Source organism: Ailuropoda melanoleuca, chromosome 2 (assembly GCF_002007445.2).
Source record: "Ailuropoda melanoleuca isolate Jingjing chromosome 2, ASM200744v2, whole genome shotgun sequence".
NCBI lineage: Eukaryota > Metazoa > Chordata > Mammalia > Carnivora > Ursidae > Ailuropoda > Ailuropoda melanoleuca.
In genome coordinates, this window is record NC_048219.1 from 3,022,737 (window position 1) to 3,092,070 (window position 69,334).

General features: G+C 53.5%; 3 protein-coding genes across 8 annotated transcripts; all 3 read left to right on the forward strand.

Moving 5' to 3' along the window:
• Positions 1-14,025: 14,025 nt before the first annotated feature.
• Positions 14,026-17,091, forward strand: C1QA (complement C1q A chain). Of its 4 annotated transcripts, XM_034646132.1 has the most exons (4): positions 14,086-14,184; positions 14,906-14,956; positions 15,070-15,239; positions 16,269-17,091. In XM_034646132.1, exons 3-4 carry the CDS (start codon positions 15,077-15,079, stop codon positions 16,841-16,843), a joined length of 738 nt encoding a protein of 245 aa, XP_034502023.1. In that variant the 5' UTR covers positions 14,086-14,184; positions 14,906-14,956; positions 15,070-15,076; the 3' UTR covers positions 16,844-17,091. The 4 variants fall into 4 exon arrangements, with proteins under 4 accessions (XP_002919572.1, XP_011223683.1, XP_019655546.1 ...); XM_002919526.4 differs by lacking the exon at positions 14,906-14,956 and having other exon boundaries at positions 14,026-14,184; XM_011225381.3 differs by lacking the exon at positions 14,906-14,956 and having other exon boundaries at positions 14,060-14,180.
• Positions 17,092-20,381: 3,290 nt separating this feature from the next.
• Positions 20,382-24,506, forward strand: C1QC (complement C1q C chain). 3 transcript variants are annotated; one of them, XM_002919528.4, is made up of 3 exons: positions 20,382-20,539; positions 20,836-21,029; positions 23,668-24,506. In XM_002919528.4, the coding sequence occupies exons 2-3, from the start codon at positions 20,849-20,851 to the stop codon at positions 24,222-24,224; spliced, it is 738 nt and encodes a 245-aa protein (XP_002919574.1). In that variant the 5' UTR covers positions 20,382-20,539; positions 20,836-20,848; the 3' UTR covers positions 24,225-24,506. The 3 variants fall into 3 exon arrangements, with proteins under 3 accessions (XP_002919574.1, XP_034502050.1, XP_019655547.1); XM_034646159.1 differs by having other exon boundaries at positions 20,433-20,562; XM_019799988.2 differs by lacking the exon at positions 20,382-20,539 and adding an exon at positions 20,583-20,743.
• A 4,026-nt stretch (positions 24,507-28,532) lies between these two features.
• On the forward strand, positions 28,533-33,911 carry C1QB (complement C1q B chain). The gene is made up of 3 exons (XM_002919530.4): positions 28,533-28,687; positions 31,828-32,024; positions 33,184-33,911. Exons 2-3 carry the CDS (start codon positions 31,850-31,852, stop codon positions 33,756-33,758), a joined length of 750 nt encoding a protein of 249 aa, XP_002919576.1. The 5' UTR covers positions 28,533-28,687; positions 31,828-31,849; the 3' UTR covers positions 33,759-33,911.
• The last annotated feature ends 35,423 nt before the right edge of the window (positions 33,912-69,334 follow it).

The window sequence follows — 69,334 nt, forward strand, 5'->3', positions numbered from 1 at the left end:
AAATGCTGGCTGTCAGAGAAGGCCCCTGAGCCTGGGGTCTCAGGGGACCCCTTCTCCAGGAGCCGCCTGCTGCCTGAGGGAGAGACAGGAAGCGTGCACAGTGGCTTGCGGTCACATGCACCTGGGGACTCTGGGCTGGGCTGGCCCAGCAGAGCCAGAAGCGTGGGCAGCTGCTGCCCCTGGGCCTTTGATGTGACAGAGATGGAGACACACACACGCCCGACAATTAATTAATTGTGACTTTCACCGTGCAGCGGCCACTTCCTATTGATCTCCACCGGTTTGGAGTGAGAGAGACAATTAGGAGGGAGCACAGTGGCGGCAGCTAATTACCCACAGAATGAAAACCGTGCCTTTCAATTTATTAAACTTTTATCACAAAATAACTGAGCCGCCCCCTCCTGCTGAGAAGCAAAGGGGGGTGCTCTGGAGAGGCACCCCCAGTTAGCCTTTCCCAGATGTTGCAAGTGTTAGGACGTCTGAACTGCCTCCTTGGGGCAGAAGACCTCGCACGCACACACGGGAGCTCTGGGAAACAGCTGGGAGGGGGGTGCCGACATGCCCAAACAAGCCCCGAGGCCTGTGGCCTGGGTTCGAAGCAAAATCAGGCAGAGGCCTTCAAGGAATCTGGAGGCTTCGATGAGGCCTGGGAATGTCCAAGTCAAGCTGCAAAGGCTCCCGGTGCCCACTGGCCGGGAGCCGGAGGCGGCCTGGTGTGCAAGTAGGGCCAAGGGGTCCTGCAGCCCCCGGTTCAAACCTCAACCAGGCCTCGTAGGGTTTTTGCTGCCTGCCACTATTTAGTGTCTGCCCCGGAGAGACTGCTACTCCCATTTCACAGGAGTAGAAACCGAAGCTCTGAGAGGCAAAGTGCTTGCTCGAGGCCACACAGCTGCCCGTGCTAAGGCCCAGGTGGAGCCTCTACTCCCCTAGTCTTTAGCAGGTGGCCTGGGGCAAGTGGCTTCGTCTCCCAGAGCCCCCGCTTCCTTGTCTGTAGACTGGGAATGATTGTATCTACCATGCAGGAAAGTTACGAGCATTTAGATACTAGAAAATGAAGCAAACAGAGGTGCCTGGGTAGCGCAGTCGTTAAGCGTCTGCCTTCAGCTCAGGGCGTGATCCTGGCGTTGCGGGATTGAGTCCCACATCGGGCTCCTCGGCTGGGAGCCTGCTTCTTCCTCTCCCTCTCCCCCTGCTGTGTTCCCTGTCTCGCTGGCTGTCTCTATCTCTGTCAAATAAATAAATAAAATCCTGAAAAAAAAAAGAAAATGAAGCAAACAAAACCTCTGCCTGTCGTGCAGCATGGCTAACTGCCNCTGCTGTGTTCCCTGTCTCGCTGGCTGTCTCTATCTCTGTCAAATAAATAAATAAAATCCTGAAAAAAAAAAGAAAATGAAGCAAACAAAACCTCTGCCTGTCGTGCAGCATGGCTAACTGCCGTTGCCCTCCACAACAGGGAAACTGAGGCCGAGACGGCATCCTGGCTCCAGGCCAGCGTGCAGGCTGCACAGGGGGCAGAGGACTGCCAGCCAGCGCACTTTCTGCTCCAGAGGTGTCTCTAAGTTCAGACCTGGCTCTGCCTCTTGCTGATGTCTGTGGGGGACCCCGAGTGAGTTACCCACTGGCGGGAACCTGATGCCCTTAGATGTGCCCAGCTTTGGGACGCTGATGAGCGTCCTCCCACGGAGCCAGCCCACAGCCCCATGAGGCAGGTGGGACCGCGCCTGCTAGAGATGAAGACGCCGACACTCTGAGGAGGTAGAGAGGAGGCCAAGGCAGCATGAACAGAGCCCGGGGGAGCACCGGCCTCTAGGCTCCCAAGCCAGGGCCCTCTCTCGGCACAGCTGGTGCTCCGGCCTGGCTGGCAGAGCTGCAGACCCCACGGCCCAGGCCGGCCCCAGAGGCCAACCCACAAGCTGTGCTTCCTCTCTGCCCTACCAGGTCAGGCCAGCCTCTGGAAACCCCCCTGCAGCCCCGGTTCCTGTGGGAGCTGGTGGGAACGAAGCCAGGGTGCTTCTCCCGCCAGCCCCTTCCCCAGTGTGTTCCAACCCCCACCAGCATGTCCCAGCAACTGCCTGGAGCCAGGGGGCTGCAGAAATTGAGCAGGGGGCCCCAGAGAGGGCTGCTCAGAAGCCCCTTTTGCAGGGGAGGCTATGGCTGAGCCGGGGGCCGCTTGCCCTGCTTCCCCCCCGCCCATGCTTGCCCCTCAAGCCCCCCGTGATGTCCATGACAGCCTTGCAGTGAGGGCAACAAGAATCATGTTCGTCGTGTTGCGGAGGAGACAGGGAGACTCCCGGGGGCAAAGCAGCTCTCTCAGGGCCACCCAGGCATTTGCTGACTTTGAACACAAGCTCCTTCTGCAGGCTCAGCCTTCCCATTAATTCGGCCACGGTTCCCTGAGCAAGCAGTGTATATTTCTTGAATAAAAAATATCTGGTATTTCCTAAGCACTTGCTAGATGCTTGGCGCTATTCTAAAGCCATTACCATATTGACTTCATTCCTTCTCACTGCAGTCGTGTGAGGTGGCTTCTATTACTACCCCCATTTTGCGGATGGAGTCACTGAGGCACGGAGGAGTGAGGAAGAAAGTAACTTGCCTGGTATCACACAGCTAGGGAGGGGAAGGGGCAGGGGCAGGATGTGAGCCCAGGCATCTAGCCTGCTTCTCTGGCCAGTGAGTAGGGGTGAGGGAAGCGAGCGGGAAGAAAGGGGAGGGGAGGTGCCACATACATGCCACGCACTGTATCAAGCCGGGAGAAGGTGACTCAGACCTGTCCTGCCCCCCAGGATTCACAATCTGCTGGGGTTTGTATGTGGTTCAAGGAATTCAATGTCCATTATGACCCTTCCTGACCTGTCATGGAGTCTAGACACAAGGACCCTCCAACTGAAACATCCTCCGCCCAAAAAAATAAGAGGTCTCTTACCTGGGGATCAGGGGCTATGCCAGAGAAAAAGGGGAGTCTGTATCCCTTGTCCCCCTGCCTCTGCCCTCCCCCATTTCCTCTGGGGAAGACGGAGCTAATGGGAACTTGGTTATGGCTGGGCCCCCTTTTCAATCAGGTGTTCTCACGGACAAGCTCCTGGGGCGGAGCCAGGCCTCAGATCCCCATCAATAAAACGCGATGAGGCCGCTGGGGCTCTTACCCACCGTTTCTCCCTGCCCACCTCCCCTCACTCTGGGGGGTCGGCTCCCAGGGCCCTCCCACCTATACCTCCCCAGGGCTTGCTCAGTTCCAAGGCCCCCTCAGAAGAGGAGTACTTAACTGTTGGCTCTGCTGCCTTTTCTAGCTTGAAAAGACAGAGTGTGGCAAGACCCAGCAAGCCACAGTGCTTCTAATGTATTAAAACCGTAAGATTCATTGGTCACGTAAGCTGGACACATTTTGGAAGGGGACTCTCATTTTTGCTTTTCTTCAAGAGGACATTATCTCCACAATATTTATTTATTTATTTATTTATTAAGATTTTATTTATTTATTTGACAGAGATAGAGACAGCCATCGAGAGAGGGAACACAAGCAGGGGGAGCGGGAGAGGAAGAAGCAGGCTCCCAACGGAGGAGCCTGATGTGGGGCTCGATCCCAGAACGCTGGGATCACGCCCTGAGCCGAAGGCAGACGCTTAATGACTACGCCACCCAGGCACCCCAATCTCCACAATATTTAAAGGAAATTCCTGATTCTGGAAGGGAGGGTGTAGTTGAGACCAAGCATAGATAGCAGTCATCTAAGGTTTAAAGTAATCAGAGACTGGAGCACGGGACGATGGGGGGGTCGGGTGCCATAGGGGTAGGAGAAGGCCACGGAGGGTAGAGAGTGCTTCCTGGAGGGCTGGTTCACTCGAGATGAGCCTTGGGGAATGGGTGGATTTGGACGGGGGAGATGGTATAGAAGGACAGGCCCGGAGAGAGGAACTGACCGCAAGGGCATGGAGCTGACGGGACAGAAAGACGGGCAGTGTGCTGTGGGCTGGGTGGGGGTCCGGCTGCGGGATCATTGGGACCTCTGGGTCCTGGCAAGGCCCTTGGGGTGGCCCCAGAGGCGGTGGCCGCAGCAAGCAGACTCTAGCAGATAAACATACACCCACCTTCGTGGCAGCAGTATTAATAGCCCGAAGGTGCCAGCAACCCAAGCGTCCATCAGTGAATGAACGGATAAATCAAATGTGCAATATATACACAAAGGAATATTATTCGCCTTTAAGAAGGAAGAAAATTCTGACACCTGCTACAACACGGAGGAAACGCGAGGGCTTTATGCTAAGTGAAATAAGCCAGACAAAAAAGGACAAGTAGTGCATGATTCCACGTATCTGAGGTCCCTAGAATAGTCAGATTCACAGAGACAGAAGGTGGACTAGTGGTTGCCAGGGGCTGGGGGAGGGGAGGGATGGACTTAGTGTTTAATGAGGACAGAGTTTCAGTGCGGGAGGATGGTAACCGCCCTGGAGATGGACGGCGGTGGTGAAGACCACACCGCACGGTGACTGTAACTAATGCTAGTACACTGTACCCTGAAAAATGGTTTAAATGGTAAACATTTTTCTGTATATTTTGCCACAATAAGAAGACCGTGGCGTCTCAAAGGTCAGGCATTGAAAGAGTGGGAGATGCGGTCAAGCCAGAGGGAGTAGTGAGGCTCCAGGTCTGAAGATACAAATCCTAACCCCAGACAGGCTCTGGTTAAAGGCAGGCCCAGCATACGTTACACGCTCAGGCACTTGCTAGCTGTGTGCTTTAAGCAAGTCACTGGCCCTCTCTGAGCCTTCTTTGCCTCATCTGTAAAGCAGAGATAATCCTAGTTATTTTGATTCTCTTGCAGGGTTGTTGCAAGGGCCAAATGAGATTGCAATAACAGCTGTTTATTGAGCAATTGCTATATGCCAGGCACTGAGTAAAGCACTCTACCTGTATTACCTTGTTCGAGTCACACAACAACCCTATGAAGATGGACTTTTATGTCCCCATTTTACAGATGAGAAAACCAAGGCTTTAGGAGGGAAAAATGCCTGCTCGGCATTATCCAGTGGGAAGTGGAAGAACTAGGACTCAGACCTGAGTCATGAGGGGAACCTATGAATATCCGGGAGGGAGTCCCTGCTGCCACCTCCTTCCTCCACCCTCTCCCCCTCCTCCAAGGAGTCTTCCAAGATTCCTTCCCTGGGGTGACTCTTGTCTTACCTTTTGGGAGCTCCTACCTCTGGTTTCTAGGTGTCTCTGGCACCCCATGAGCTGCTCACTTTGGGAATTATGCCTGTCTGCCTCCCCCCACAGAACATAAGCTCTCCAAAGGTGGGTCTGGGTATTTTTCACTGTAGAATCCCGGGTGCCCAGCCTGGATGGCATGCAACTGATGAAAGTCTGGGCAGTGGTGGAGGCTCAGGCAGAGGGCAGGACCCGGGACAGCTCAGCGGAGATAAGCCCCCTGAAGCATCCTGCGAGGGCGTTGTCATGACAATGACAGCCCTGGAACCAGAGAGGAGGAGGGCAGTGACTAGACTATGAGGTTGGCAATCATATCAGTGTCGGACCCATCGGTCAGGATAAGTAAGTTATGCGGTAGTAACAGCCCACACCTCAGCGGCTTGACACCACCAGGGTTTACTCATCCCTCCTGCAAAGCCTGTTGTGGCCCAGAAGACCCTCCGCGACAGTTGTCCTCTATGAAGACACTCGGCAAGCCAGGCCGTCGTAGCCTGGGGCTCCGCCATCACAACGTAAGGTCTCTGCAACAACATCAGGGCACGAGCATGTTTGCGGATCCGTACCGGCATCCCTCTGCTCTGCGGTCACTGCATGAACTACCCCAGACCCCACCTAGATGTGAGGATGGGCGGGGGAAGTGCAATTCACCTGTGTCTCCAGGTGTGCAGGAGCTCTTACTATCTCCCCACAAGTGACAAACATTTCACATATCACACTTACGAAGATTCCTGAGCACACACGATCCTGGGACAGTCAGTAGAGAAGAGACCAAGGCCTTGGACCCTGGAGTCAGATCTGGGTTCAAATCCCAGTCCCACGCCAAACAAGTGATATCCTGGCTCCACGGGTGGTGAGCTCCCCATCACAGGAGGTATACAAGCAGAAGCTGGATGACCACTTTGGTCATCATCATCATCGCCATTGTACACTAATGTGTGATATCTCCCAGAAGATACCTACATTTGATTTACTTGTAAATTATGTTTTATTGAGGTCAAATGTATATACAGTGAAATGCATATAACTTAAATGTACCATTTGATGAATTTTGGCAAAGGGATACATCGGTGTAACTGACACTTCAGTTAGGATATAAAATATTTCTGTGACCCAGAACATGTGCTCAGGCCCCCATCCCTGCAGCATTAGAGCGAAGTGCTGGATGCTGAGGGAGGTTGACTCAACAGAAGAGTGCCAGCAGGAGCTGGACAAGGGGAGGGGAGCGAGATGCCTGCCTTGGGCATAGCCGTGTAAGCAGGTGCTCACTCCCGGGGTCGATTCTGCACTCGCACAACCTGAGAGTGAACGCCTCGGAAATTTTGCTCCCAGGGTGCTTCACACTCTTACCCTGGGCCCGGTGCAGAATTTCAGGCAAGACAGGACACTTACGTGCCCGGGAGCAGGAGGGCCATTCCTGAAGCCTTTCAAATCACAAGGCCGGCCGTACCCCTGAAAGGCAGACCAGGTGGTGATGAGCCTCCAAGGGGACCGGGCCTTGACCAGGCAGCACATGGCCACAGGGATGCTATGGGCCTATCCTGATCCTTTCTGCAAAGAGCTCCTACTTACAGAACACCCACTAAGCACCAGACCATGTTAGGCACTTTATGTGTGGTCTAGCTCTCAGTATGAGCCTAAAAAGTATGTATTTGTATCCCCATCTCTCAACGAGGAAACTGAGGCTCAGAAGTGTGCAAGTGACTTGCCCAAGTCACATAGGTGAGGACCAGTGGGGCTCAGACTCAAAGCCAATCCTCTCTGAGCTCTGAGCCTGGCTCCCCCTCAGCCTCCCCACAGTGCTCCAGACACAGGGACTGCAGGTGTGCTGGGGAGCCCAGAAGGTGAACCTCCGCTCCTACTCCCACCCCTCCAGCCCCCCTCAGCCTGAGGGATGAGGTCCCTGGCAGCTGGAACCACTGTTCCTAGAGCCTGTCCCTCCTTGGCAGCCAAGGCTTCAGGCTCAGGCGGCCTTTCCCAGGAGCCCGGAGAGGTTGGTTTGCATACTACGGGCGTCATTTGCATACTACTTAGGAAAAGCCTTCGCTTTTCCCACCTGCAGCAAACTCCAGGCTGATTAGTTCTCCCCACATTGGAGAGTTAATTACTCTCCCGTGTAGACCGGGTGTTTATTTGTAATCAGCAGAGGGCTGGAAGAGGGGGAGGAAACGGGGCAGAAGCAGCTGTCCTTAGCCTCAGTTCTGGAGCTTCTCTGCAGATGGAAGAAAGAGTGTGAGCTGGAGCACCCCAGACCCGCACCCAATCCCGGGCAAGCCCTGGCTCAGGGAGAGGAGGAGGGATGATTGTGGATTGGACTTGAGCTGGGGAGGGGGACGGTCGCCCCCAGGGAGCTGCTGGCGGGACAGACATGGGCCTCAGAATGTCACAATGAAGAAATGCCCAGAACCCAGGAGCCTGGGAAGGGAAGGAACTGGGACAGGACCTTCCAGGACCACTCCAGGGTGGGGCTGCTGGGTGGAGTCCTGGCCCCAGAGACTGGAGAGTGGACCAGCTCTGCTGTGTGACACCAGGAACCCACTGCCCTCTCTGAGTCTTGGTCTTCTCATCAGTGGGGCTAACAACCTGGTGGGGAATCGTGAGCCAGTCAGCGGCTGTGAAAAACATAAATCTCTACTCAAATGTCAGACATATTTCTGGATTCCCAGGTTGGAAATGGTCTCAGCCCCAGGGGAGATTTAGTGACCTTCCCTCGCTCCTCCTCCCACCCAGTGTATCTGGACTCTCCTACTCCATCGAGGCATTTCTAGATCTTTCTGCCCCTGCCTGTACTTGTAAGATGCAGAATGTTCAAAGGTCCAGCGTGGGCACAGCCAATGTGTCAAGGTTGGAAAGAGCCTCGGCTGCTGTCAGAGCTCCAGAACGGTGCTGAGCTGCCTGGATGAGATCACCCAGGGCACCTATGATAAACCCAGGAGCCAGGGGTTCTAAAGCAGGAGGGAGGGGTGTGGCTGGGACAGGAGTGTCCCAGTGACTCTGACCCAAGGGAACCACTGCTCTGGTTCAACTCCTCCCTCTTTTCCACAGATGGAGAGACTGAGGCCCAAGAGGGTGATTTGTCTGACCACACCCACCAGAGCTGGAAATAGAACCCAAGTCCCTTGCCTCCAGCCCCCAGTGGCCTCTTCTGATGAAAGTCTGGGGCACGGAGAGATCCCCCAGAGGACAGCCTGTAATGGCAATGATGTAGGGGTCACGGTGGGGAAACCTGGCTGGGGTCCTTGGCTCAGCCACAAGAGCAGTAACGAGGACCCTAGGTGGGGACAAAGGCCCATATTCACCTGGGAGACAGAGAGGAGCCATCCCTTTAGTCCACCCTTCCTTCCCAAGATGGGCTTCCTAGTGCGTCAGGGACATACAGGACACTAGCCACCAGGCTGTGACCTCTGTAGGTTGCTGGAGAAAATAAAGGACAAATAATTTTTTTAATACAAGTTTATCCCAGGCATACTGTTGTTTATCTGAATTCAAATTTAACTGGACATCCTGTACTTTTATTTGTTAAATCTGGCAACCCTGGACCCATGAGCAAGTCACTTCACCTCTCTGAACCCCAATTTCTTTATGTTTGAAAATGAATCAAAGTGCTACCCTTTGAGGATACTGTGTAAATTAAATAGGATGGTATACGTAAAATGCCCAACCCGGGGGATGTTGCCTTCAGAGTGCCCATAGCCAATACATTCCCCCCCACCGCCACGCTCCTCTCCCTTTCAGAGTCCATGTTTAGACCCCCTCCCAAGTGGAACGTCTTCAAAAAGATAGGAGTACCTCTACCACCGACTGGCTGTGTGACCTTATGAGAATCACTTACCCTCTCTGAGCCCCAGTTGCCTCTTATTAAGCACTGTTAGCAAGCCTAGCAGTTGGGCTTACTAAGGAGTGATGGTTAACATCTTGCAAATGTGCCAGGACACAGCTCCAATTTTAAAACACTACAAGACAGCAATGCTTACCCCTTTGTAAAGAATGGGTAACCATGGAATTTCAGGCCAGGTGAAGGGCAGATCAGGGAGATCATTTCTGCATGGTGGGGGGGGGGGGCTTTCCCTTGCGTCTGTGTGAGCTCCTTGAAGTGGGCATCATTCTGGCCTTCTAGGTGTCACGTTTCCCAGCTGTGGCGTCCCGATAGCCCTCAGAACCCAGGGTCAGGCCACCCCAAGGCAGAGGCAGTCTGTCCTTGCACTCTCCCACTGCCTGCTCAGTTTGTGTCCCTAACTCTCTTCATCCTCTTAATCTTTTTACATCTCACCTACCCGCATGCTTGGTGGCTTCCATTAGCACTTTTTTCACTAGATCTGCCTGTTGGGAACTTTTCCCCAGGGCTCCACCTGGCCCCTGGAAGGAAGGAAGGAAGGAAGGAAAGTGTGGGCTGCTTCCCTCTGGGTGTCTGGGATGCTGGGCTCCGGCTGGTACAGGGCTTTGTTTTCTCCCTATTTTTCTTCACCCTCCCCCAGTGAAATTGATTTTGCCTTGTTTTGTTTTCCTTTTACATTTTCTTTCCCAAACTTCTCAACTGGAACAGTGCCCAGGCCCCCTGACTGGCAGGTAGGGGAAGGAGGAGGAGACAGGATTTTTGCTAAGTGCCTACCCCGCACCAGGGACAAGCCACACTGATCCGAAGCCTTGCCACAGTTGGAGGGGTCCATCGTCACCCCCCAAATACAGAAGTTCTCTCGTGCAAGAGCGCACAGCAAACGGAAGGGAGACGCTGAATTTGAACCCATGCTGCCTCTCATCTCCCCAACAAATTATTTGTTGTTTACAATCCCCTCCGTTTTTCATAAAACAATCCCCCAAAGCGCTTTTATCTGCTGAGAGCGGCAAAGAATAAAGAATGTGTGCTGAAGACCTGTGGCAGGCTCTGACAGCTCCCTCCCCATTCCCAACCCGCTGCCAGCCTTGCCAATGAGAACCCTGATCTTATTGGGTGGTGAGGAAGGAGAATACAAGGAGAGACCCTAAGACCCAGGAGGAGGGGAAGGATTCAGCCCAAAAGAGAAAGACCCATGATTAAGACAATCTCCATAATAAAGAGCAAGGGGGAGGAGACGAGGAGAAAGAGAGGTGCAGGTGGAGGGTCCAGGAGGTTTGTGGGTTTATTTGAGGGAGGGGCTGTTGAAGAGAGAGATGCATGGCTTTGGGTGGGTGTAAGCCCTGTACCTCCTTCATGGCCTGCCCACTGCACAGCAGAGAACGGAGTGCGTGAGGGCTGCCCAGGCAGAGGGGCTTATACGAGAAGGTTCTTAGCAGCTCTATTCATCGTGACCAAAAATACCCACCAATGGGGAAGGGCTTGATACGGTGTGATATCTGCACTTACACTGCTCAGCTGTAAGAAACGGACAGACGCACACACGGAGGGGGGTGAGATCGAGCCCTGCTGGGCGCGGAGGCTGCTTAAGAGTCTCTCTCTCCCTCTCCCTCTGCCCCTCTCTCTCTTTCTCTCTCTCTCTAATAAAAGAAAAAGATTTCTGCATTTTACTGTATGTAAATTATACTTCAATTTTTTTGATTAAAAAAAATACAAGAACTTCAGAGCCACGTTCTGTAATAGCTGACAATCTGCATTTTGTCTAATAAGATTCAGAGAGACAAAGGGTTACAAATACTCATTTCAATAAGGTAGGGAATGCTGCCTGCCATCACTCTAGACCCTCAAGGAGCCTAGTTCTGGAGTGAGCGTGGGCAGGGAGAGCTGAACAGACCTGCCTTCCCCAAGTCTGCCTCCCATCCCATGAGTCCCTCGTGGTCCAAACACCTCAGCACTGCATGGCCCCAGTCTTTAAAGATTCCATTGCTATTTTAGGGGGGAGGGGGATAGCCATTAGCCAACTGCTACCCCACTGAAGAAAGAGAACTCTGTTCTAACGTCAAAGCCAAAACTGACAGCGCAGGACTATAGCGAAGTGATAATACGGTCTCCAGCCTGGCGCTTTCCTAAGATTTTTTTTACCCCCAATGGTAATATTGACCATTTACAGTTTTTGCCTAATATGCTGATTTTTGGAACCCAACCCTTGAGTGAGATGTGACTCCACCATAAAGAATCTGAGTGATTTAAAAATTGTTTTTTTGGTTATTGCTTAGACTCCTAACTACACCTGGGCCTCAGGGATCATTAATGCCTACCGGCATTACAGGGGGTTTCCTCTCATGCCCTCAGCTCCCCCACCCCTCCCACCCTCCACTTCCCCATCTCACCTCTTCCCTCCAGGAGTCTGAGCTCTGGAGAAAAAGGAAGAATACCATCCATGCCTTCTGATTGAAGGCGTCTCTGTTGTGACATTCACAGGGCTATCGCTGACCCATTTACTTTCACACTAATGATATGTTCGTTACTATCGATGGCTTTTTTTTCTTTGGAAACGTTTATACTCTTGCAACAGACTGATAAGTAAATTCATCCAACACTTGGAAATAAGGCAAATAGATAACCGGTGTCCTTTCAAAGTCAAATTAAAACATTGTCTAACAAGCCCTCCTAAGGGTCATCTGACACTCTAGGGGAATGTCACTATGCTTGACTTTTTATTTGCTATTGATCAGGGCCCAGGCTCTGTAAAGATCGCTGTTAGCTGGTAGCAAACTGATAAGTTACAAATTATTTTTGTCTGGTAGAGAAATCATGCAAATGGTTTCTTTCAATAGAGAAGATAACCCCCGACATTATGATTTTATTGCCCTATAAACATTAACCAGTTTTGCATCTAACTTAGCAACCTTATGAATATTCCAGAATTCTAGTTTTTGGGTTATTGTTGTTTTTACTGCATCTCTCTCTTCTCTGTCTCCATATATAGGTACATATAAATGCATTCTTCTCATATCCTTCATTGAACTAGCTTTGTCATCCTGCTGGTTCCTTCATTAATAAGCTACCAAAGAAACCAACCCATTCACACGTGCTCACTATATATTTCTATAAGAATGGTGTATTCGAAATTCTGAAAACTATACTTTGAGAAACCTTTCACAGTATTTGCTTTTTGCTCCTGCCAACTCTGCCACTTTCTTTGTGACCTCGGGCAAGTGTTTCTGTCTCTGGTCTTTGGTTTCTTCATCAGGCTGGCCTTTCTGGCTCCGACATGTGATATTTCTAAGTCCTCTTGCAGGGAAGCAAGACTGACAGGCTGCAGTCAAAGAAGGTGGGTGCTGGGAGGGGTGTTACAGGGTGTAAACTTCCTGCAACCTTCCTGCCTCCTACAACTCCCTCACCTTGAGAGATGCCCAAGGTCACACAGATATTATTCATAATGACGACTTATTTTTATGCAGTGTTTGACAGTATCATCTTCCTCATAGGATCCCTCAGCAGCCCAATGAAGAGGCTGTACTATCCCCATTTTATAGATAAAGAAACTGAGGTCCAGAGATTTGATGTGGCTTGCCCGAGGTTATACAGCGAGTTACATATGGGCTCAGCCCGTGAGATTCCAGCTCCCCAGGAGCAAGAGAGGGGCTGGCAGGAGTTGCTCTGGGCCCCCACTCCTATCCAGAGAACCCCCATTTGTATCTGTTGGATACATATTGGGTGCCACACAAGATTGCAAATGAAAAAGGAGTCCCAGAAGCTTGAAAACCCCGATCCTAGACAGTCTTCATCTGTCCATGTGAATAGCCTTCCATTTTCCCCTCCTCCTCTTCCCTTTGGTGAAATACTCGGAGGAGGGGTGGTGGATAGAAACATGGTCATGGGGAGAAAAAGGAGTCCCAGAAGCTTGAAAACCCCGATCCTAGACAGTCTTCATCTGTCCATGTGAATAGCCTTCCGTTTTCCCCTCCTCTTCCCTTTGGTGAAATACTCGGAGGAGGGGTGGTGGATAGAAACATGGTCATGGGGAGAAGCAGAAAGACCTGGTCAGCCAGGGCCTGAACATATCGGTCTCCAGCCTGGAGAGACAGAGTAGCTCAATCTGCAGTGTGCTCAGGGTGCAAGCTGGTGAAGTGAGGTGGGCCGACAGGTAGTGAGCACCCTGTCTGCAAGTGTAAGTAAGGCTAGATGATCTGGCCAAAAGGTAATTCTCTAGATGGTAGCATTCATGGGCTTTCGTTGCTGTTTTTTAAATTTGATAAAAGCTAATTACAAAGTGTTCATCACATACCAAGTGTTCTGTGCGTATATTATGTCATCGAAACTTTATAATAGATCAGGTGGGATCTGTTCCCGATTTATGAATAAGAAAACCAAGGTCCCAGGAGGTTAAGTAACTTCCCAAGGGCAGCTAGGAAGTGGCAGGTCTAGAAAGCTGATTACTAAGCTTCTCATCACTACCGCACTGTCCTTTGTGTTTTTTCTGTATTTTCCAAGCTTTTTTTTTTTTTAAAGATTTTATTTTTATTTATTTGACAGAGATAGAGACAGCCAGCGAGAGAGGGAACACAAGCAGGGGGTGGGAGAGGAAGAAGCAGGCTCATAGCAGGGGAGCCTGATGTGGGGCTCGATCCCATAATGCTGGGATCACGCCCTGAGCCGAAGGCAGACGCTTAACCACTGTGCCACCCAGGCGCCCCTGTATTTTCCAAGCTTTTGACAATGAATACATGTTGCTTTCATAATCGTGAAAAAGTCGTACAAGTTACTGACTTTAAAAAAAAAACTCCATCTGCCCTGATGTTCTGTGCTTCCCTGGTTCTCACACCCCAACCAGGAACCCCTCCATGAACTCCGGCCTTGCAGACTCCCGCCTTGCTCTCCCTGCCCCCACGCCAGCTTGCATGTGTGGTTGGGGGAGGGGGTATGTCCCGTGTCCCAGTCTTGCTGAGGTCTGCTCAAACGGTCTCTGGGAGGCCTCTGGCCCCTGGGGCAAGGCTGGGGGCAGGCCCAGGGAAGGAGAAGGGGAAGTAAGAAGGGATGTGAAACTTGGCCACAGCCAGGCAGGCACCAACCCTGCTGGGTGTCCCACAGCAGTCCCTGGGCAGAGGACAGGAGCACCCCGTTGAACTGACTGCCAGCTGAGGCAGGTGAGGTCAGGACCCGAGCGGGGGGAGGGGGCTGTAAAGTTCAGGGAGCCAGGGGAGCTGGCCTAGGGGGCTGGACGAGGAAGGCAGGGGAGGGAGAACACTGCCCCTGGTTCTGTGCCAGGACAGAGTGGGGGGTGGCGGGGGGGGGGCGCCTGATCCAGAACCCAGAATAAGTGAGTGGGAGACCTTCTTCATTCCTTGGGTTTGGGAAGTGGTGGGAGGTGGTGATATGGACCCATCTGCTCTAACCAGAGTTCCTGGGTTTCGGCTCCCCCAGGACACAAGAAGCTGGGGAAAGACTGGGAGTGTCAGAGCCAGCACGGGGGTCCTATAGAGGGTCCAGCAGGTGCTGAAATGGGCCGAGTGGGTAGGGGAGTGAGCACACATGTTGTGTAGGGGGCTGTGAATTCCTGTATGGACACACAGCGCTGCCATCTGGGTGAGAGAGTGTTAATTAAATAAGGAGAAGGCACTCAATAAATATTTGTTCAATGCAATTGATCATCTGTAGCAGTGCGTGAACGTGTGTGTCTGGCTGAGCGAGAGGTGGAGTCTCTGGGTGTCAATTTGTGCATCCTGGAGTGTGTAGTGGATTTTGAGTTTGCTCACTGTGTGTGTAGGTGTGGGATCAGAGGCTAGGTTTGTGCGTCTAAGTGTGTAACGCAGTGGGTGTGCTCCGTTGTGTGTGGGTATCTGTGCGAATTTCTGGTTCTTCATACAGGTGTGGGGTCGCAGGAGCTGGGTGGAAGGCAGGCATTGAAGGCCCTTGAGGGTGTGTATCTGCTTCAGCGGTGGGGGTGTGTGTGTCGGTATCACTGTAGGTGTGGGATTCACGTGTACGAGATGGGTGTGTGTGAAATCTAGCCCTGCCCCATGTCTCCACAGTGGCATCATGGAGGCGCCGTGGGGCTGGCTGGCGGTCTGTGTGCTGGCCATATCCCTGGCCTCTACGGTGACCCAGGATGTGTGCCGAGCACCGAACGGGAGGGATGGGGCTGCAGGACCACCCGGCCGAGACGGACGGCCAGGCCTCAAGGGGGAGCAAGGGGAGCCAGGTAAGCCCCTCCCTCTAGACCCCAGCCCCTCATCCCTTGGTAGGGCCTGGCCCCTGCGGTGGAGGCTTGGGGTGGCACCAGGAAGCAGGAATCCACCTGGGCCCCTGCGTGAAGCCCCTACACTCTGCACTTGGTCCCAGGGGCTGAAGGGAACCTAGCCTTCTCCCTCGGCATGTCCCCAGGCTGCCAGGCCTCTCTCTGTATCCCCTTCCCTGCCTGAGTCCTCTATCTCATGGACCACCACAAGCAACGAATGTGAAAGATCTTGGAGCAGCACACAGTCCTGGGTCATTGTTCAGTTACCAGAATGAATAAGGTCTTTAGACTCGGAAGACTCATCTTGCTGTGTGACCTCGAGCAAGTTACTGACCCTCTCTGAGCTTCGGTTCCCTCATCTGTAAAATGAAAAAATAATCCCACCTGGACATGGAGAGGATCAATTCATGGCAACTATCCTTTTTGCTTCCTTCCAGTCCCCACACCCAGCTCTGTCCCTGCTTCCCCATTCCCAGCCCCTTCTGGCTTCAGAAACTCACATTCTAGAAAAAAGGTTGGGGGTGAAGGAAGAAGGAGGAGGACCTGCTCAGAGTGGAAAAGGAAAATCTCAGTCCCCTTGAGCCTCCCAGTCCATAAGCAGACCAGAAAGATCTGCATAGACATTTGCAATAATTGGCATCCAGCCATCCTAAATGTAGTCCTGAAACTGAAGAAGTCAGAGGCAGTGGCCCAGCGGGGGGTGGAGGACAGGGCCATGGGCAGGGCACAGCGGAGGAGCCAGTGTCCTGCTTTTGCCCAAACCTGACAGCTTCCCAAGTACCTATTCCCAGTTTTCTCCACTTTAGAGATAAGGAAGCTGAGGCTCGGAGGTTGAAACACATGCCCGAGGTCACACGGCCAGCCAGAATTAAGGTCTTGAAGGCCCAGGCACTCCCCCGTCCTCTATCCCAGAGCAGTCGAGGGTCCCAGTCATCTCCCTGAGAACAGGTGGACAGTGGACTCTCCCTCCAGATCTGGCCTTTCTCCCCACAGGGGCTTCTGGCATGCGGACGGGCATCCGAGGCCTTAAAGGTGACCAGGGGGACCCTGGGCCCCCTGGAAACCCTGGCAACATGGGCTTCCCTGGGCCCAGTGGCCCCCTGGGGCTCCCTGGCTTCCCAGGACCGAAAGGCATCAAGGGCAACCCAGGAAACATCAAGGACCAGCCACGGCCAGCCTTCTCAGCCATAAGGCGGAACCCACCAATGGGCGGCAACGTGGTCATCTTTGACACGGTCATCACCAACCAGGAAGGCCCGTACCAGAACCACACGGGCCGGTTCATCTGTGCGGTGCCCGGCTACTACTACTTTACTTTCCAGGTGGTGTCCAAATGGGACATCTGCCTGTCCATCGTGTCGTCTGGGAGGGGCCAGTTCCGGCGCTCCCTGGGCTTCTGTGACACCAACAGCAAGGGAATCTTCCAGGTGGTATCTGGGGGCACGGTTCTCCAGCTACAGCAGGGGGACCAGGTCTGGATTGAAAGGGACCCGGTCAAGGGCCGCATTTACCAGGGTTCTGAGGCAGACAGCGTCTTCAGCGGCTTCCTCATCTTCCCGTCCATCTGAGCCTGGGAAGGACCCCCGCCCCGCCGCCGGCCCCTGGCTGCACATGCTTCCTGCTGTGTGACTCTGGCCCACTCGCTCCACCTCTCTGGTTTCTGTGGTCTGCTCTGTATGGGGGTGCTGTTGCTTTAGCTGCCTGAAGGGAGAGGGCTGGCTCCTGGAGCCCCGAGAACTTGCTGCCCACTGTCCACTGTAAGAAGATGGGTTTCTTAGGGCTCTTCCTGGAATAAACGCCCGAGTCCGCGTGCTGAGCCTGAGGTTCCGTGGCTACGCTGGGCGCTGGGAGGGAGCATACGAATGACGATCGTTGAGTGCTTTCGAGGCAGGCCGGTATTTTGTATTTTATAACATGTTTAGGAGGTCCTGGGAGCCTCACTGGCCTGGGTTCAAATCCTAGGGCCACCCCTTACCAGTTGGCCAACGGTGTGCATATGATATAACTTCAGTGAACTCCGTTTCCTCATCTGTAAATAAGGACGAACGTGGGAATCACAAGGGCACTTGCTTCAAGGCTTGTGGGGAGGATTGAATGACTTAATATGTGAAAATCGCAGAGCCGCGCCTCGTTCATGGTAAGGGCCGTGGAAGCTGCAGCTACTACTAATCTGTACAGCTGAGGGGTGAGGTGGGGATCACGACCCTGTAATAAAGCAGGCTGGAGCATGGGGTGGTCATGGAGCCCAAGGTCAGTGTTGAAGAGAAGAGTCAGGGTTTAAACCCAGATCTTACCGGTACCCAAGCCTGTGTGTGTAACTGCGACCCTTTCCAGCCTCCACAGCCACATGCCTGACACGCCTGCTTTCCAACCCTAGACCAGCAAAACAAGGGCAAGACTCAGAAGTGGGGAGCAGTTGGCCCAAGGGCAGCCTCCCTCCTCCCCAAAGCCAGGTTTTGGGAGTCCAGCCCCGGGCTTCCCCCCGGGCAGACATGGAGGTGGGGGCTGCCTCCCACCTGGGCTGGGCATCCGTCCCGGGCTGGGACTGAGAAGGTCTGGAGTGCTCGTGGTGCACATTCCCAGGGTCCCACTCAGCCTGTCCAGAGCTGCTCGGAGGCAAGAAGCCCCACCATGTCCTCTGAATGTGAACACAGTAAGGAGCCGGGAGTTCGGTCCTGAGAGTGTCTAATGCCCTGTGCATTTCCCAAGGAAGCCATTTGTGCCCCGTGCTGCGCGGACACCACACCTGCACACTCGTCTCCCAGGAGATGCACGTGGACCCACATTCCCAGCCTGAGACCTGCCCACGCCCCACGGGCAGGGATCCCCTCCCGCAGCACACACCCCAGCCATTCCCCGAGACGCACCGTGCACAGCTCTGCACAGGCACACCAGCTGCACCTTCAAGCCCACGGGCATCCTTGGGGTGTAGGTGCTGTCGTACCCAGGCACTCCCCTCCTCAGATACCCACACGTCCCCCGAACTGTCAGAAGTACACGCACACACACACCCCTCGAGACCTGTGTTCCAGACACACCCCTGCCATGAAGGTGTGCACGTCCTCCTTCCCCTCCAACGCGCATGCGCCATAGAAATGCCCAGTTCTCTCACCTGCTGACCCTCACACACGCTCCCGCTCCCGCTGGGCCACGCTCCCAGCCGCAGTAACGGTCTCTCCCCCCTACTAAGGGACACGCAAGCAGCCTGAGAGGCCTCACAAAACCATACCTCCCCCCAGGCCTCTGACAGACACCCAAGACCCTCGCCTGCCAACTTCTGGGGGTGGGGAGGAAGAGGGCGACTCCTTTGCAGCCCCAGGGCAGTGCTGGACACCTCCGGCCCCTCTGCCTCCTTCGGGCCTCGGCTCTGCCCCAGCTCTCCGCCTCCCTGCGCAGAACACACGCTCCCGTGGACCAGCAAAAGAAACAGATCTTCGAGCACCTACAATGTGCTGGACGCTTCCTAGCCATTGATGCATTGAATTTCAGCAATCCCTCCTAACTGAGGCTCAGAGAAAAGAGACCCTACCCAAGGTCACACTGCCAGAGAGTGGCAGGACCTAGATTTGAATCAGCTCTGCCAGACCCCAAAGTGGAGGAGAGCTCCTATTGTAGCAATGGGACTCAAAGATGTCAGGAGCGCAGCCCCTGTAAGTGGTGGGAGAGACTAGGCTAGAGAAACGTGAGTTCAGGGAGTGTCCGGCTGCTCCTTCTGCTAAATTCCACCCATACGCACCCCCTCACCACCCTCCCCTGAGGCAAATCACTGTCGGGGCGTGGAGGAGGGGAACAGGCTCTGGTGGAGCCCAACTGGGCAGCTGGGGCAGGGCGGGCTGAGCACGGGCCGAGGCTGCCACCTGCTGGACGACACAGACCCAGGCGCAAACAAGGTGAGAACGGAAGATGGGGGCCTCCCACCAATGCTGTGTCTACCCTTGCTGCTCTTCCCAGCCCTCCACCTGCTGGGGCTTCCAGGGCCAAGTTCATTCACATCCTTGCTGTCATCCCACACTCTGCAGTCCTGTGCCACAGGGTGGAGGGACAGATGGGGAGACCAAGGCTGTCGGGGTCACTTGGTGGGGCAGGTGCAGAGCTGTGAACTCCTGCTCCTTTCCGGCACCAGGCTGAGCAGGGCCCATGCATCATGCATGGGGTCCTCCCACTGCCATGCATGGGAGCTATTGGAACCCCCCCCCCATTTATGGAGGAGGAACTGATGCTCAGGGAGGTCAAAGGCCTCACCCTGAGTGACACCGGTGGCAAGTGTGGGGTCAGGGTTGGAACCCTCAGCTGCTCGCCAGCCCCTCGTCCTCAGAATGTCATAGGAGAAGAGGGAGAGAGGAGAGAACCCTCTCCCAGCTCTGCCAGCCTGGCCCCAACCAGCAGCCCTGCAGCAGCCACCACAGTCTCCAAGGCCAGGGGCAGGGGTGCCAGAGATGGAGGCGAGGGAGGCAGGGGCCCCAGCAAAGGAAGAGGCATCCACATGCAAAGCCTGGGCCTCCCGCACCACCCAGTATACAGATGGGAAGCCTGAAGCCTAGAGTGGTTCGCGGAGGGCCTCCGAGCGAGGGAGTGGCAGGACGGGAAGGAGATCCGAGGCCACTGACTCCACAGCCAGTGTCTGTCCACCACAGCAGGCTGCCTGCTATAGAGGCTTGCCCACCCTGGGTGTCCACCTCCAAGTATAACAAATGAGAGGGGCAAATGGAAATTTCTAGAAAAAGGCCTGCCACTTGACAAGTGTGCGTGAGGCTTGTTTCTGGGGGCAGCTAAGCAGAAGGGTCAGAGCAAGGCTTTGGACCCCAAGAAACCATTTACACGTGATTTTTGGTAAGGGCTTTCACCCCCCTGAGACTCAGTTTCCTCATCTGTAAAGGGGGTGTTATAACTTCCTCCTAGGGACGTTGTAAAACAGCTGTCTCAGGCACAATAAATGCCACAACTGGACACACACACAGTCCCTCCTGCAGATCCGGGGCAGTGGACATTTCCTCATTTCAGACACGCATGACCCTGGGGTGGGGAACACAGGGGCATTGCTGCGGTCAGCCAGGCTCAGTACCCAAAAGAAAGTACTGAGTCAGGAAAAATTATGGGAAAGGGGATGTGGGACTGGGGGCAGGGTGAGCAGAGGGGTGGGGGCCGCCCAGCCTGCTCTGGGCCCTCCTTGCTGTGTCTACTCTGACACGGTGTCCTCCTGCCCGGGAGAAGGGAAGCAGATTTGAGGACATCTCTGTGAGCAGATCAGAGTCCTGCCACCCCAGGTGAGGCCAGGACCTCCGCCCAGGTGGGGGCAAATGGCAGTTTCCCCCGGCCGCCTCCCTGAAACATGGGGCCAATTTGATTCATGAGAGGAACAAGGGTCCCCGCTGCTGCTGAGCTGAGGGCCTGGGCTCAAAGGAGAGGTCCCATCCTCTGTCCATCTTGTGGTCCCAGGCCCCAAAGGGCAAGGGGCCTGGGGAAGGGAGGTAAGCTCCTGAGGGCTGAGAAGCAAGAGAGTGAGCATTGAGGAAGGTGGGTGAGGGGCTGGGTGGGCCATCTCAGCTCTCTCCCCACCCAGATCCTTCCCCTGGATGGTCATGGGGTCCAGCTCCCAGCCCCACCTTGGACTAGACCTGCTGCTGCTCCTGCTGGCACTGCCACTCGGGGGCCAGGCCAGCACAGGCTGCTACGGGATCCCCGGGATGCCAGGCCTGCCAGGGGCCCCAGGGAAGGATGGATACGATGGACTGCCGGGGCCCAAGGGTGAGCCAGGTGAGTCTGCCGGCCTGCTGGGGTGGGGTCCCCTGAGGCCTGGGGGAAGCGTCCATCTGGGGCTGAGCTGGGGGGAGAAGGACAGCAACTTGTTGGCAAGACGTATAGTCCTTCCTGTCACACCTGTTCCCAGAGCGGAGTCCAGCTTTCCTGGCAGGTGCAGCCCATCTCTCCTCAGAGCCCAGGACTCCGTCCCCCCGTTCCCTAATTTTGTGCCTCAGTTTCTCGTCTGACACCAGGGAGAGAAAAGGGGCACCTGTCCCAGGAGGTGGCAGGGAGGATCACCGGAGATGATCCGGAAGACCTTTGGCAAACTCTAAAGTGCTGTGCTCTTTGATTACAGCCCCTCCACCACCTGCCCTGCAGCACGGACCCCGGGGTGGGGGGAGGGGGGCCCACACAGTGAGTGTCCACAACGCACAGGGCGGGGATTCAAATCCCAGCCCTACCACTTCCCTGTGCGAAGTGCCTCAGTGTCCTCGTCTGTCAAATGGGGAGATGGTGGTACCTTCTGCCCAGGGGTGCTGGGATGATTAAACACGTTGAAACGTAAAACAGCACCGCACACGGTAAGGGCTCGGGGACGCGTAAGCTATGCGTGTTATAGCTGTTGTCATCACTGTTTTTATGGGAGGTCTGTGCTCACCTCCCTCCCTAGGATCCTGAGTAGTTGGGGGCAGGGAGAAGTCAGGATCGCAGAATGATGGGCAAGCCCTAGCCTGAACAAAGGGGGCTGAGGACACGAGGGGGCGCGGGTGCTGGGCAAGTGCTGGAGTCTGGGGGTGCCTTCTTGGTCAGAAGGTGCATATGTGGGATGCACATGTCTGGAGCCCGCATGGGGGAGACTGGGGTGAGGTTGGACAGAGGTGATGGGGGGGGCAGCAGAGGTGGGGGCGGCAGGCCAGAGGCGAGGAATGTCCTTAGGAATTTCCCCACTGTCGTCTTCCCTCCTGGCTATAGAATGGAATTTTGCCAACATTCTAGAAGGAATTCTCTGATTCAGGGTGAGCCAAATGAAGCCCCTGGGTCCGCCATTTTTCTAGAACTTATACTGTGCAGCTGCCTCTGGCCATCTCGTGGCCCAGAGTGGCTGATGGCCACCAATTTTTATTGAGCTCCTACTATATGCCAGGCATTGTTCCAAATGCTCAGCATATGTGTACCTTATGGAGTAGATAAAATTGTTAACTCTGTTTTACAAGTGAGAAAAACGCAGCCAAATCTTTTTTAAAAGTAAATGTCAAAGCTGAGGTTCAGAGAANGGCCCCCCCCCCACCCACTGCATGTCCTCCCCCTCCCATTCAGTTGCTGGAAGATATCGGGAAAGGATGAGACATCGCCCTGCACCCCTTGCAGCTCTCAGCAGCAGCTCTCCGGGATCTGTTCTATTACGTCCTTTCCTCAGTTAGCTACGCAGAGGCTGGGGGAGGGGAGGTCACCTGCCCAGGTCACACAGCTTTCGCCTAGGTCTGTTGGATCCTGATCCCCCTCTCCTAACGCCAGGACCTAAAAGGCTCACAAAGCCATAGAGGGAGAATCTGTCACAAACCGGTCGGCACAGACAGCCCACCGTAAGGAAGTCAGAGGAAGTGGCCACAAGGGTTGGCAGGCTTGACCAGAGAGGGCTTCCAGGACGAGGAGACTAGAGCCAGGCCCTCAAAGATAAGTACAATTTGGACAAGGGGAGAAAAAATCTCACAGAGGCTCAGATAATCAGGGCTGTCAAATAAAAGAATCACACGCTCTGACTGGACTCAGCCAGACTCAAGTTTCAGTCCTGACTCCTCCTCCTACTGGCTGCTTGGCCTCCAGCGGGTCTCTGGCCTTAGTTTTCTCATCTGTACCACGAGAGAAGTTGAGCCAGCCCAGGTGTCATAAGGGGCTCCAGGGGTCTGAATGGGGCAGGGGAGCCGGAGACAGCAACCCCGTTAGTGGGGCCGTTTCTGTTTGGCTCCATCTGGTGGTTCCCGTGTGCTAAGCTGGCCCGGGGTGGTTCCGTCTCAGAAACAGATACAAGTTTTGTGGGGTTCTGAAGCTTATAAAATGTCGAGGACCCTCTTTTAAAAAATAATGCAGGGGCGCCTGGGTGGCACAGCGGTTAAGCGTCTGCCTTCGGCTCAGGGCGTGATCCCGGCGTTATGGGATCGAGCCCCACATCAGGCTCCTCCGCTATGAGCCTGCTTCTTCCTCTCCCACTCTCCCTGCTTGTGTTCCCTCTCTCGCTGGCTGTCTCTATCTCTGTCAAATAAATAAATAAAATCTTTTAAAAAAATAATGCAAAATTATAGGTACATTTGATTGCGGGGAAGAGGGTAGTCACGCAAATCTGCACATGCTACAGAATCATGTTGGAATGAGCTCGACACCCCCGATGCCGCCTAGTCCTCCCCTCTCCATCGCAAATATGGAAACTGAGGCTGACAGACAGGGCACCACCTTAGCCACGGTCCGAGGGCCGTCATGGGAAGGCAGGACTCCAACCAGGGCCTCCCTCCCCTCTGACTCCCTGCCCCTGCCCCCAGGTGATAATCCTTCTGGGGAAGGAGGTTCCAAAGGCTAAACTCTGGTGTTATGTCCCTTGGAGGACACCCCCAGGGTCCTTGCCCCATCACTTCTCTCCCACCTGCTCTCTCCCCAGGAATCCCAGCTATCCCTGGAACACGAGGACCCAAGGGTCAGAAGGGAGAACCCGGCACTCCTGGCTTTCCTGGGAAAAATGGCCCCATGGGAACCCCTGGAATTCCAGGGCTTCCCGGCCTCAAAGGACCCCCGGGGGAGCCAGGCGAGGAAGGCAGATACAAGCAGAAGCACCAGTCTGTGTTCACAGTCACACGGCAGACGGCCGAGTACCCCAGGCCCAACAGCCTGGTCAAGTTCAACACGGTCATCACCAACCCGCAGGGGGATTATGACACGAGCACCGGCAAGTTCACCTGCAAAGTCCCGGGGCTTTACTACTTTGTGTACCACACGTCGCAGACGGCCAACCTGTGCGTGCACCTGTACCGAAGCAACGCCAAGGTGACCACCTTCTGCGACCACATGTCCAACAGCAAGCAGGTCAGCTCGGGCGGCGTGCTGCTGCGGCTGCAGGTGGGTGAGCAGGTGTGGCTGGCGGTCAATGACTACCACGGCATGGTGGGCACCGAAGGCTCCGACAGCGTCTTCTCTGGCTTCCTGCTCTTTCCTGACTAGAGCAGTCAGGCCTGCTCCAGCCCCAGGGCCGCCCCGCCTCCCTCCGCTTCCCGGCAAGAACCGGCTGCGCTCCGGCCCTTCTCTCCACCTGATGGACTCTTCCGCCAGGAAGCCCACCCTGACCCCCAGCCCCACGTTCTCTCCCTTCCTCTGAGCTCCTTCAGGAGTCACTGCTTTGAGACTTAACCAACACCTTCTAATACTGTCAATGGGTTTTTTTTTTCCACCCGAGTCTTAGGAAAGGCAAGGAGATATATAAATAAATAAATAAATTGATAAATATACGCGGCTCAGGCTTCTCACTGCCAAGTTCTCGAGGAAGCGGGCCTCTTCATCCTCAGATTTGCACCTGCCGCAGCCATCTGCAGACTCTAGGTTTAGACAGAGCACCTAGTTCGTGCTCAGTAAAGGTTGGCGCCAATGTTGAGACACTCAGCGTCCTGTGGCCATTTGGGAGAGTGCGATTGAAAGCCCCAAGCGGTCCCCAATGGGCCATCTGCTGTCACTTGTTTGGGTGAGAGGTGGTACTGTCAGTACAGTTATCCGTGCTCACAGGTAATAGGAGTGTTTGAATTCCCAGACCGATGCTGACCTACGTTGAATTGTGGTTGCACCTGTCACAGGAAGGGTTTGGGCTCAGGTAAGCCCCATGTTGACCACGAACAGATGTGCAATGAATTTGTGCTGAATTAATGAGTTAGTTGGGGCAAATGAATGAATGACTAGTGGGTAAATGAGTGACTAAAAGCAGAGTAAAGGAATGAGTGAGATGGGCATGAGCCTGTAAGAGAGAGAATCTGTCCCCCCAGTCGTCTGATTCACCCCAAATAACTGACAAACTCTGGGAGCCTCCAGGAGCTCAACAAAAACCACTTCTGCCCCCAGGCCTGCAGACTTCCACGGCAAGGCTCCTGACGGTTGGGCCCAGCTGGTATGATCTTTGTTGGAGGACCAGGAAGCCCGACACTAGCCATAGCACTTGCACTGTGGTGACCATGAGAAGGGTTGACAGTTCAAGTTCGAAAGAGATGAAAGGTTATAACTTTCCTGGGCAGACTGCCTGTCTGGCCTCGGAGCCCACAGAGACCCAAGGAGAACCCGCCCTGGCCTGGCTGGGATCTCAGCTTGCTTCCCCAAGGCCCCACGGAGCTCACAGAGGCACTGACCCATCGGGAGGCCTGTCAGAGCAGTGACTGCAGCCCATGACCACCTCCACCCACTTTGGCTCCTTTGTTCGTAAAAGGAGCCAGTCCACACCCTCCTGCCTTTGCCATGTTGTTTCTTCATCCTGTAGAGACCCCACCCCGCTCACACTAGTCCTCTATCCACCTGGATAATACACACTCAACTGTCAGGGTTCAACACAAAGATCACCTCCTCCACGAAGCCTTCCCTGATTCTCCCATTTGTGTCCCCACAGTGCCCTCCAGAGCCTTGGATTACAAACTAGTGACTTTTTAGAGCCTAGGTTCCTTAATCTGGTGGTACAACAAAATCATGTGTGTACACACACACAGTGGGAACAGAGGCAAGGACCTAGGAACCCCGGCTGGGTCATGGGGTGCCTCTGGCAGAGACAGGGCCAGGTCACAGGGCCACTCCCCGTACAGCTCTCCTCCATCAGCCACTTAGCAGTCCACCCAGCAGTGCCCCAAGTGATACATCTTTCTTCTCATTTCTCTTTTGTTTAAAAAATCAATACACCGTTTGTGTAGGCCACAGTGTCAGATCAGAAACCTGTACTTTGGAAACGACAATTTTTGTGCCATTTTTATTTTCCATAATTGTTGCCTTGTTGTTCTCGTTTTGTCAGGAGAGACAGGCCTTTGAAAATGCCAACTTGTCTGCTGGGCTGAGGGGAACCCGGCGAGGGCTTCGAAGGGGGGCAGGCAAGGAGGAGTGGGAGTGGGAGTGGGACCGGAGTGGGGATAGGACACCCTGAGGGGTGGCTTGAGTCTGCTTGAGACTGTCTCTCTCCCTCTCTCCTGCAGCCCCTCCCCCCTCAAATAAAATAAATAAAACATTTTTTTAAATGAATAAGACACCCTGAGCCTCAAGGAATCCCTCTTGGATCACAGAATCTTGAGGAATTGCACATTTCTTCGCCCACCCTTGCTAGGGATCATCCCCTCTGCGTCAGGGATGCAAGACAGAGATTTTTACAGGTACAGACACTAGCTGACTCCTACTCAGGGGCCGAGGCTCAGAGACCCTTCCACTCCTGGTTCCTGATCCAGGCATGGCTCCCATGCACACAGGCTCCAAGAATTCAGTCCTTTCTTCATACATATAACACTGTCCCCAGGCTCACATGGGGGGCCCACAGAAGGCTGGGCCCTGGACATGCCTGGTTACCTCACTGGATCCCCATAACCCATGCCTTCCATTCATATATGGGGAAACTGAGGCCAGTAAATATGCCTGAGGCCACATAACTAGACCAAGGCAAAGCTGGATTCAGACTTGGGAGAGGCTGATTCCTAAGCCCGTGCCGGGCCTCCCCTCCCTGCTGCCTCCCGCTTTTAGTCCCGAGCTGTCTCCTTGAGCCCCAAGTTCAAGCTTACCTTTTCTCATTGCCATCAGCCACCAAAGAATTAGAAGCCCAGGCCCAGGGGGCCCTTGGGACCCTCAGAAGAACCCTGGCCCTGCAACCTACGAATTAACAATTTTATAGGTACAGAGACGAAGTGGTACAGAGCTCCACCCTCCTCCCCGCTCAGAATCCACGACCTTCCCCTCCTCATCCAGGCCGAGTCCCCTCGGGTCTATGTTGGCTGAGCCCAGAGACCCTTTGGTTTTACCAAACTAGTCTCTTCTTTCCCTAATCGCCACTGCAGGTAACCCTTAATTTCCATCAATCATCATCCACAAGCCCAAAGGTGTTCTATCTCCAAGCACAGCTGTCAAGTGGGGCCCTCCTGACCTGTGGCAGCAGCTGGCACTGGCTGGGTACCTGTCCCTGCGAGGGGCATGCATCACATTGCCCTAGATGCACCCCCAGCCAGCAGGCCGACACGCCGGTGCCAGCGACGTCTGGCTCTGAGTCCCGCAGCTGCCGCTTGTATGAGGTGTGGGCTCCAGCAGTCCCCTCTTTTTTCTTTTCTTTTTTTCAAGATTTATTTATGTTAGAGAGCGAGAGCACACGCACGTGCAGAAGGGCAGAGGGAGAGAGAAGGCGAGAAGGGGACTCCCCGCTGAGCAGAGCCCGGCATAGGGCTGGACCCCACCACCTAGGGGATCACAACCTGAGCCGAAACTGAGAGTCCGACGTTCAACCAGCTGAGCCACCCAGGCACCTCTGGTCCTTTTGCTCTGACATTTATCACAGCGGCCATGAGACCACTGTGCCACTCAATGTTTAACGCCCATCTCCCCCAGTAGAAGGAACTCTCCGTGGGGACAGGAGCCATGGCTGATCCGCTCGTGACTCTTTCTCCAGCACCTGGCACAGAGACGCTCATGATAAACATTTGCTCAGTGATGACTTTCTCCCCTCTCAGGCTCAGTTTTCCCATATCTAAGGCGAGAGGAATGAGCCGGGTGACCTCTAAGCCCCTCTCCAGCCCTGACCTGGTGTGATTCCAGGAGCGACAAGCAATAAGCCCCTGCCTGTGCCCATCGTTGTCGTCAGCTCCCAGCCCTGCTGTAAGCAGAGGGAGGGCTATCAATAAATAATGACTGCATTTAAAATTCATTATTAGATAATTTTCTGAGAACAGGGCAAGAGCAGAAGTATAGAATGAGAAGAAGGCAGAGAGAAGATGAGCCCGGAAAAGGGAAGCCTGAGACATGGCGTGATATTAACAATTAACACGTGCCCTTTACTTTCTAGTTTACCCACCACTTTCTCCTCCACGATCGCAAATGAGGCCCCAGTGCCCTGTGCTGTCTACAGAGCAGGTGTAATTATAGTCCCATCATCCAGCAGAGGAAATTGGGGCTCCCTTGGGTCCTCTTGGCGGAGAACATGGAGGCCCCCATTTGAGACCTCAGGAATCAAACTCTCTGATGAGTGGCAGAGCCAGGATATGAATTACGGTTTCTGACTCCAAATCCAGTGCTCAGGCACCAGGCCAGCCATGTTCTCATTTCAGTGAGAAACACCCATGTCTGCTGTAGGGGGTCACAAGGCCGGGGCCCTGGCACTAAAACCACTAGTTGTGGACATTCTCCCAGCACGGCCTGTTCCCCTAACAGCTGCTGAGCTGGCGAAACCAAACTGGCCACCTACCCTCCCCATTTACAGTAAACCCCTGCGAGATTGCAGAAATGGGACCTGAAACTGCCTGGATGGGCTAAGGGGGGGGGGCGTCCTGCTGGGCCCGTGGGAGGGGGCCGTCAGGGGAAGGCCCTCCCTGTCTCTGGGGAATGGAACTTCCGCTTTGGCCTGAGAGCAGCAGGCGTCTGGCTCCTGGTCCCACTGCTGCCCAGTCCAGCGGCCTCCCCGGACACCAGGTTCCCAGGTGAGGATGGGGCTCAGCGCCTGGGGGGACGGGCCAGCAGGACCCATGTGGCAGAGGGTGACGATTTCCAAAGGGGAGCCCTTGCATCCCCTGCCTCAAAGCCCCCGGGGGTGATTAACCATGTGGATCCCCAGGCCCGATCCCAGACCTGGGGAATCAGACCCCCTGGGCTGCACTTGGGAGCCTGCCTGGGAGTCTCTCCAGGGCCCCAAGTGCTGGGAGGCAGCCTCACATGGGGAGCCACTAACATAGGGACTTTGGAGTCCCGGCAACTGAAGCTGAGTCCTGCTTCTGTCTCTTAGATGCTGGCGACCTGGGGTGAGGCCTATCACCTCTCTCAGTCTGGACCCTCTCTAGGAATAATAGAACCTTCTAGGGGTACTGGGAACCCCACAGGAGGTCAAGCTCACCCAGTGCTTAGCAAACGACATGGTTCAAGATATGTCAGAGGCAGAGGTGAAATTAGAACCCAGGCCTCCTTCTACCCAGCCCAGATTTTCTCCAACACCTGCCTTCTCTCGTTTCCTCTCGGTCTGCTGAGAAAGCTCAGCTCGGCTCTTTCAAGGAACGAATTTGACTTGTCGGTGGAATTGCAATTAGCTACTAGTTAGCACTGAGTGAACTGAGTCATATTGGTAAAGAGGGGGTGGGATCAGACGCCCCACGGGAGACCTCATTCCTCTTAGACTCCGTCTCATGTAATCCTCTGGCAGCCCTGACAGGTAGCAGTTAGCTTTGCTAAAGAGGCTCAGAGAGGTTAAGGCACTCGCCTGAGGCCACGCAGCGAGGTGCCAGCGGAGGGGGAGTTCCAAGTCCAATTGGCCTGATTCCAAGTGGTGGGGGGCGTGGGAAGAGACTGTCGGGCGCTGGAAGGAGATGGGAGTGCTGGTGACATGGGAAAGAGGTGAGGAGCAAGGCTGGCGGTGGTGACAGGCGCGGGGGCAGGGGTCAGACCAGATGAGTCCTAGGTCCCTGCCCACATCTGAGACTCAGTGGCCCCTGAGATGAGCCAGAACCCGGATCTTCCCACTACCCCCAGGAAGCCTGAGTCTCACTGTGGGTCTGGACCCACTGCCCTCATCCCCTCACCCCCAGGTTGGAGCTCTCCCCCCGTGAGCTGCATCCACCTGAGAGCCCCTCTCCCCGAGCCCCATCTCCCAAAGGGGCTGGATCCTGTTTTATACTTTTCCAAACATCCTCCATCATATCCCAGACCTTGGGGTTTCTTGGATGACGGGGATAATACAGAAACAGCTAATATTCCTTTAGCATTTCCGCCATGCCAGACCCTACCTCATCCGTCCTCCCACTGACCCTACATGGCAGAGATTAGTATTATCCCCACTTCGTGGAAGGGGAAAGGTGCCAGAGAGAAGCGATTTGCCTGAGGCCCTCTCCTGGAAGTGGTGGTGGCCGGATTCGGACCCTGGCAGGGTTGCTATCCTTCTGACACCAGGGGCCTCTCACCACGGCCTCTGACACACAGTCTCTGGGCAGCCACAGCGGCAGGAGCAGTAAGGATAGACGCCTCCTGCCCCGAGCACCGGCCCGTCCCCAGCTTTGCTCAAAATGCCCCCACGCATTAGCCACCATCAGCCTGTCTGACTCCAAAGCCCACGTTTGAACCACCAGACCCAGCAGCCTCTTCACGGAACACGCTGTGAGGTTTAAGGTCCAGTGGACGTCCAGCCACAAGGTGGCCGTGTGACCTTGATGGGGGTCCCACCCTCTCTAATACCCCGTTTCCCCATCTGGAGAAGGAGAAAGCCGGGTGCTTTCCTGGGGGGCTGTGGTAGGGACCACATGAGATGAGATCGCGGCTCGTAAAGTGTTTGGCCCAGAGCCTGGCTAAGTGCCCAATGCACGGGTTGTTGAAGTTGTCAAATCCGCCGTTTTGTAAAACTTCCAGGAAGAGTAGGAACTGATATTTATGCAAAGATAAAGGTTTTAGGTTAAATTTATATTATGTGAATGTCACCTTAATTTTTTGTAAATATTTATTTATTTTATTTTAGAGAGGGAGGGGCAGAGGGAGAGAGGGTGAGAATCCCAAGCAGACGCCGCACTGAGCACAGAGCCTGATGTGGGGCTCAACCCCATGACCCCGAGATCACGACGTGAGCCGAAACCAAGAGTCAGGTGCCTAACCAACGGTGCCACCCAGGCGCCCCTGTCACCTCAATTTTTTGAAACAATGTCAGATTCGATGAGTTTTAAGGTTCCTTCTGTCTTGAGAATTAATGCTATGGGGTGCTGGCTGTGCTGATTGGTTCAAGACAGCTCAGTTCTTCCTGGTTCTCTGGGATTCAGAAGGGGCCAGTGCTTCCCCCTGACCCAGGCCTGTGGAGGGACCTGAGAATATTCCATCAGCTGAGATGGCCTGGTGTGTGGGCCATCTGGCTTCAGAGTCAGACAGGCCTGGGTTTGAGTCCTGGCTACGGTCCTTCCTGTGTGACCCTGAGCAAGTGTCTGGGCCTCCCTGAGTTTCAGGGTCCCCTTCCGTATAAAAATAATAGCTTCCTCCAGGCAGGGCTGCCCTGAGGATATAAGGTGGCCCGCTGTGGAAACAGCACAGGCAGCCTGAACTTCGAAGCTCTAATGAGTGAGAACGCTTACATGCAGACCCGAAGCCCGTGAACCACGGCCTCGACCTCCCATTCCTCTGACCTCTACTCCCCTCCAGCCACACTAGTCTCCCTGCGGGTCCTTGATACTGCCGGTGCTGTCCTACCTCTGGGCCTTTGTCCCCGCTTCCTTTCCTCCCGGAACATTCTTGCTCCAGCCGTTTCTGAACCTCCAGGTCAGAACCCCCCCTTTCCAGAAAGCCACCCACCTGCCCCTCAACCCCAGTTGCTCTCCCTTTCCCTTCAAGCACCCCCGCGTTTCCTACCAAGCACTCTGCACAGTCTCTCGCTACTTCCATTTACTTGTATGTTGACCTGTTTATCGTCCCCCTTCCCCTAGGACGGTCAGCTCCGTGAAAGCAGGAGCCATATCTGTGTTACCCCAGCACCCAGCGCGGGGTCTGGTCTGGTGGAAAGGACACACCCAGTGAATACATGAAGGGGTGAATGAATGATTGCACACGTGCTAGGAGTCTCCATGGTAGTAACCCACTCTACCTTCTCGTCCCCCCACAGGAGTAGCTGAAACAGGGCGGTGATGAAGACCCCGCGGGGCGGCGTTCTGGCGCTGCTGCTGCTCCTGGGTCTGCTGGATGTCTCCTGGGCCCAAGGCAGCTGTACCGAACACCTGGGCATCCCTGGCATCCCGGGCATCCCCGGCGCACCGGGCTCTAATGGCAAACCTGGGACCCCGGGGACAAAGGGAGAGAAAGGTACTGCAGGCTTTGGGGGTACCCTCGTGTCATTGAGCAAGGCCCCGTCTCCTGCCTCCCGGTCACAGCTGCCCACCCGAGAGGTGGCAAAAGCACTTGCAAATCCATCCGTTGCCAAGCCCGTCCTCCACAATGACTATGCGAACAGGGGATTCCAATTCCCATTTTACAGCCTGGAAAACTGATGTCCGGAAAGGCTACTGATTTGTCCAAGGGAGCCAGGTGTATGTTGAGGCTGAGAGCAGACCGTGACTTTCTCACCCTGTGGCTCTCTCTTCAGGCAGAGAGAAAGCACTGTGGCAGACGGGCAGCCCTGGGCTGCCTCCTGGGGGAGGTGGCTTCCCCTCTCTGAAATGCGGGGGTGGCTTCCCCTATAAAACAAGGGCAGATTCTTTGTGGGGTTGTCACAGGGTTCAAATAAGACTTCCCACCAAGACACCCCCGCCCCTGTAAAATGTACTTCATTTAACCAAAACCAACCACTGTCCTCACGTAATCTCAAGTAACCCTCACAATCCCACAAAATACCCTCGTGCCCATTTTACAGAGCAGGAAGCTGAGCCCCAAAGACTGTGACTCCGTCAAGGCAACAGGACTGATAATGGCAGGTGTGGCAGGACATCTGTCTCTCCCCTGGGCCCAAGCTCTCAGCCACCATACTCTACCACTTTCCTGGAAAAGAGGCTTTCTCTCGCACTGTCCCAGACTGAGGGGTAGCAGCCGCTTGGAGTGGCCGTGACAAGGTTTCTGAGGTCCACTTCCAGGCTCCGATGAAAGGAACGTTCGGATTGATTAAAGATGCCTGCCGTGGGGGCGGGAGTGGGGAGGGACAGCATGCGGGCCAGGAAATCATTACCCGGCTCCAGGCCGGAGTAAGAGAGCCTGTATGAGCAGGTGAGGAGTGCGGGCCCAGCACCTTCCCGGAGGAGACACCGCTATCCGTGCCTCGGGCATCAGGTCCCATTGCTGTCAGGAAAGTGGGGCTGAGAGGAGAGCCCCCCCTTCTCCTCTCTTCCACACATGGGAACCTGAGGCCCAGAAAGGAGCAGGGACACGTCGGAGGTTACAGGGCCAGGCTCTCAGCCTCCCAGCCCAGGGCTCCTTCCTTTGGTTCTCAGTGATCTCCAGCCCATCATGTCTCTTGTCTCTCCTTTTCCAGGCATGCCAGGGCTGGTTGGAGACCATGGCGAGTTTGGGGAGAAGGGAGATCCAGGGATTCCTGGGAAACCAGGCAAAGTAGGCCCCAAGGGCCCTATTGGCCCCAAAGGTTCCCCAGGGCCCCCCGGAGCCCGTGGCCCCAAGGGTGAATCAGGGGACTATAGGGCCACACAGAAAATCGCCTTCTCTGCCACGAGGACCATCAACACTGTCCTGCGGCGGGACCAGACCATCCGCTTCGACCACGTGATCACCAACGAGAACCGCAACTACGAGCCTCGAAGTGGCAAGTTCACCTGCAGCGTGCCCGGCATTTACTACCTCACCTACCACGCCAGCTCGCGAGGAAACCTGTGCGTGAACCTCATGCGGGGCCGGGAGCGCATGGAGAAGGTGGTCACCTTCTGCGATTACGTCCAGAGCACCTTCCAGGTCACCACGGGCGGGGTGGTCCTCAAGCTGAACGAGGGGGAGAACGTCTTCCTGCAGGCCACAGACAAGAACTCCCTGCTGGGCATGGAAGGTGCCAATAGCATCTTCTCTGGGTTCCTGCTCTTCCCAGACGCAGAGGCATGAGCTGTGGGGCTGGCTCACTCCCTCCGCATCCCCTCCCCCACCAGCAAGGCTCCCTTTGACTCCCAACGCCACCCTCGCCAGGCCAAAACACACAGTAGGGCTCCATGGATGTTGCTGAATGAATGAGTAAATAAAATTTTCAAGGCCAAAGGACAGGGGTCTAGTTCAACTCTCTGTCCCAACACCCGGCACACAGTAGGTGCTCAGAAATGCTGCTTGAACGCTGGGTGAATGAATGAATGAATGAATGCACGACCTCTGAAAACAGAAACTCTGATTGGAGGTGACTGGAGAGCCCGACTCTGTGCCCAGCTCTGTGACAACCCCACAGAGGGAGATGGGGAGGGAACACCATCTATCGAGTACCTTCTATGCTCCAAGCACGGGACTAAACCCTTTTGTTCTCTCACCAAGTCTCACACTCATCCTGGGAGATAGGTTGCTTCGTGCCCAGTTTACAGAACACAAAACAGGATCAGAGGGATGGTGGGATCGTCCTCAATCCCACAAGCCGAACTGGGTCGGCTCACTGAGGACTTGAGACCTCTTTCAAGGCCACATATTGGGGCCAACCACGACAGGGGTTTTCTTTTCTTTTCTTTTTAAAGATTTATTTATTTATTTGAGAGAGAGAGCGAGAGCTCATGAGAACAAGGGGAGGGGCAGTGGCAGAGAGAGACAGAATCTCGCACAGACTCCACACTGAGCGTGGAGGCTGATGCAGGGCTCGATCCCACGACCCTGAGATCATGAACTGAGCTGAAATCATTAGTCAGAGGCTTCATTGACTGAGCCATCCAGGCGCCCCACTTACAGAGATTTTCTGCTTGTAACGTCACATACCCCCACCCAAGGGATCAAGGGGTCCTCCTGCAACATCTTAACTGACTGGGAAACCAAGACCCCTCCCCTCTTGATTCTCCCCACACGCCCCCCACCCAAACTCTTTCCAGCCTGGCACAAGCTCGGCCATCTAGTTGGGACAAACGTCACTTCCCTGCTTGATAACCTTCAGTGGTCCCCCACTGCCAAATGGGTATCATCCCAGCCCACGAGCCTGGCCATCAGGGCTCTCCACGGGCTGGCCTTCCAGTCTCATCTCCTCCACTCCTGGACAAAGACTCCACTCGGGACCACCGGGCCCTCTATTTTTCAGGCAAGCCCCGTGCTGTCCTCCCTGGGTGCCCTTATGCCCGCAGTTCTCCTCTGCTCCGCCTGTCCACTCAAGCCGCATCACCTGCCTGCAGCTGGGCCATCCCTGAGCTCACTCATCTAGCTCCTCTGAGCTCCCCCGCCTGCTCCTCACGTGTGCAGGCCTGAGTGCACACAGCCTGCCCCTGGCTTTTCACTCATGCCCAGCCCATCTGCCCAGCTTGGCCTTGGTGAGCTGCTTGCCCTGCCCACCTCTGAGCCCCACAGAGCCCAGTGTGCACAGCAGCCAGTCCATAAAGACACGTGCCTGAGTGGTCAAGGATGCAGGCATAGGACCCTCCGGAGTCCCAGCCCCTGTACCTGCTGGCTGTAGCCCCTCCTACTAGCCCTAGTCCACCAAGCCTGTGGACCAATCCTGGCCTGGGGTAGAAGGGATTTAAGGCACTCCAGCCTATCACAGAGGGTCACGACAATCAGACTCTTTGGATGCTGGCCTGTTTCTCAGGCCTCCATTCACCAGGCATAGCTTCCTCTCTCCTGGGCCTCAGGCCTGGCCTTTGACTTGCCCAACCTCAGACTCCCCAACAGGGACCGGGAGCCTTTTCTCCAGGGGCTGGGCCTTCTTTTTGCTGTTCAACCCGTTCAGTACACAGCGTCTGCTTGGCCTTTGGCTCTAACGTAGTAGTTGTAATAACCACAGCACAGTTGAGTTACGGCGGCCCTACTGCTCAGTGCACATTAGTTCCACTTCCACCGCAAAGTGCTATTCCCGTTTCACAGATGAGAATCGGAGGCTCAGAGAGAGCAAGTGATTTGCCCAGGGTCACACAGCGGCAGGTAGGCAGCCAGGATTGGAGCCTGCTTCCGTTTGTCTCAAAGCTCTGGCTAAACCTGTGAATCCTCCTTCACAGCCCCCCAGGCTTTCACCCAAAGCCGTTGGACCTTGGGGGGGATTCTCGAGCCTTTGCAGTTGGATCTGTCTATAAAGGGCGTACTGCCCCCCAGGGGCAGACCCGGCCTCTGGTGTCAAGCACGCACAGGACATCCCCTCTTGCTGCAAGGACCCAGGCACAGCTGGCCGTGGCCATGAAATCAGCGCTTGTCTCCAGGGGTGCCTCAAGCCAGCTGGTTCTCCTGCAGGACCTACACTCCTCTGACTCCTGCCGCCGCCGCCTTCCCTCCACCAGAACCACCACCCCCACCCCAGGCAGAACCCTCTTAATGGGGCGCCTTTTGTGCCCTCCCCAGTCAACTCCCAGATCTGCCAGAAATCCAGGGCTCCCTGGGTGTCCAGCCATGCCCGCCGCAGTCAAACACGCCTGACTGTGCACAATCGTGAATGCCTCGAAACGCCTCACCTTTATCATTGCTCTTTCCCAGCCAGTGGGGAGGGTTCACCTCCACGGCTCTCTGGGGAGATGGCTGGAGTTTCAGCACAGGAACCAGGATAGCAGGGGAGCCCCGAGGTGACCCCCGACAGCTCTCAGGACCTTGCCTATCCCATCACTGCCTCGAGGCCTCCTTACCCCTTTGCCCCCTTCTCCTAGGGAATGGGAATGGGGTTGAAACTCAGACCTCCTGGCTGGGCTAGCAGTTGGGCAGGGGAAGGAAGGGAAGTGGTTCCCTTCAGGCCTGTGACCCCTGACCTTTGCACATCCCCCTTGACCCTGACTCCCAGCCCTCCACATGCCAGAGCCCTTTCAGTTGCAAGTGACAGAAACCTCCTCGATGCAACTTAGGAGCAAAGGAGGAACTTCCCAGGAGAGCCCAGAGGTGCCCTACAGGACCCAGGAGCAGGTGGGAGCCCAGTCTCAGTGGACGTGGGATCCAGACATAGGTGGCCCCAGCCCAGGGCTGGCGTGTCTCCCTTTAAGACATCTCAGCTCTGAGCTTCTTTCTGTAGGTTGGCCCTCTCGACTGTTAAGACAAGTGGAGAAAGATGGATGTCGCCAAACAACAGCCTTGCCCACCAACCTAGCCCCTACCCTTCACAGGAGTAACATGGAGACACGGGAGTGACATGTCTCCAATTCCCAGATCCCAGGAGAGGAGATCCAACTGGCCCACTTTGGAACAGGGATTCTCCCTGCCTCATCAGCAGAGGCCAAGAAGGTGCAAGCCTGTAGCTATGATAGCAGCTCATAAGACCTGGCGAGCATTTTCCGCTGTACTCATCGCAACAAGCCTAATCCGGTGGTTCTCCAACTGCGAGAGTCCCGGGGTGGGGGGGGCTTGCTGGAATTAGCACTTCTTCAGAGCTCCCTTGTCCTGTTGCTCCTACACCCTTGAAGGACCACACTTCAAGAACCACTGCTCTAATCTTCTTGCTCCCATTCTATAGATAAGAACACTGAGGCTCAGGGAAAGATGTTACCTCCCATGTCACACAGACGATCTAGGATTTAGATCCAGGCCTATCTAACCCAACGGTCCACGTGTTCAGCTCTGTCCCCTATTGCCCAGACCCCAGGATCCCGTTAAGAAGAGGAAAGGAGGTGGAACGTCTGGGTGGCTCAGTTGGTTAAGTGTCTGCCTTCCGCTCAGGTCACGATCCCAGGGTCCTGGGATAGAGTCCCGTGTTGATTGAGTCCTGCTGAGCAGGGAGCTTGCCTCTTCCTTTACCTACCACTCCCTGTTTGTTCTCTTTCTCTCTCTGACAAATAAATAAAATCTTTAAGAAGAAGAAGAAGGAGGAGGAGGAGGAGAAGGGGAAAGGAGGGTAAAGGGCAAAGAAGAAGGCAGGTGGGGGCCGAATGACAGTAATAACAGTTCACACATCACACAGCTCTGAGCACTCATGTTAACTCTTGTAACCTTTACGATTATGTTCCCCTTTCACAGATGGGAACACTAAGGCACAGAGCAGTTAAGTGACTTGCCCAACATCGCGCAGTTAGTGATAGAACCAGGATTCAACACAAGGCAGTTCAGCTCCGGAGGCCACGCTCCTGGTCACGGCTCTGCGACAGCAGGTGGGAAGCATCCCAAGGGGTTGTGCCGTGTAGCAGGTAAGAGCACTAGCTCTTGAATCAGACCCAGGTTCAAGTCCCGCCTGGGCTTCTCACCAGCTGTGTGACCATGTGTAGTGACCGCCCAGGTTTCCTATTTTACCCTCTTACAAACAAACAATACAGTCATGAGCATCCCTGATTCTTCTCTCCGATTCAATTCCTGGAAGCGGACTCCCTAAGGGCAAAGGTGTGCAAACTTGGAAATCTTTGAAATGCATTTCCAAATGCAGGGATGGGTGATGAAGGCTGAGCGCGCCAGGCCAGCTCCAGGCTTGCTGCCACCAGGGGGGAGCAGACACCACGAGAAGGACAGCTTGGAAGAGGGGCTCGTGGACGGGTGGGAGCTCCACCTTCCGCTCTCTCTTCTCCCCACCCCACTCCCAGCCTGGACTAGGAGCTGCCCAGGTGGGGCCGAAGGTCAGCTTCGGAGACCCAGTGTCCTCAAATCGAGGCTCCAGCATCAACATCAGCTGGAAGCTTTTTAGAAAAGCAGATTTTCTAGCCCCAGGCAGGGTGACTCAGACTCCAGAGGAGGCCCTGCCGTCAGTGTGTCTACAGCCCTGCAGGTGATTTTGAGGGAGCTAAAGTGTGAGAATTACTGCTGTAGACCAGGGGTTGCCAAACTTTTTCCATAAAGAGCCACACAGGAACGATTTCAGGCTTTGTGGGCCATAAATACGGTTTCTTTTGCAACTACTCAGTCCTGCTTCTGATGCCCAGGAATGGCCATGGACAGTAGACAAAGAAGCGAGAACGGCTACGTTCCTATCAAACTTTATGGACACTGGCAGGAGAATTTTACACTATTTTCACATGTCACAAGGTATTTTTTTCTTTTGATTTCTCTTCAGCCACGTAGAGATGTAAAAGCCATTCTTAGCAAATTGCACACCATCTGTGGGCTAGATTTGCCAACCTGCTCTAGACCCAGGTGTGGTTCTAGGCTTGGAAGAGGAGGAGTGGGAACTTGACCCCACAACTGCCTGATTGCCAAGTCAAGCCCCTTCCATTAGGCTGGTCTGCAGCATTCCAACCTTGGGACGTGGACAGAAAAGCTCTCGACTGTAAAATGGGCATCGCAACCCCTGCCTGGAGCGATCTGAGGCACGGGGTCTCCAACTGTAGGGCAATGAAATCCCCTGGAGACTGGCTAGTATCTAGGCCCCATCCCAGGGGTTCTGATTCTGTGGAATCCGGAGGGACCTGGGGATCTGCACTTTTCTCGAACACTCCATGTGCCTCCAGTGGAGGGGGCTCTCTGCCCCCAGTGGGAAGACTGAGCTAATGGATCTGAAAGCATGACCACGAGTAGCCCAGTATCTGTCCACAGAAGCCTGTCGGCTCTATGGGGCTGAGGGAAGAAGGGGGAACAGACTTCTTATCTGTTGGAATGTAGCCAAGATGAGAAATGCAGCAAAGGAGGAAAGCCTGGGGGTTCAAGAAGTGGAAAGACAGAGAAGCTGTATTAAATCCCACCTCTGTCATTTACAGGCTGTGTGTTTTCCAGCTAAGTACTTAACCTCTCTGGGTTCTAGTTTCCCCATCTGTAACATGAGGGTGATAATCATATCCACCCCAAAAAGCTGATGAGGGTTACATGAGGTCCTATGTGCAAAGCCCATGGCACACAGGAAGTCGTCCACAAGTATGAGCCTCAGCTACTGGCGGGTTGCAATTAGAATTGAGGTGCTGCAAGGGGTAGGGCACCTCAAAATTTAATGATTTGCACCTGGAGTCTTGGTAAAATGCATATTCTGATTCAGGGGCCTGGGGTGGGGCCTGAGAGTTTGCTTTTTCTAATAAGCTGAGGCCGGGGACGAGGTGATGCCACTGAGCAAGGAACCGCTCTGGAAGTGGCCAGGGCTAGGAGCACTGGTTCGGCTTGCTGATAGCCGCGAACTGGAATTCTCTCACACCTGGGCAAGCACGGGCTGATGAAATTCCTACTGTTCTTGCTGCCACTGTGGTCATCGTGATTATGTCCTAATGGTGATGGTGAGGGAGCTCACAGGCAGACAAAGGAAAGGACGAGCGCGGGCATTCGGTTTCCTGCCCCTGAGCACCCCTTGCTCTGAGCACTGCGGGCCTCACCCCGTTTCTCCTCCACATCCTCGCCGCTCTGGTCTCCTGCTGACAACGGGGCACCAGGTGCCCTGCCTTAAACCACCCCCACCCCACACGCACACAAGCACGTGCCCTCCTTGTAGAGCGAAAGCTGCAAGCTGCGTTTATTTTTGTACGTAGCCAGAGGCATTCTCATAGACAACCCTGTTGGCCAGATGCAGGAGGAAAGGGGGTGTTTGTTCAAGAAATGCAGCAGGGCCCACCCAGGGAGGGACACCCACAGCGAGGGGACCTGGGAGAGCAGGAAGCCCCCTGCATGGTAAGTCAAGAGCTCCCGGTTCTAGGATGGCCTCAGAACCTGACTTACTGTGTGATCTCAGACGAGTCGCTACCCTTCTCTGAGGCTCAGCCTTCCCCACAGAAAGAGGGGCTTGAACTAGATCAGCGGCTTGGACTCACTTGGGACAGACACAGATTCTCAGGCCCACCCCAAGGCTGGCAATCAGAAAACTGGGGGAGCTTGTGACATCCTTAGGAGAAGGGAGAAGGGCTCTGACAGGGTCATGACAGGGGAGGAAGCTATGGCCAAGTCCCCCATCACACCTCACCTGTCCGGCAGCCCCACCTACAGAGCACAGCGAGGACCCAGGTGGGAAAAAAGGAGGCCAGACAGGGACATGTCACAGCCCAGAAGATTCATATTTATCAGATGAATGCATGAAAGCATGGGTGTACAGAATCATTTATTGATTAAAGAATCTTTCTTACTTCAGAGCGTGCAGGACCTGGAGACAGATATACATAATACATGCTCGGGAAATAGTTCAATGCAAGGAAGAAAGACAAAATGGAAGGAATGCCAAAATTATGTCCTGCCTGGGGCACCTGGGTGGCTCAGTCGGTGAAGCATCCGACTCTTGGTCTCAGCTCAGGTCATGGTTTCAGGTCATGGTTTCAGCTCACGTCATGATCTCAGGGTTGTGAGATCGATCCCTGCATCAGGCTCCATGCTGAGAGTGGAGCCTGCTTAAGATTTCTCTCTCTCTCTCTCTGCCCCTCCCCCATCTCGCCCTCCCTCTCAAANCTCAAAAAAAAAAAAAAAAGAAGAAGAAGAAGAAAGAAAGAAAGAAAGCAAAAAGAAAAAGAAAAAGAAAAAGAAAAAGAAATTATGTCCTTCCTAGAAGGAGAGGCTGTGTAATAATATTTCCTAGGACCATGGGACAATTTTGATGGGAAGGCTTGGCATTTCCAGGGGAAACAAAGGCAGGCAGGAAGAAACGTAACTGAGGTCATGAACGGACCCGTTTAATTCTCACAACACCCCCCACCCCGACATGGGCGCCATTGTCCCCGTTAAGGCTCACAGAGACTACGGTTTATGCCCTGATGACGCACCAGAGAACGGAGGCTCGGGGAATGTCCAGAGGGGCGCCAGCCACGGACATGCACGTCCATGCAGACGTGTCTTGCTAGCCCCCTTCCTCCCTGTGGTTGTTAGGAAGAACCACATGCCACGCCCAACACATAGTAGGTCCTCAGCACACATCAGCATTGTCATCTATAAAGCAAGCTATCGGTTGTTGTGAAGTTCCTTCACATGGACTACAAGGGACGAAAAACCTTTGCAAAGACAGAGGTCCTGCGCTCGCCTTGGGACAGATTTCTCTTCCTCCCCCCAGTGTGGGCTGGTCGCTGGGGCGTATGGGCTATGCCACGGTTCAGGCCTGTCTGTGGCTCCGGGGCCCAGAGTCTGGGGCAACTCTCTCTGCAGGCCCAGGTATCCACGAGAGACAGCTGGGCCCTTGTTAAAAAGGCGTTTGCTCACCTTGTTTGGAACGCGTCAGCTAATGTGATTAAAGACAGTACATAAATGTAAGCTTTGCCGGGACCCACCCCAGCTGCTTTCCGGGGAAGGAGACCTGAAAATTATGCCTTCATTCCTTCTGTGTCATCACACAGGCCATCGACGGCTTGTATGGAGGGGTTCACAGGGCTGGAAGTCTGTACAGAGCCCGTGAGGAGCAGCAAGGAGAGCCGTCTGCCTTCAACAAGGAGGATAAGAGTGTGACCCGGAGTCACCTGTCCCCTTAGAGCCTGCTTCCTCATCTATAAAATGGGGACAATTAAAATAAAATAAAATAAAATAAAATAAAATAAAATAAAATAAAATAAAATAAAATAAAATAAAATAAAATAAAATAAAATAAAAGACAATAACCAATGTGCCATGGGCTACTGAGAAGATAAAAAGAATGTTTGTAAGGTCCCAGGGCAGTGCCTGGCACAGAGGAAGCACTCACTGCAAACCAGAAGAAAAAAAGCACAGACACTGGGAAATCAAGCTGCAAACTTTGTATACAAAGGTGCTCTGATGACTGGGGTGCCTGGGTGGCTCAGTCATTAAGCATCTGCCTTTGGCCCAGGGGAGCCTGCTTCTTCCTCTCCCACTCCCCCTGCCTGTGTTCCCTCTCTCGCTGGCTGCCTCTCTCTCTGTCAAATAAATAAAATCTTTAAAAAAAACAAAAACAAAAACAAAGGTGCTCGATGACCATTCCTTTAATAGGATCCAGGCTAGTAAGGACTTTGAGACTCTCCGGAAACGATATTGAAAGCAGGTAAGGGGGCAGAGCAAGGTTCAGGAGCACTGGTCCCAGAGTCATTGACCTGCTGTATGACCTCTGGTAAGTGACTCGACCCTCTGGGACTCAGTTCCCTCATCTGTAAAACAGGGGGCTTATCCCTGTCCTGCCCAGGCTCTTTCTTCTGGAGCATTGTGATTAAGCCAAAGTCTGGCCGGCCAGGTCCTTGCTGGCCTGATGGACAGGGCATAGACCATGCTCAGATTTCGCTGCTCCCCGGGCCTGGGTTCGAATCCTGCCCCCACCCTCCACCCTGCTGCCATGGGCTGTGAGACTATGAGCCAGTCCCCTCGCATCTCCGGACCTCCGTATGCTCAGTAGGTTGGGGCATTAGTTACAGCCAGGCCCCCGGAGGCAGGCTGGTGTAGATTGGCAACCAGAGGTCTGGGTTCAAGTTCTGGCCTGAACATCTACTTGCCATGGGGCTTTGGGAACCACCTTTCCCCTCTTGAGCCCCAGTTTCCCTACCTGTAATGGGAGGAGGCTAGGTCACCTCAACTGGGGCCCATCAAATTTCTCCCAGGAAGTGAAATTACGGTTGGTGTGGGGCTATGGGGAAAAGGCAGTGTAGTGATAACCAAAGGGCAGAACTGCATGGTGGGAGAAGCCCCTGGATGCTATTGGAGTTCCCCGACAGGGCCGAAAGATAAACCCAGAGCAGGGAGTGAGCTCACTGTGCTACAACCCCAAGACCCAAAGGTGGCGTGAGGAAGCCTGCATCCCCAGACCCGGGGACGGTGGGTTGAGGGTGGGGGAGGGGAGCAAAAACTCCTTTCCTAACTGCTTCTTAACCTCAGAAGCAGAGAATAAGAGCAGCTGGCATTGACCAGGCTCCTTTGTTCCAGGCTCTGTTTTCAACACTTTCTATATCTTAACTTGTTTAATTCTCGCGAGGCAGTCACTGATATTATGCCCATTTCGCAGATATGAAAACTGAGGTACAGGGAGGCTATGTCACTTGGCCAAGTCCTCACAGCTCGTGCATGGCAGAGCTGGGACACGGACTAAAATAGTGTGGCCCCTAAGCTGCTCTCTTGAAGTGTTGATGATGACTCATTTAATGAGCACCTACTGTGTGACAGGCTCTAAACAGTCATCTGTATTGAGTGATGTCTTTTCACTGTAATTGTAACAGCATCCTTATGAGGAAGTGTTTCATTGATCGCATTTTGCAGACAAGAGCCTGAAGGCCCAGAGAGATGCTGGGCCTGCCCCTAGTCGCACAGCCAGAATGCGGCTGATGGGCTTCTGACCCACGTCTGCCTGTGTCCAGGGCCTGTGCCCCTTCTATGCCACCAGGCTGGCCAGGACCCCTCCCCCAGAAATGCTGACGGGGGGCTAAAGCAGGTGTCAAGAGAGACACAATCACAGCTGTGCAGAATGTGATGAAAGCCCTTTAGGCCCTACGCCAGGGCTAGAGAGGAGGGGCCCAGGACATAGCGAGGTGGTGGGGAGGCCCCCATGAAGGAAGTTGGGGAACTTTGAAGAGCTGCCGTGAGGCTCACACAGCAGCAGAGTCACAAGGGTAGGTGTCTTTATTGAGCGCCTGCTGTGTCCAGGGCATCAGACTAGTTCTTTGTATTTGCCGTCGCTGAGTCCTTACCTGTGATGTAGGTGCCATTATTATCACCCTCATTTTCTGGATGAGGAAATTGAGGCTCAGACAGGGGGAGTCATCAGTCCAGAGTCACACGCGTAGCAGGAGGCAAACTCAGGTCCGTGTGTCTCAAAGTCAGTGCCTTTCAACAGGGCAAACCTTCCCTCCTGAGTTCAAGTCCTCAACCCATCAGAAGTGCCTGGTATCAGGGGCCAGGCAGGTACGCTGCTGTGAATGGAAGCCTGCCCTGCCCCCTCCTGGCTCCTTCCCAGGGCCCTCAGAGGGTTAACTTCCCTGCAGCCCCACGTCACCCCCATTAGCCCTGTCCTCTCTCTTGCGTTATGAGGACCAGACCAGCTCCTTGCTCCCAGCAGCTGATGGGTTCTCTGCTTAGTGGTTCGCGCTCCAGATATTAAATTACTCATAAAATATTTGGCCTGTCCCCAAAGTGGCTGCTGCCTCCTGCCCGTGCCAGCAGCTCACCCCCCACTACCAGGTCGAGTTCTTCGGTGTTGGGGGGAGGCTCAGAATATGAACCAAACTTCATCTGGAATTAGCCTATGTTAGTTCATCGGGGGGAGCCCGGGGGGGGAAGAGGCTCTGGTAGGGTTGGTATTTTTCAGGGGCAGGGATCCTGTCTGTGACCCTTATTCTGGGACCACCAGGGCTGGCCCGAGCTGAGGCTACTGCCCCAAATCTGATACTGCAGGGTATGAAGAACCCAGGACTCCTGACCACCCCAAGTCCCTTAAGACAAGGCCAAGGGTGATCTGGAATAGGTTGCCATTGTCTGAGGGGCAAGTGGTCTCTCCTCTCCTCCTCCCTCCCCCACTCGGTTGTTATGGTAACCACAGTGGGGGGTGGGAGGCTGGACCGCTCAGCTCCTGGCCAGGCTACCCAGCATGCTCTGCTTTCACCCAGTTTTCTCCCTCGCTGCCCTTCGGCAGGCAGCGGGGGGGTGGGGTTGATCCTTCCCTGTCACCGGCCTATGGACGGTTCGTATCCAAGGGTCACCACCTCCAGTCCCCTGCCTTTAGGCAGGACGTTTTCCTGCACAACCCTCAGGAATGGGACTTTTATGAACGTGGTTTGACAGAGAATGATTTGGGGGGTCTCTTTCGAGCCCCGTGGAGTTAATGAAGTCAGTTAAGCCCTGGGATTAGAAGGTCGGGGTCATGGGTACAGCCCGTGTTTGCAGAGTAACACCCCACCCCACCCCTAGCTCCCACCAGCTGTTTCAGAAATGCCTGATGCTGGTTGTCTAGGGAACTGGTGAAGGGGTGTGGATGGGGCCTGGCAACCCCAATCCCAAGTACCACAATTGTAGCCCCTTAGCGCCCATACCCTGCAGGCTGTGCATTGCGAGCCTCGCCTCTTTCTGTCCAAGAGAAGACACATTTTTACAGCAGTGGTAGCTGTATTACCAACTTCTCATCACCCTGACTTGGGGTGCGTAAATGGGACACCCAAATAAACTGGGCTTTGGCCTTTATCATGGCACCTCCATTTGGGGTACACTGCCACCAGGTGGCAGTAGTCACTGCCAAGGTGTAGGGTTTCCCTGAGATTCCAGAAGGCAATTTTTCAGTTTATATTCCTCCACAACCTATAAAATATAATGCCATTGCTTTTTTTTTTTTTTACTTTTACATTAAGGTTACAGGACTTTATAAATAGCTGAAGTTAAGCAGACTTTAAACAAACTACATGTTGGCAGTGTAACGGCAGACAGCACAGGCACAGGAACCGGACTGCCTGACTGCGAATCCCGGCTCAGCCACTCGCTAGCTGTGTACTTGGGCAAGTTCCTGCTGTCTCTGTGCCTCGGTGTCTTTCTCTGCAAGACGGAAATGCTAGAAGGTATCTCCTTCACGGGGTTGTTGTGAGGACTTGAGTTAGTGCATATGCAATGCTTAGAATGGTGCCTGGAACAGCATTAAGCTCTTAAAAAATGTTGGTTATTAATATTTAAAGATGATGCATGAGAGCAAAGTTTCAGAAATAATTTGCATTCTGAGATGTCATGGGCATATCTTTCTCTATTCGGTCTTTTATCTGGTGTTTCTAATCTGGTGATTCGTTTCAGGGCTGCACTGCTAGGCACCCACAGTCTGTCCAGATGCTGCCTGCAGCTCGCTCTGCCCCGCATGCAAGCCCCTATCTTAATGCTTTCGCCTCCTAAGTGTCTGTGGGCAACTGCCCCCTCCACTCCAGGCTCACTGACACCCTAATCTCACTCTTGAACCTCTGCCACTAGCCCCTGTCTCTCGACCTGCTCCCCGCAGAACCGGTCTCCTCACTGTAGCGGCAGTGATTTTTCTAAAATAAAAATACTCCCGTGCTCAAATACCCTGATCAGCATCTCCAGGATAAAAGCCAGGCCCTGTAGCTGAGTCCCACTCCTCCCCACCTCCCATTGCAGCCTCATCTGCCTCCCTTTGCTGTCAGAATGCTGTGCTCGTATCCTAGCAGACAACTCGCCGGTCCCCCAAAGCCCCAGGCGCTCTCTGGCGCCATGGCTGATGTGTGTTGCAGGGAGAGGGGGAGCTGTGCCCTCTTCCCCTATCTTCTGTCTCTCTCTCCCCTGCCTGCTCAGCCTCAAGACTTGGCTACTGTCTCCCCTCCTCTGGGAAGTCTCTCCTGATCCCTCTGCAGCCTCCAGAGAGGGTGAAGACCCTTCTTCGCGTGCCCTGACCCATCCGCGTGCCAGAAAGGGCCTGTCTTCGTCCATCTGCACCCTCGGACTTGCTCTGCACACTGCAGGCCCTCCGTGAACCTCTGAGGAACCCATTCGGGATGGCCACTTCATCCTGTTCAGTGTAAAATGTCCCTCTTTTCCATCTTCTCTGTCCCTGTACCTTCTAGTCATTTCCAGGCCTGGCTAAATGTCACTTTCTCGGAGGCTTTTGGTCACCCTGACCCCCAGTTTTATCCGTGCATGACATATTTCACCCCCTCCTCCCGCAGGCGAATGCAGTGGGCACGAACTCAACACTGGGAACGCCACAGCTGAAGCCGCAGGTCCTGCAAGAGCACCCCACACATGCTCGGAGCTCGGGAGACTGATGTCCGATACGTGCACATATAATTCTGAAGGACAGAATTATAGTCCAGACCAACGGTTTTCAACCGAGGTGATTTTGCTCCCCAGCGGACATTTGGCAATGTCTGGAGACGTGGTTTGTCACACAGTTGGGGGTGCGAAGTTGCTACTGAGATCTAGTGGGACCAGACGGCCCCCAGGGTAAAGAGGTATCTGCCCCAAAGTGTCCGTAGTGCCAAGGCGGAGGACCCTTGGTCTAGAGCCGGTTACATTCAAATCTGTCCCCTTTGCACACTGAGGACCTTCAAGGGTGGGATCTGACCTTTGTTCTCTGTTTCCTCCACATGCACCAAATAGTAGGCACTCAACTGTTTTTTTAAATAAAAATCGTATTTTTTTTAAAGATTTTATTTATTTGACAGAGAGAGACACAGCAAGAGAGGGAACATAAGCAGGGGGAGTGGGAGAGGGAGAAGCAGGCTTCCTGCTGAGCAGGGAGCCCGATGGGGGCTCGATCCCAGGATCCTGGGATCAGGACCTGAGCTGAAGACAGACGCTTAACAACTGAGCCACCCAGGCCCCCCAATTTTTTTTAGTATTTTTTAAAAATTATTTATTTATTTATTTATTTATTTATTTATTTATTCATTTGAGAGGGAGAATGAGCGAGAGAGAGAGAGAACAAACTGGGGGAGGGACAGAGGGAGAAGCAGGCTCCCCTCTGAGTAGGGAGCCCAACATGGGGCTTAAACCCAGGACCCTAGGATCATGACCTGAGTTGAAGGCTAACACTTAACAGACTGAGCCATGCAGGCACCCCTAAATAAAAATGTTAAATAAATTCTCCCATTGGTGAGATAATTCCTGCCCCTTTCCTCTCCGCAGCTGCCACCTCTCTCTTGCGACCTGGTCTCAGGTGTGCTGTCAGATGCCCCTTCTGGGGTGATTGCCTGGTTTCTTGGCTCCAGTCTGCCAAGTCCCTCCCGTTTCTGCTGGCCCCAATCTTCCTTTCCTCAGGTTTTCCTGATCCCCACACTCATGAAGAATGAGCCCACAGAGAAGGGATAGCACATGTCCAAAATGGAAGGGAAACGCCGGGTGTTGGGGGCCCCAGAAGCAAGAATGGGCAGGGCACTAACTTGCCCTGTGACTTAGCTATGTCCTAACCCTTCCGGGTCTCAGGTCCTCAGCAAGGCGGTGAGAGGGGACGCAGACTGTCTCTGAACCTGTCCTTGGCATCACCCCTACTCCCTGCCTGGGAGCATGCTTTCCGCTAACCCCAGCGGGTAGCCGGGACTTCTGGTCCTTCCCAGAGCCTGGGTGCTCCGGGCACTCCGGGAGCTCCAGCACACATGGGGTGCTGCTGTCTCCAAGGGCGCCGCTGTCAGCTGTGACCCCTGCGCCCCCAGAGGCAGTCAAACAAGCGGCCTTTGTGGTCTGGGCTGAGGCGGCCTCAGGGAGCGGCACAAAGGGTGGGAAGAAAGACGCCAATCCTCTTAGGGCCAACGCTGCGCTTTCCCACTGTGGCCCATCTGCTCCCGGGGAGCCGGGCATAGCTGGCCGGCCGGCCCCACAGCAGAAAGCAAGCAAAAGCTGCCCCGGAATGAAAGAGGGGCCTGGCCGGCCCAGATCCCCACAGCAAACACAGGCCTGGCCCAGGGCCTGGGAGGGGGCAGGGCTGAGCCGGGAGGAGAACACGGTTAAAAGCACCGCCCCAGGAGGGGGACCCCGGGCTAATCCCTGCCTGCCCTGTGCCTTCCCTTCCCACACCCATGCGCCAGGCTGGGGCAAGGGGACAGGGGAGGAGGGGAGGGGCTGCGATCCGAGGTCCTCCCTCAAGTGCCAGGCCCTCAGTGGGGCCCTTTGTATGCAGACCTGTGTTCCTTGCAGCACCCTGTTTGACAAATGGGCTCAGCAAGGCGGCCTTGCCCAGAGTCAACCAGCTGCTGCCTGGCAGAGCGGGGATCGGGGATCTCAGCTCGGGCCCGAATCTAAATTCACTCATCTGCGTAACTGCAGTTTACTCAACCAGGGCTCTCCAACCACCTCTGTTTCTCACAGCAACCCTTGGGCAGAGGGGGAAACTGAGGCCCAGGGGCAGAAGGTGATTTACCCAAGGTCACAGACCTCATAAAGTCCTGGCTCTACCCTGCCCGCTGGTCCCAGCTGCCATAACTCTACGGGCAACCTTGGTTAGCCTCTATGGGCCTCAAGACCTTCACCTGTAAAACGGGGTAATATTAACCACTCATAGGGTTGTTCCGAGCACCAAATGAGTTAAACCATTACTTACAGTCACTTTGAATGGTGTCTAGTTCACGTTTACATGTCCCTCCGTGTTAGCTGTTACTGGTTGCAGAACTGTTCACAGCAGTTTTGAGACGTGGACAGATGATGTTATGTGTCCCGTCTTGCCGGTGAAGAAGCCGAGGTTCAGAGCAGGGGTGAGGTACTTGAGGGGAGGAGCAGAACCGGGACCAAAGTCACCGCTCGGACTGCTTGTCTAGCACCTCTGGAGTCCCGGAGTTGGGGTGGCGGTCGGGGGAGCCCCGGCTTCAGACTCTGCCTGACGCGGGCCCGAGGCCCTCCTCTGCTGTCTCCGGCTCACATTCTCAGGCTGGTCACTGCGCTCCCCCGGCCTCCCTCTCCTCACACGTGAAGTGGGCACCTGCAGAGAGGGTCATTCGGAGGGTTTGATGAGAGGACGTATTCGAGACGTTCGTCCTGGGCCTGGCACACAGTAGGTGCTCAATAATGGCAGCCGCCGTCGGTATTAAATGGCCCAGAGCGGGATGGATCCCAGAAAGGGAAGAGAAGGAAAGCACCCGTTGATGACTGACCCTAAACACTCATTCCCCCCCACCCCGGCTGTGGTTGGCGTTTATCTGGCGGAGTGAGGAAAGAGCCAGGCGAGGGGGCAGGAGGTACTGGGATGAGGAAGGGAAGGTAGGGGCTGAGGCCCAGGCTCAATCCCTTCCAGGGAGGGGAGTGTGGACCAGCTGCCCCCACCCCGCACTTCCCAGCCCCGTGGGTCCTTGAGCCCAGGAGTGCTGGAATCCAGGATATCAGATGCCAGATGCTGTCCTCTACACAAACACACCCCCTGACCCCACTCTGACCATTTTACAGATGCCGAAACTGAGGCTCAGGAAAGGGGCCGTACCTCTCGGATCACCCAGCTCCTGAGCGCAGCCCAGGCCTCCAGCCGGCCTCTCCCCTTCCAGAGGGGATCTGGCCCTGGATCCCACACGCCTCGCTCCACTGAGGAGACCCGCAGGGGCAAGGCGGCCAGGGTCTTCATGCTCCGTTGAAACAGGCTGAGTAAGCTGTCCCAGCCCCTGCATGCCCCAGCTCTGGAAGTGGGCTCTGCCCGGAGAATGGAAGTGAGTCCATGGTTCTCTCCTCTCTCCTCCGCCTCCCCTCCTGCCTTCCTATCATTTTGCTGCTTGCTTCCCACTTCTCTGTCTCTCCCCTCGCATACTGTCTCTCCTGTCTCTCACACTGTCTCTCCTCTCTCTCTCACACTGTCCTCTCTCTTGCTCGCCCGGCCTCTCCCCGCCCCACCTAATGCACACTTTCTGCCAGAGAACCTGGCTGTGTGTCGCTCTCCCTGACCCAGGGGCTTTCCTGGGAGCTTCCCAGACTGGTTGTGTCCCTCTGGGTCATGGTGTGGGAATGGTTCCAGCCCTGTCACCAACCCCAGGCAGCTCTTCTCTCTTCTCATAGACCCTCTTCCTTCGCACACCCAACTTGGGGTACACGGCCTCACAAACATTCCGTCCCCAAGAACCGGGCCATTCAGTGATTCGAGAAGTTATATGAGAACTTTATTCACCTTCGGGAATGATTCTTCCTTCAAATCCTGGTGTCTCTGCTAGCCTCTCTGAACAAAGTTCCCATGCCCTGTGCCCCTAGGGACCTCCCTCTCAATCACCCAACCCGACCTCCTGCCCACAGCTCTCAGATTTCCCCTTCCTCGAGTACCATGAGCCTGTGGGTCCTGATTCTGATTCGCCCCAAGATATCACCAGCTGACCACAGCATTCCCAGTTAACCTTGGCCTTGGGGGTCACAGGAATAAGACTAAGAATTAGACAACCAAGGTTCAAATCCCGCCTCTACCCCATACCTGGTTGAGGGGGTTGGACGGGTTACTTTATCTCTCTTGGCCTCACTGTTCCTCATCAGTAAGCTGGGGATAATTACTGATTTGTAGTTGAAATTTAAGAAGCAGATATTACAAAAGAAAGGGGGGAGCTGAGGTAACATATCGTTGAATTCATGGATTAGCTAATTTACAAACAACAGAATGTCTGCTCAGCATGAGTCCCTCATTCTTAAAGAGAAACTGAGGCTGGGAGAAGGAGGGCCACCTGCCAAGGGTCCAAGAGCGAGCAGCAGCAGCGCCCAGACTTGAATTCCGGCCTGGCTCTCAGCAGTTACTCAGTGCAGACTATCAAAGACAGCCAATTCCAGAAGGGAGATCAAAGGCCTACTTCTCTATTCACAAAGAGAAATCCTCATTAAAACATGGCCAACGGCTGAGGCAACCAGGGAGACGGGCCACGTATGCACAAAAAGAGAATAAGTGATCCCGGGCAGACTGTGCTGAGCCGCAAGGGAGCCATTCAGAGGGTCAGGTGTGGAGAGCTGGGGTCAGGGCAGGAGTGGTCCGGGAGGGCTTCCTGCAGGAGGAAAAGACTCAGGCCAGCCTCGTGGGGAAGATAGGATGTCCAAGGAGAGCTGACTATAGCTACCATTTATTGAGCACCTACTGTGTTCTAGGCACTGAAAGAATGGGGATCCTCACCCCATTTCCAGAGGAACAAACTGAGAGCTAAGGGACCAGTCTGAGTGATGTCATTGGGCAAGCCATGGTCAGAATTTAAACCAGGTCTGGGGTCCCCACACCTCTGAGCTTGTCTCCACGAGACTGCGCTGCCCTTGTAGGGATAGTGGGTGTGTCTAGGGGGATGAAGGGGATGGGAGCATGGCCTGTCGCCACTGCAATTTGTCAAAGCAAAACGCCTCGGAAGTGGTGGGGGGAGGGTCTGGGAAGGGCCTGACTGGAATGGCAGGTTGGGGCCAGGCTGAGAAAATGTACTTCGAGAATCCCCAGGTAGGGAATTCGCGCATTCAGCCATTCTTGGATTTGGCCAAATGTTCCGTGAGCACCTACCGTGCAACAGGTCCTGTTCCAGATACTGGGAACACAGCAGTGACAAAAACAGGTGGCCCCTGGCCTCATGGAGCTGATCCCGTGGGGAGAAGCATGGGGAATGAACACATAAATAAATAAAATCATTTCAGATAGTGTACTGGTGTCCCAGGGCTGTTGCAACAAACGGCCACAGACTGGGTGACTTGAAACAACTGAAGCGTGGCATGTCACAGTTCCCGAGGCCTGGGGTCTGGAGCCGAAGTGTGGCAGGGCCTCGCTCCCTCTGAAGATGAAGGGAGAGCCCCTCCTTGCCCCTTCCAGCTTGTGGTGGCTCCTGATGTTTCTTGGCTTATGACAGCGTCCCTCTGATCTCCGCCTCTGTCTTCACACAGCCTCTCCTCTGTGTCCTCTCCTGTGTACTCTCCTCTCACCCCTCCCACAGAGGAGGAAACTGAGGCTCAGAGAGAAATGATTCACTCCAGGTCACACAGCCAGGGGTTGGGCAGCCGAGATGGAAGCCAAGTCTGACCAACCCCCAAGTGCTATGGGGGTCCCCGGCTCTACACTACATGTAAGGGGGGAAGCTGGATGTTTGTTATTTCTGGGCGAGGAAGGCCCTCTGCTCCGTGGGCTTCAGCCTGAGGGAAAGGCTGTCAGCGGCCAGAGGCCTAGCCCCTTCTTCTGGCAGCAGTCTCCCAGATTTCCTCTGGGGAACTCCTGTCCTTCCTGGCAGTCTGTGTCATTTTGGAGGGGGTGACACTGCGGCCCCCACCCATCCCACCTCCCAGTCCAAGAGTGGGCACACATCCCTGGCCTGGCCAGTCAGCACTGTCCATGATTCTCAGACCGTGGTAACCTGTTCAAAAAGTGGGCCTGTGACTCACGTCCAGGGAACAACAATCCATCCAGGAATGTTGTGGACAAATATTGAGGAGAGGAAGTCCTCTTTTTCCTTGGCTTACTATGGAGGAAGCCCTCTTGCCAACACTGGGGAGAGAATGCTTGAGGATGAAGCCCTTGAGGAGGGAAATTGAGGCAAGGGGCCTGCTGACATCGGGTGAGGGCCTGGAGCCAGCTGTGTCAGTGTGGGGCTAGCACGTGGGCAGACCTCACCCCGTGGCCTGAGGAAGGACGAGGACAGCCTGGGGTTGGCATTCCCACAGCCCAACTCAACCGTAAGAGACCCCACAGAACAGTAGCAGAGCAGAGAGCTGAGGTCAGGAGCACAGCTTAATGCCAGGAGGGCCCACATGGGGGAGATCTCTGCCCCAGCCTGTGCCTCCACCTGGCAAGGGGTCCAAATTCTCAAAACACAGCAGAGATTCAAAGATGAGGAGAGCCCTCTCCAGTCTCGTCATCGCTGAAGGCCTGAGCACGAATGTTTCCCAGCCCTGGAGGTATCGGGCACCCCCTCCCCTGAACCCAGCTTCTGGACCCCCAGCTCACCCCTCATGTGTCCCCACTTCCCCTCCGGGCAGGGCAGAGCCCTCTCTAAACCCCTCCTTGGCTGCCCCCTCCATGGAGCAGACTTGGATTATGCAGTGTTTGCTCAGCAAGGCTGGGGGGAGACAGAAGCCCACAGCTACCCCCCCGCCCCGGCTCCTGGTGGTCTGATAAGCAGGATCCCAGGCCACACACCCCTCCCCACCCTCTCCCCTTGGTCCCACCACAGCGGTAGGTGCACCCCAGCTTGGGGACCATTCCCCTGGTCCTCAGTGGCATTATCTCTCCCACACAAACCCCTCCCCTCCACGGCCCAGGCGCCAGTCTGTGGGGGGACCACAGATACTCTGAGCCCCAAAAGTTCCAAACACCATCTATCCTCGCCTCCCCAAGCTTGCACCTCTATCAGAGCCCTGGGTCTGCAGCCAGCACCCCAGCACCTAAGCAGGCACCCAGACTCTGCATCCCAGCCCCACGAACCCCTGTGAGCCCTGCCTCCTCTTCCTCCTCCTCCCCTGTTCCTCAGTTACCTCCCTGCCCCGCTCCCAGGAGGGGTGGGATACAAAACCGCTTCCTCACTGGCCCCTCTGCCTCCAGGACCCCTCATCTATTCACTCGCCTCCAGGACCCCTCATCTATTCACTTGCCTCAGAGTGTGGATCCCCAAAAACCCCTTCGGGGAGATTGTGAAATCAAAAGATTTTCATGATAATAAGCAGACATAAAAGAGATCTACAAGGATTTAAAACAATGCCACTCTGCGCACTAAAGACTTTTATATGGGAAAGTACAGTTATCTTTAATAAAAATCTATTATTTATTGTAGCGTGTAATGGGTTTATTATTGCTACTTTGAAAGGAATTAATAAATAAATATTTCTAAGTTTGCTTAGTTACTGGATTGAATCCAAGCCTGGTGACCTTTTTAAAATTCCCCCACAGGTGCTGTTCCCTCTTTTGTCTTTTGATCTCTGCCCACACTATTCTCTCTGCCCCCAATCCTTTCTTTGTCCTTCATCTGTCTATCACTTACTCTCTCTTCAACATAAGAATCAGGCATCACTTCCTCCAGGAAGCCTGCCCTGATGCCTCTCAACTCCCTGGCTGGGCTTCCACCACCCTCACATCGCCCTCTTTCAGAGTACTTACCTCCCTCTATTGAAAGGGTCTGTTTTGGTGTTTCTCCCTCCCCAGACTACAAGCTCCTTGCTCATCTCTGTACTCCCTCCCCTGGCACAGAGCCTGGCACTCAGTGGGTGCTCCGTGGATTTTGTAGCTGAATGAATAGTGGTGCCAGGTGGATAGATATGGGTGGACCCAGATTTTCCAGAGGGAAGTTTCAAGGTAGCGGTTTTGTTAGAATGTGTTTTGGGGGGCGCCTGGGTAGCTCAGTCGTTAAGCGTCTGCCTTTGGCTCAGGGTGTGATCCCGGCGTTCTGGGATTGAGCCCCGCATCAGCTCCTCCACTGGGAGTCTGCTTCTTCCTCTCCCACTCCCCCTGCTGTGTTCCCTCTCTCGCTGGCTGTCTCTCTCTCTGTCAAATAAATAAATAAATAAAATCTTTAAAAAAGAATGTGTTTCGGAGCACGGCGAGGGGATTTGCCCCCACGTTGTGGTGGTTCTTACAGATCAAGCCATGTGAGCTTCTCCAAGCTTCCATTTGCTTATTTGTGAGATGGCATTACTGACGCGACTGCTCCCCTCAACTTCACAGAAATGTTTGTAAACCATAAGGGGCTATGTCCATGTAAGATGTTCATTATAGCTATTAGCAATTGGGAAGGAACTTGGAGATGGTAGGATAGCCTTGATCTTGAGCTGAGAAAAGAGCTGCACAATCGACTCATCCAGCCTCCTCAATTTACAGACGAGAAACTGAGGCTCAGACAGGAGGAGTTACTCATTTCATGCCACAGAGGGGCATGAAACACAGGAGGAACCTTTTCCATCCTTGACTCATAACTCTGCATCTCCCTCTGTTGACTCAAGGGACCCCAGCCTCATGGGAAAACCTCCTTTCCCAAGCATTGGAAAACTTGGTTTCCATCCTGTGCTGTCCCTAACTTGCTTGGGGAAGAAGCTCCTCCCCTCTGTGCTTGTTTTCATAGCTGTCAAAATACAGGGCTGGATAGATAAGCTCCAAAATGTTTTTCAGTATTGACCAACTGACCAATAAGCATAATAACATGTCCAACATCCTACAAAGAAATAAAAATTAAAAAAACAATGAAACAAAAAACGATAATACCCAGTGCCGGCAGGCATGAGCTGAAACTGGCACTCTTGATACTTTCGAAGACAACATTCATCAATACTGCCAAATCCTATAGCTGAAGTCTTTTAAAGATTTACTTATTTTATTTATTTTAGAGAGAGAGAAAGAGAGTGCCTGTGGATTAGAGGCAGAGGAAGATGGAGAAACTCAAGCAGACTATACATGCAGCACAGAGCCCGATACTCGGCTCAACCTCACCACCCTGAGATCGTGACCTGAACCAAAACCAAAAGTCAGATGCTTAACTGACTGCGCCACCCAGGAACCCCGCCAAAGTCTTTTAAATATAATATGCATATCCTTTGGCCTAGAGACTCCATTCTGGAATTTCATTCTTAGGAAATAATGAAAAAATTGACTTCAGGAATGTTGTTTATTATTTATAACAGTGAGGAAGCAGGTAAGAGAGACAGAGAGAAAAAGAGAGAGAGAGAATAGGTGTTCAATCAAAGGACATTGGTCCTGTCGATTGCCAAATACACACAATGGAATACTCTGCAACCACTCACACTGATCCGGTTGGTGTGGTTTTTAAAAATGCATGTTTGAAAAAATAGGCAAAATATTCACAAAATTTGTTAAAGGTTATTATCATTGGATCCTGGGAGGATGGGTGGCTTTTAAAAATATACGTTTACAGGGCCACCTGGGTGGCTCAGTGGGTTAACCGTCTGCCTTCGGCTCAGGCCATGATCTTGGGGTCCTGGGATTGAGCCCAGCGTGGGGCTCCCTGCTCAGTGGGGAGTCTGCTTCTCCTTCTCCCTCTGTTGCTTCCCTGGCTTATTCTCTCTCCCCCTGCTCTCTCTCTCTCTCTCTCTCCAATAAATAAATAGAATCTTAAAGAAAAATAAACGCATACCGTCTTTACCGTCTTCGGGCATTGTTTTGCAGTGATTGTGTATTACTTGTGAAATAAGAGAAAAAATAGAATCAAATCCCTTCCAGCTCTGAAATTCTAGCATGGGGGGCCCCCCTCCTTGGCTGCACCCTCATTAACCTCGGCTCGTCCCTTCCAGCCCTCGTGTGAATCATGGCAAACAGGCGTGATAGTCAACCGAAGAGGAATGTGGATTTGGTGGGGGGAGCGCTGTGAACCTTTGGCCAGGACGTGAGCAGTGGAAGTTGACCGTGTGTGTCATCCATGAGATGAGAAGGCCCTTCTGTGACTGCAGAGCAGGAAACCAGGTGTCAGTGGAGACAAAAGAGTCCTCGGCGCGTGAAATGGGACTTGGAGCAGGGCCCACCGGGAGGGGATGGAGGGTGGCTGCCCGGCCAGTCTGCCGGTCCTGACCGGGGGAATTCCAATCACCAGAGCATCCTGGGGCAATCTGGCCTCAGAGCCCTTCAGAGTCCTTCTGCTCTGTTATCCCTTTATACATTCGGGAAACTGAGGTCCATCCAGCAAAGTAAATCTGAAATGCCTTTAGACCCACCTGGACAAGGGGGACTCTGTCCTAGGTCCCACCCTTTGTGAGTGGTGCTTCTCAAACTACCGTTGCCAAGGACCGTTTTGCTTTTTAAATTTCCGATCTGTCGTAGACTACTGATAGTTTTATAAAAGACAATAAAAATGACCTACTAGAAAGGTACCTAACGTGCTCAGATTCATAGAAACAGCAGAATGGTGGTCACCAGAGGCTGGGGGCGGGGGAGTTGTCGTTGAAAGGGTATAGATTTTCCGTTCGGAAAGACGAAACTGTTCTTGGGATCTGTCTCACAAGCCTATGAAGATACTGAATGACTAAACTTAAAAATGGGGGCGCCTGGCCTGGGTGGCACAGCGGTTAAGCGTCTGCCTTCGGCTCAGGGCGTGATCCCGGCTTTGTGGGATCGAGCCCCACATCAGGGCTCTTCCGCTGAGCCTGCTTCTTCCTCTCCCACTCCCCCTGCTTGTGTTCCCTCTCTCTCTGGCTGTCTCTATCTCTGTCGAAAAAATTAAAAAAAAAATCTTTAAAAATGGTAAGGAGGGTCAATTTTATGTTATGTGTTTTCTACCACAATAAAAAAAAATAAGTTTTCTCAGTCTCAACGATACAGATGCTACTATATAAAACACTCTTTTGACATGACAGCACTTCAGAGAGCAATGGCACCAAAGTCAGGCAGGAAATGAGAGAAACGTATTTGTCTTAGAACATTTCATAAAATAATTAGAAAAAGAGCAATTACTAGAACGGTGCATGTGAGCTCTATGGCTATGAAAGTTTTGAAACCCTCTGGGTTTCTGCCAGCTCACGCACCAGCCACAGCCCTACCAGGCCACACAGGAGGGGCACAGGGACCCCCATGTCACCGTCAACATCCACTCTCGTGACTGACGCGGCTCAGGCCCCAGGGAGGCGAGGAAAATGCTTTCTGCTGCTCTCTCGCTCCGTGTCCTCGACACAAAGGACAGCCGTGTCCAGATGCCACCAACGCTTGTGGGCTGTGGGGCGGCTGACATCGCGATGGGGGGGGGGGCGCTGCCCTGGAGCATGGGGGGGAGGCTTTCAGCAGGGTGAGGAAAACCTTTGCTCTTAGGTAAGAGAAAAGACAAAATAATTCACTTGTGCGGTCCTTCCTGTCAGCACAAATGCAGTCCGTGCTCAGCGGGACCAAGCACGCGTTTCCTTGCTTCTCTTCACGTTCCGGCTTGTGGTTCCGGAGCTCGCTCCAAAAAGGGCCTGGGACCCGCAAGAGTTGCACAGCTGAAGAACGTTTCACGATATCACAATAGTAAATAATTCATAATGCTCTTACATTCGTAGATATGGAGGCCCAGATGTCACGCACGTAAGGCACGATGCCGGTGGCTTCCATGACTGTTGGGTCTAGAGATCGCTTTGGCAGACACTAAAAATCAAGGTACACATGATGGGATTTATATCAAGAATTCCAACTGTTTGTAATATTTTCCACAACGATCATAACTTATGCAACCTCATTACAACACGCAAGCTTGACGTGTAAAATTCACAGCTCATTTCCTAATCTAAATATTGCCTTCAGAATATTATCGACTATTTGTGGCTACCTTCTCAACAGAGCAAGTGTTTCCCAAAGTGAAATTAATTAAAAACCACCTAAGAAATACAATGACTTGAGAAGGGTTGTCTAATTTCACATTACTATCAACAGAACAGAAATTATGTGAAAATCTTAATTATAACAACACATTTACTGATTTCACTGAAATAAAGGCAAGAAAAACAAAATTGATAGAGTAAATATATAATTTACGAATCATGGGGTTTGGGGTTTTTTTTTGAAATTTTATCACTCATTCAAATATCATCAGCCCAAGAGAAAACCCAGGCATGTGGTAATAATTTGATCCGATAACTTTGATACTTTGCTGACTTTCAGTCACAGCTTTACACATATTTTATATTTTGTTATAACAAAGGTATAGTTGTCATAACTCGTTTGCTATTGATTGGTTTGCTTTTTAAATTTTATTTATCTATTTATTTTTTAAAATATTTTATTTATTTATTTGCCAGAGAGAGAGCACAAGCAAGGCGAGAGACAGGCAGAGGGAGAAGCAGGCTCCCTGCTGAGCAAGGAGCCTGATGGGGGACTCAATCCCAGGACCCCAGGATCATGACCTGAGCCCAAGGCAGACACTTAACTAACTGAGCCACCCAGGCATCCCTGCTTTTTAAATTTTAAATGTTCAGATATATGGTATGAGGAACTCCATTTGAATCTTGCCCTGGACCCCACAAATGTCTGGATGAGTTCAGCCAAGGTAACTGCCCAGGGCCACACGTGATCCCAATGTCTGATCTCTCATTCAAACACACATTTAATGAGCACCTACTGATTGTTAGATATGGGGACGATGTGTAGTTTACAGCCCCGTTCTTGGGAGCCAACTGGCTTATAATGGCGCCCAGGAAGACCTGTATTCAATCATGGGAGCCCCCCTAAGCGGTGTATGGCACACGGTTCCACTCGCTCTTAATTCAAATGGGCCAGGGCTGAGCTCTCGAGTCCACAACATCCTTACTGAGTGGCCTTAGGCAAGCGTCTCCTCCTCTCTGAGCTTCAGTGTTCACCTCTGTAAAATGGGGATGATAACACCTACATCATTATGTTACAGAAGTTAAATGAGGTTCTATGTGTGTTTTCATTATTACTGTGTAACAGATTATCCCCCCAAACTTCTTGGCCTAAAATAACCACCAGTTATTATATGGGCCAGGAATTCGGGAGCGGCTTTGCTGGGTGGTTCTGGCTCAAGGCCTCACCAGGTCACGGTCAGACGTCAGCAGGGGCTGCAGTCACATGAGGGTCTGGCTGCAGTTGGAGGGTTCCCTCACCAGATGCCTCCCTCCTGTGATGGATGGCGGGATCCTCAGTTCCTCTCTGCCTGGGCCCCCGGATATGTACCTGAGAGTCCTCAGACATGGGAGCTGACTCCCCCCAGAATGAATGATCCAAACAAGAGGAGAAAGTCAAATGCCTCCTGATGACCTAGTCTCCAGAGTCACCCAGTGTCACTCCTGCTTTGTTCTATTAGTCAGAAGCAGGTCGCTAAGTCCACACCATCCTCCAGGGGAGGGAATTTGCCTCTACCTCCAGAAGGGAGGAGGACCTAAGGATCCGGAGACATGCTTTCAAACCACAACAGCATGAAAATGCTTGGTGGAGGATGTGTGTGTGTTTACCGCGAGTGCCATAATCCTTTGCCCTATTCGTGTTTCATTTGACAACTAACAGGGTTCTTTGCTTACTTACTACACTGCATGTTCTGAAGAACACTTTGGGGTCATTATTTCCATTTTACAGATGAGGAAACCGAGGCTCAGAGAGATGTGATTTACCTGGAGTCACTCAGACTTTGGTGGCAGAGCTGGGCTTGGAACCCGGCCCAAGGTCAGCCTGCTGCTTCTGCCACTGCTTCCCCACGACAATGGGAGCTCAGGGTCTGTATCCTCCAGTACGTGGGGATGTTTGAGAGGCCCCGGAAATCCAGCAGCTCATGAGCAAGGCGGCAACTCTTCCAGGAGAAGAGGATGGCACAGGGTGGAAAGGGTCTGGTGCACCTGCAGGAGGATGGGGACGAGACAGGGCGTGGCTGGTGCACAGAAGCTTCCATCCGAGCATGAAGTGCTGAGGGATGAGGGCGGGGAAGTGATGAGGAGACCTGTGGCAGGTGCCAGCAGTACCTGAGAGCAGACGGACGCAAGTGATCACATCCGAGGGTTTCCAGCAGGGTGACGGGAGGTTGGGCGGGCTCTGGGGGAGGCTCTGGGGTGGGGGCGCGGGGCGGGGAGATGTCCAGGCCAGTGTCCTTGGAGACAGTCCCTGCTGCAAAGGAGGGGACAAGCCTTGAGGACAAGTCTGGGGCTTGGAGTGAGGCTGTCCTGACTCTACCACCCCTGAGCTGTGTTCCCCTGGACAATCTCTAAACCTCCCGGAGCTTCCGTTCCCACAGCTACATGGAGACAGGAACATCCACTGAGCCCCCATACCCAGTATAAACGCACCGGTCAGGAATCCTCTAACACACTGTGGTGCTTCTCTGTCCTCACGGGGCAGACAAGTGTCGTGGTCTGGAGACAGCTACTAGCCACATGCGGCTACTTAACTGCAAATATAAATTAATTAAATGAAATAAAATTAAAAATTCACGTTCTCAGTCACAATCGTCCCATTCCAAGCTCTCGATGGCCATCTGTGGCTTAGTAATACCATAGTGGACCATGCAGAATGGCCCATTTCCTCATTGCAGAAAGCCCTACCAGCACCGCCCAGAAGGATGAAAGTGCACGGCACGTGGGGTGATTTTAAATCTTCTGATAGCACATTAAAAAAAAAAAAAGTCAAACAGGTGAAACTAATTCCAATAACATTGTATTTAACCCAATAGATCTTAAATATTATTTCAACATGTCACCAATATTTTTTAAAAAACTATTAATAAGATAAATTAACATTCTTTTTTTTTCTTATTCAGTCTTTGAGATTCAGTGTCTATTTACATTCTGGCATATCTCAATTGGTAACTAGCCACATTTCAGTTGCTCAGTAGCATGTGTGGCCTGTGGACAGAGTAGTAGGAGAGCTCAGGCCCTGGGGACCCGCAGAAGCCGGCGAGAATACTGCCTCCTTCACCTGCTGCAGTGCTGTGTGACCTTGGGCAAGCCATTCAGTCTCTCTGAGCCTCAAAGCCTGTCTCTATCAAATGGCTATGATATTCTGGATGTGCTACGACTCTATAGGCGGTACCATTGTAGTCCGTGTGTGGGACTATTAATATGTCATTGTTTCATGTATCATGACTATACCGGCCAGTGATTGTGTTGAAGACTAAGGAAGAGGACAAGCATCAAGCCTATGGCACAAAGTACACACGGGGTAAGCTTTGCATAAATGCCACTTGCGGCGATGGTGGGTGTGACTGTCACGGGTCTGACTATCCCACCAGGCTGTGCGTTCCTGGAGGGCAGGACCCAGGCTCTGCTCACCTCTGCCCTCCCCCCGCCGTACACACAGCCTACCGCCTGCCCCGGCACCTGACCCAGAGCTCCCCTCTCTGTCTGGGCCTCTCTCTGTGGTCAGACAAGTGTGAAGGCTGTTCAGCTTTCGTGCCTGTCCCCACCTCAGGGTCTTGCTCGGAGCTCATGACTCAAGCTCAGCAAACATTCTCAGCCCATGAGGCAGTGAGTGGCTCAGAAATCTGTTCCCCTGTATGAGTGGGGGCAGGGAGGGAAGAAAGCTCTGGGCTGGCCGACAGGAGACCTGCTGGTGACTCCAGCAGGGGAAATAACCCATCCAGCTGCTCCCTTGGATGGGTTATTTTCTCTCCCCGAGCCTCAGTTCCCCCACTGTAAAATGGGCAGGTCAAACCTGATGAATGTTGGGGCTCTCCCTCTCCCTCTGCCGGCTCTCTCTCTCTGTCAAATAAATAAATATAATCTTTTAAAAATAAAATTAAAAAATAAACAGCTGGTAATGAGGGCCCCTGACCAGCCCGGCTCTGCTCAGAGGTGAGAGCATAACAAATGTGTCCCTCCTTACATTCACACTCCTGGGGATGCCGGGTTAGGACACCCAGGCCCAGACCCCAGGTCTCCTGACCTCGAGGTATCTGCCACCCCCTCCCTTGGCTGAGGAGGGTAAGAGAAACGTGATTGCATGGCTTAGACTCAGAAATCAGCTAGCCATCCCATACCGGCAACTCAACAGCTGCGTCAGTTTCAGCACTAGCAAGTTTCTTAACTTGCCTCAGTTTCCTCGTCCATTAAATGGGTGCATTAGTACTTCCCTCATACAGGCGCTAATGTACGTAGAGAGTTCAGAACAGTCTCCAGCTCCGGTAGGTTCTCTTCAAGCGTTCACTGCGGGATGACGTGTGTGTGTCTACATACAGTCAGATGTTATGTTATTATATTGTTTATACTACTACCATTATTGTATTATGTGGATCACGGTTATGTTCATTCCACACGAAGCGGGTGGCAGGGGAGGCAGAAGGTGCTATTTAATGGACTTCATCTCCTTGGGTGCTCACCTCAACCCTGGGAGGACGGTGCAGATGACATGACACGAGGCTTCCAGCAGTGACGTGGCTCAGCCGGGGCCACGCAGCCAACAGGGAGCAGAGCAGGGCTTCGGACCCAATGCTGACTCCAAGGCCTCACCCTTTCTCCTCTGTCTGCTTGGGGAAGAAGTAAGCTCTGGTTCTCTGGCTGAGCTCCTAGAAGGATGCTCAGCCCACGCACCTCTCTGCCAGGAAAACCTGCCTCCTGATTCCCTCCAGAATTTCTGGCCCTTGGCTGGGCCCTGTTAAGTCAGGGTCACTCCAACGGCCTCCGCGTGGTCCTAGTCCCAGCTGTGGCCCTGTTGGGTGCTTTTGGACAGGCCTTTCCTGCAACCAGAGCAACCAGGAGCTCAGAAATCTCCCTTTCTATGGCCTCATTTGCATAATCCCCACAATCCAATGCAGACTCAGCTTCTCTTTGTGATATTAATTATGTGAAGGAAAATGTCCTGGACAGGGAAGACTGGCTCCTGATTTTCAACCATTGTCCCCTCAGGCTATCCTGACTGCTAGCCCCTCCTAACTACATCATGGGTACGGCGCGGAATCGGGATTCAGGAACCGGACGTTTGAACCTGCCGCCGTGTCCCTCCGTTCCGTGTTCCGCTGGGGCTGCTCGGGCCCCTGGCACCACTGGAGGAAGGAAGGCCTGGCCCCCGCTCAAAGATCAGCAATCGGAGGGTGTTAAGTGTTCAAATGTGTGATAAAACATACCGTTTGCATTTAAAAATTAATCCCAGAGGAAAATAATAGACTATTAGTTAATAAGGAGAATTGACAAGCTGGCTGCTTTCCAAAGCCATCTCAGGCAGTTACAACGCTGAACTTCATCCACTCAGCCTTCCCAATGGTCCCAGAAAGATGAGAGCCACCTACTTCCCTGGGTCTCCTTGGACTCCCCTTGAGCTCCTGGTCCCAGCCCCACAGTTGGAAGTCTGAAGCCATAGCTAATTCCACTCCATACCCCAGGGAACATCTTACCACTCACCTGCTGTGTGACCTTGAGTTAATCACTTTCCTTCTCTGAGATTCAGTTCCTTCATGTATAAAATGAGAGAGGTGGAGAAGCTGATGCCAGGCTCTTCCGAATTTAAAAATCCTCCAGTTCTATCCTCATCATCACTTGTATTGAGGCACATCTTGAGGTCCACTTTCCAGAAACAAGAGTCTGTTCAAGGGAAGTCTGGGAAGGCTGAGAAGTTTGGGCCCACTGCCTCAAAGCCCCTTCTCTTTTCCTCTTCTCAGAACCTGTCCTGGACCCCTGATGCCTGCTCCCAGGAGATCTGGGTTCTAGTCCTGACACTGTTCTGACCCACCTGAGACCCTGTACAGCGCAAGAGTGAAGGGCATCAGGGCTTTGGACTGGCCAGGGGCCAGTGAGGAGGCATGGACGCTCTGTCCATGCTGCACGGAAGTGTTGGCTGGGCCAACCCCAGACTCTCCCAAAAAGCAGAGTCAGGGTGCATGCAGGAGACAACAGTCTGCAGAAAGAAAGAAGGGCCCAGAAGCCTCAGGCAAGCACCCTGGGAGAAGTTTTTGAGGGGTAAACGAGATCACATTGGTGAAGTGCTCAGCACAGCTCATGGCAACTCTTATTATTCTCATGATCTCAGGGGTTAGAGATGCCTTCAACTCTCAATGATCACAAGTCATGCTCAGGCCTCCGTTTGCTGGGTTCTGTTAAGTCCTGATCACAGAGTAGAGCTTCCTGGTTTTTGATTGCCAGAATGTGTCCTGAGTCCATTTCTCATGACCCCGAGAATTGTCACGACTCCTATGTCATCACCGTCTGGAAGCATACCTGCTTGTCGTCATCCTCACTCCTCACCGTCCACCCATCCGTCTGTCCATCCATCCATCCACCCATCCATCCATCCATCCGTCTACTCTCCTGGCCGGTAAATACTTCTAGAACACCTCCTTGTGCCTGGTCTTGTTTCAATGTAAACCAGCTATAATCTTTGCCCTGCTGGGGCTCCCCTCTTACCCCGGAACCTTTCCAGAGAGCTGAGCTACCCCTGGTTCTATGACTTTTTCTGTTCACGTGCAATGGTCCTTAAAGACTGCCTGAGCCTCCTCCGTGCTCCCGCAAGCCCAGCACCCAGTCCAGCCTGGGTCTTTTCTGAGGGTGCCTGGAGGAGGGCAGCTCTCCTGGTCTTCAGTGCCTCCACGCCCAGCACCCAGCTTTCCCGCCCGGCAACCCCACCCTGCTGCACCCTTGTTGCCAGGGACCCACCCTAACAGCTCTTTCAAACTCCAAGAGAAAGGTGACTCGGGAAACCGCCGGCCAGGTGAGCAGCCATAAAACCCTATGTACTCCTGAGCGGCACAAAGATCAAAGCATCCTCCAGCGGGCTAGACGGGCAACCCGCATGATCTTTTACCTGGTTCCAGCATCCCACAGTTTACAGAGGCGGTTCCCAACTCCCGGCGCCTTTCATCTCCCAACGGGGGCCCCGCTGCAAGGACACCAAGGCTCAGGAAGTGACACAGCCACCCAAAGCCACGCAGAAAGCAAACGGCAGCATCAGGATTTGAACTCAGGTCTCCTAACATTTAATCGGATGACTTTGCAAAAGGGCTTCAAAAGGGCCTTCATCTGGGGGTCAGGAAACCTGGCTCCCGGCCCAGCATTCGGGGGTCTGTTGAGTGACCTTAGCTAAGTCACTTCCTCTCCCGGCTGCTGTTTCCTCCGCTATAAAGTGGGGACGGCTACCACACTTGTGAGATTGTTGTGAGGATCAAAGCAGATGAAGGGTGGGAAGAGGTTGTGGAGACAGGCTGCCCACCGGAATCCTCACCCACCCTCCCCTACCAGGACCCTGGGCTGCATACTGCTCCCAGGGGGAGGGACTCTGGCTTGAAGTCATAACTCCCATGGCTCATGGGTACTGAGGAGCATTTTACCACCCGTTTCCAACGCCAAGCAGGTTCTTTCTGCTGCTGGGAGAGAAGTTTCAACTCACTAGAGCAAGCTGTGACTAAGTCCCCAGTTGCCAGGCCCTCTGGGGCTCAGAGGTGAACAGAACACAGTCCACCCCAAAGGGGCTTCCTGTCTAGAGAGAGCGTGAATTAGCAGGAAAAGGACAGCAACATCCTCCAGGTACCCGCTTGGGGCAGGCATTTTGCATTACACCCTCTTGTTCTGTACTCCTAACAGACCCGTAAGGATTAGGCCCATTTTGCAAAGAAAGAAACGGAGGCTCAAAGAGGTTCAGATCACGCAGCATTTGAACGCGTACCTCCCTTAACTCCAAAGCCCAGACTCTTGCCGCTCCATGAAGCTGCAAGAATACAAGATGAAGGAAATTGGGGTGTGTACCATCAGCATGCTGGGGACCCTGAGAGAGGGGGAGTTGATCCGTGGAAGGGTTCCTGGAGGAGGTGGTATGTGACCAGGCCTTCGGAAGCCAAATAATATTCTAAAGACAGGATGGAGAGAATGTGGTCCGGGGTGAAGCTGGGTGTGAGAAGAGCCTGGATGTGGGAAAACGGAGGGTGCTCCTGGGGCACTGAGGACAACACTCTGGCTGGACAAGAGGGGACCTAGAGGTGAACAGTGGGAGGTGAGACTGGGAAGGTGGGCTGGGTCCTGTTTCTGAGGGACCTTGAATATCAAGCTACAGAGTTTGTATTTATTTTAGGGGGCAATGGGGAGCCCTTGAGGACTTTGGAGCAAGAAAGTGGCTCAATTGGAGATTTAGAGTTTCAGGAAAACCCCCAGGAGCTGGAGGGTCATGAGCAGAGTCCTAGAGAAAGAGGAGGAGGCTGAGTAAGCTCCATCCCCTATACTTTGCATTTAGTTTCCCCGTGATGTCAAATAATTTAAAACACTGAGCACTTTCTGGGGCCCCAGGCTCCGTGGTGAGCCTTTCATGTAATGTCTTATTTTGCAACTCTAGGAGATAGATGCTATTATTAGCTTATGTTACAGATGAGGAAACTGAGGCACAGAAAAGTGGAGGGGCTAGCCCAAGGTCACACGGCTCATAAAAGGTGGGTTCAAACCCGGGCTGTTCCTCTCCCAAACCCACAGCCCCTCAGAAGGAGAGCAGGAGGGAAGCTCTTCTCCAGAACAGACACTCAGATGACCTCCACTGCAGAGAGCTGATCACAAAGTCTGGTGCGGACTCAGGGGTCAAAAGTAGAAACCGGGGACCCCAGCACCTCGCGCCTGGCCCGCTCTACATTCTGCGGGCGCTTCCGGAGGGTGCATTAACTACCGAGGCCGCCAGGTGGCAGTGGGGAGTCTGGCTGCTCGGAGCCTCGGCCCAGCCCAGCCTCCAGCTCGAAGTCACAAAGACCCAGGAAAAGCAGTGAGGAGTGAGGCACAGCAAGACTTTCAGGGCACCCTCCCCTGCTGGTTGCTCCTCGCCACGATCCCTGCAGCTTCTGTGCTCAGAAGGGCATCCAAAGCGGAGCTGGGTTTGCAGGTACCTTTAGGTGAAGCCAGAAGGCACAAAAGGTTGCCATCTGTATGGCCATCCTGTCCCTGGAATAGTACACAGCTGATAGCAATAGGGCTGCGTGAGAGTAACAACCCAGGGAAATGCTCGCCCCACAGTGCTAGGCGGGAAAAAAATAGGACACAGTGCTGTGCATTCGGTAAGATTATAGTTATGTGCAAAACACTTGTGTCTAGAAAAATGCCTTAAAGGAAATGGATCAAAACATGAACAATGGGCTCTCAGGCTGGGGACATTGTGGGTGGTTTTTGTTTTCCTTCTGAACTCTTTTATATCTTCTTTATTTTTACCAGTGGATATATGTTCCACTTTTATCATGAGGCAGAAAAAGTTTTCTTAAAAGAGAGAGGAAAGACATTAGCTGTCGATAAGATTCTTTGTCTTTCAATTGTCACCTCCTCTGGGAAGCCTTCCTTCTCTGGAGGGAGGGAGTGACTTCCTCCTCTGCGCTTCTGGAGTGTTTGGACAGCCTGTGTTAAAGAGCACTTTTTGCTCCATAGGGTAATTATTGACGTCAGTGTCTAAATCTATGTTATTCAATATGGTAACCACTAGCCACGAGCCACATGCAGCTAAGAGCAGAGCACGTGAAATGTGGCTGGTGCAAATTGAGAGATGCTAAAATATAAAACACATACCAGATTTCAAAGACCTAGTATGAAAAAACGTACAATAGTTCATTAATTGCATGTTGAAATGGTAGTATTTTGGACATACAGGGTTCGATAAATATATTAAAATAAACATCACCTGTTTCTTTTTCTTTTTTTAATGTGGCTACTAGAAAATTAAAAAATTCTGTTTGGGGCTTGTATTATATCCTGTGGGACAGTGCTGGTCTATGAGTTTCGTGAGGAAGGATGTGTGAGGAAAGATCTGCCCGTGCCAGCGCAGGTCCAGAGAGGGGAAAGACCCGGTCCAAGGTCTCCCAGCAAACGAGTGGCCGAACTAGAACTTGAACTCCACCTAGTCTGACCCCCCACTGGCCAGGTCCCCCATGGGTCCAGCATGTGGGCAGAGAAGGGGCATTAGGATGGGAGTCAGAGACCTAGTTACACTGTGAGGTGACCTCTATGTCTGTCACTCAGTATAACACATTTCCTTTTCAGAAAGCCCTCAGGAAGAAGGCCTCAGGGAAGGCTGAGGGGGCCCAGAACTCATTGTCTGTCGTCTGTCCCCTGGTATGGGGAGAGAT

Bases quoted from the DNA above. Each gene is read 5' to 3' on its own strand.
- C1QA (XM_002919526.4), top strand. From the start codon at position 15,077: ATGGAGGCGCCGTGGGGCTGGCTGGCGGTCTGTGTGCTGGCCATATCC. The intron at 15,240-16,268 runs GTAAGCCCCTCC...TTCTCCCCACAG, and splicing joins GGGGGAGCAAGGGGAGCCAG to GGGCTTCTGGCATGCGGACG.
- C1QC (XM_002919528.4), top strand. From the start codon at position 20,849: ATGGTCATGGGGTCCAGCTCCCAGCCCCACCTTGGACTAGACCTGCTG. The intron at 21,030-23,667 runs GTGAGTCTGCCG...CTCTCTCCCCAG, and splicing joins GGGGCCCAAGGGTGAGCCAG to GAATCCCAGCTATCCCTGGA.
- C1QB (XM_002919530.4), top strand. From the start codon at position 31,850: ATGAAGACCCCGCGGGGCGGCGTTCTGGCGCTGCTGCTGCTCCTGGGT. The intron at 32,025-33,183 runs GTACTGCAGGCT...CTCCTTTTCCAG, and splicing joins GGGGACAAAGGGAGAGAAAG to GCATGCCAGGGCTGGTTGGA.